The sequence below is a fragment of the Phragmites australis genome, chromosome 14 (genome assembly GCF_958298935.1).
Source record: "Phragmites australis chromosome 14, lpPhrAust1.1, whole genome shotgun sequence".
Classification (NCBI taxonomy): domain Eukaryota; kingdom Viridiplantae; phylum Streptophyta; class Magnoliopsida; order Poales; family Poaceae; genus Phragmites; species Phragmites australis.
The window spans coordinates 29572283-29642522 of record NC_084934.1 but is presented as its reverse complement, the minus strand read 5'-3'; the positions used below and the strand labels follow the sequence as shown (position 1 = coordinate 29642522).

The window sequence follows — 70240 nt, the reverse complement described above, 5'->3', positions numbered from 1 at the left end:
CGCCAATTCCCCTCCTCACGACATCGACCTTCTCCGCTTCAAGCTCCGGCTCCACCGTGAGATCCCTCACTTCCCGCGACCCCTCGATCTGACTCCTGTGCACTCCCAAGCCATCGTCGCTGGTGCTCTTCCCCAACAGCCGCGAGACGTAGTTGCCCATGTCTACCACGGCGGGCTTCCGGCGGCGGCGAGGGGCTGATGCGCCGGTCACGAGGAGGAAACGGAGGGCGAATGGGCGAAGGCCAGGGAAGTGCCTGACCCTGGGAAGAAAGATGCTGTGGATGCGGCGGGAGCGGGGAGTGCAGACGGGGCGACGGGGGCCGTCGACGCGGCGCTTGCGGCGGCGACGGGGGCCGGTGGCTAGCGCGACGCGGAGGACAAAGGACCGCACGGCGGGGAATTGGCTAGGAACGAGGCTGCGGCGACGACGGAGGCGAGCTGAGGAGGAGGTGGCGTCGTCATGGCGGCGCTTGCGGGGGCCGTGGGGGGAGTTGGCGAGCGCCACGCGGAGGCTGAAGGACCGGACGGCGGGGAAATTGCTTGGGGCCAACAGGCGGCGGCGGCGAATCGAGGAGGCGCGCTCGTGAGCATCGTCGCGTCGGCGCTTGCGACCACGGTGGGCTGGGGCGCTGCTCATGACGCCGAGGGACGGAGCATGGGATGGCTGCGGGGGCGCGGAAGCTGAGGAGGTTGGCGGCGGCAGGGAGGAGGAGGGTGGGGGATGGGGTTTAAGGGGTGCGAGCGGCGGGCGCCAGATGGACCGGATCACTAGCTGCAAGTAAGGGAATTTTTTACCGATAGTTGAGCATAATTTAACATGATGAATTGTTCAAAGTGATAATAAGTATAACAAGACTATGAACAATAATTTACATAACTACAATATAGAATTTATACTACACTGTCACACTAATCTGATTTAGTCTGCTAATTTATCATCAAGCACAATAACCTACCGACAGAGCATGCAATTCATTTCAATATCAGCACACAACATGAACATGCACACAGTATAGCAAAATTTCATACTTTATGTAAAGGTAATGAGAACAAGCTTACTTTTGGACGAAGAAACTAAAGGTAAGACACGCGAATGCGCTGTTTAGAAAATATAGACACTCCCTCTGTGTTGAGATCAAAGAGTGAATATTTCTAAAGGTACGACTCAATGCCAACTACAGAGCACACTGCAGTCAGCGCATGAGGAACAAAGAAAGCCGTAACACCGAGAGGATCAAGCTCCAAGCCATAGATAATGACATTGAACATGATGGACCACACAACAGGCATGCAGCCACCACTATAAGAACACACAAACAAACACGGTCAGCACGAGCCGAGCAAGAATGCATACAGGATCATCGTGGACACGACACTGCACATGCACATGCACATGACCAGCACCTAGAGCCCAGGCCCACGGTGCATCCCCAACCTACAAAGTACGCATAAAGGTGTGAACAGAGGCACCACCAGATTACACGACGGATGACGCACGATAACAATGCATGCAACAGCGTGCACCACGTAGCCGAACCTGCTGGCAAGAGGACCAAGCAGCACAGCGATGGCGTGTCAGAGCCAGACCATCGTAGTGCATAGCGCAACGGTACCAACCTTAAGGGTCAACCAATTAGCATCATGAGCACCACCAAGCCATGGACCCAGAGCATGGATGACGAGCTGGAGGTCCGGCGAGGAGATCACCAGTCAGTCTTAGATGAGAGTGGAGAAGGAGGGGATTTTCTTTTCGTTGCGGATAAAATCGAAAGAGGAAGAGCCTGAGCTTTTAACTAGTGAATATTAGACAACCACTTTATAGAGTTTGTATAGCAACTTAATATGAGGTAGCAACTTCATTTGATATTTATAGCATCTTATGTAGATAATATATAGTAATTTTAGATGAGGTCGTAACTTTAGTGAAATGGTAGCAACTTTAGTGAGTATTTTAAGTATACTAAATATTTTTTATAACTCTATGTAGCAAATCTTATGTGGACATTTTTCAGTAACTTCAGTCAGAATTTTTTAGCAACTTTAATGAAAATTCTAATGAAGTAGCAACTTTAGTGATTGCTTGGTAACAACTTATAAAAGAGATTGTGTAGAAACTGACAACGAGATAGCAACTTTCGTTGAATATTTTGAAGCAACTTACGTGTAGTCTGTTTAGCAACGATAAGGCAACAACTATAGTTATTTTATTTTTTTTGCAACAACTTATATGAAAATTTATTTATAAGTTTACCTAACTTACTAGAATCATTATAGGTAAGTTGTCAGCATTTGTAAAATATCTCTACAACATATATAATACTATATTCATTGTAAAGAAAACAATATTGCAAACGAAATTGAAAACAGATAAACTGTGACCATCGTCAACCATCACGACCTGGCACCACTCATCGCTGACGTGCTCCCTCGTGTCGTTCATCCATGTGACCAATCATCAATCCCTCCTTTCTCGCATGACTGAAGCAAATTATATAGAATTTTATCATACGAAAGACTTTTTTACCGTGATGGTATATATCTACTCCCGCTCGCTCTCTTCTCTTCAGCCTATTTATTAAATCATATGATGAAAGAGGATAGAGTAAACTTTATTAATATTATTTATTTTGTGATTTAAGGAATAGACTGAAAAGAATAGAAGTAGAGTTGTATACTCACATGACCCCTCCCTTCACTCCCACCCTTTCTGTGCACTCCACATCAGGGTTCGGCTTACCGACCGGAGCTCGGTTACCGAGCTCTGCCGGAAACTGAAAAGTCGTAGTAACCGGTCGAAAATTCAAAAAAATTTGGACAAAATTTATTTGGCAAAATTTGAAATCTGGGAAAAAATCGCGATTTTAGCTGCTCGGTAACCAGTCGGTTTGGATCGATTATCGAGTGGTTTTTACGATTTATTGAGCGGTTTTCTTAAATTTTTTGCATTGTCGGTAACCGCTCGGTTTTCTCAGTATCTGCTCGGTTTTCTCAATTTTTAGTGAAGTTCAACAAAAAAACTCAAAAATCATCTCAATCTTGTAAAATCAATAACTAATTCATCTGAGCTTCAAATCAAGTGAAACAAATTTTATTGGTTTCCTTGTAACATGATGTACATGATAAAAATATTTATACTCATAAAAAAGTTTAAATTTTGCTGTGAGAAAATGTATTTTTTAAACCAAGTTAAATGCATAGTTTACTCTTTGCTAATCTAAAAATCATGAAACTAATTTTTTTAGTCTTCTTATATGATCCTATATCTTTTAAAAATACATGAACTCATGAATTAGTTATTATAACATGCAGGATTGTGTAAATATATTACAACTAGATTAATTCATAACTGGTCCATCACATCTCAAAAATTAGTGAAATCACTTTTATTAGTTTATTTATACTATGATTTACGTAGAAAAAATAATAGTAGATATAAAAAAGTTAATTACAATGTTGTTTCTTAACATATTCACTTTATGCTTGTGAACTTTGTAAAAATCATAGAGAAATTAATAAAACTATAAATAAAGCAAAATTAATTTTAAAGATCCTCTTAAGATACGTTTTACACAAGAAAAATATGTGTTTGCATGTTAAACTTTTTCTTAACATGAGTTAATAACTGAGCCGCACGCTTTAATTTTTTTCAAACTTCCTCCCTATAGAATATGATGCAAACGACATTATTTTTAAAAATTATTTTCACAGAAGGTCTTAGAATTGTGTCTAGTTTTTTAAAGATTTTTTGGATTTTTTTATTTTTGTTTTTTTCGAATTTTTTAATTCAAATTCGGTTACAGTTTTGTTTATGAAACCGAACCGGACAGGTTTTCGCGATTTTTCTAGATTACCGTCGGTTTTTTTAACCCTGCTCCACATCGCCTTCGCCTCCCCCACCCACCGCCCGCCGCTCCTGAGCCCGAAATGTCGGACGACGGCGGCGCCGGCGCCGGCGAGCCGCTCAGCGACCGCCAGAAGAGGGAGATCGCCGTCTGGTTCCTCTCCAACGCCCCCGCCGGCGAGATCCACTACGTCGCCAAAGGCAACCCACCCACTTCGCCCCTCTCTCATTCTGATCTCTATGCGTGAAGTCCAGCTCATTTGACTCGTACTCGAATGCGTGGCATGGGTGCGCAGATGTGCACGCGCTGCTGGGGGACGAGGCGGTGTATGAGGCCGCGGCCGCGGTGGCCTTCCCGGAGTACAACAAGGCCCACCTCATGTCCCTCGAGCTGCCGGACCGCAGCGGCGACGTGAGCATCTCTATTCTGATTTGCGTTTCGGGATTTGCTTTGGCGTTGAGTATGCTCATGTGTAGCGGTTATGAATCTGGAAACAGAAGGTTATACCTGCAATAGGATTACAATACGTATATCAGTAATTAAGACATAGGAAATCTGCCTTAGGCAATCCGTGGTAACTGGTAATTTACTCCGGATTACTTTTTTAGATTTAGAGCACCTGCGAACTGCATAATTGTTGTTTGTGAGAACTTGCAACGATTTGGTAGATCTCTCTTTGATCAAATGAAAAGCAGGTGCATTTTGTGTTGAAATGGTCACTGTCTTTTCCTTTTCTTGTTTATAATCAAGTGAAAGTTGGGTACTATGCCTTAGGCGTGCTTTCTGGTGAAACATTGATTTGTTTTGTGTGACATATGCCTGCAGATAATCATCACAACTTTTGGGGAGCTTGACAAGAACAATTATCTGGACCCTAGGACTGCACAAGTCGCTACTGTGGATCATATTAAACAGGTAATGTTGTAGGGCAGGGACTATGTTGCTCCTGGTTATTTGGATTTTTTATGCCAACTATTTATATTAAGAGAAAACATAGAGTTAACCACCAAACAACATCTGGTCATCTTAGAAAACAGTCTACCAAGCAGCTTTAAGTCTGCAATAAGTATGGCAAGCATCTCGAGCTTTATAATCTGAATTTCTGATACATTTGATGAATGAAACAAAGCATCTGTAATATGCTATATATTACTTACCTAAAGTTCATGCAGCATATCATCATTCTGAAAAGCAGGAAAACGCATGTTTCATAAAGAATATGTCACATCTATGCCCTATGCTCCACATAGATTAGCAGCACAACTGAGTTCTGCATCTCAGAATCTGATCACATTTTCTCCTTTTCCGGTTTATAAAGTTTACTGAGGAATAGATCTGGATGTTGATACTGAAATAACTATATGTTTGGGTTTCCCTCGCTTTAATAAAGTTTTATGTCATTCAAATTTCAATTAAATACTCCGAAGCACGGAGGTTAAAAATGCTTTTACAATTTGTCTTGACCTACAGACTATGACACCACCAATAGTGTTAGGCTTCTGTACCTAATCACGGCTTGTGTCCTAACTATTTGGAGCAAAGTTTGTGTTAGGCCTGGGTAATCGCATACTGTCAAGATGTAGCTTATTTAACACCAGAATAGATTGAGGTGTTTGGTGAATGTTGTTTCTGAAATGTATGTATGCGGGGTTCTTTCTGGTTTTACTTACTTTTTTTGGTACTCATAAAGATGTTCCTGCATCAAATTAATTAATCATGTTTTGTCTTTTCATGATAAGACTTGTACGAAATTGAGGCCTGCTGCAGATGAGGAGCTTCCTTCAGCGTACATTGAAGAGTTTAGGTATATTAAATTACTTACTCTGCTTCTTTCCATTTACTTATTTTTCGTTTCCATATTATATCGCAATTCAATATATGTTCTCTAACGGTCTAACCTTATGTGTTTATACAGGAGTGCTTTAGATGTTGAATTGTCTAAATATGTCGGTGAAGCTTATCCAAAAGGGGTATGTGCCGTTTATTGTACCAGTGGAAAGGATGCAGATGGACCAGGAGCAGATTTTGGTTTGGCAGTAGTTATTTCTGCTGCTAAGCATAGTCCACTGAACTTTTGGTATATTATCTGATGACTCGTGTCTGCTGTCTTTTCTCTGTTCTTAAAGATATTTTTCTTGTTTTCTTTAATCTTGCGCACATAGATCAGTGAATTTGTTGTGGATAATAATGTTTAAAAAATTAATGGTCCCATTTTAGCATTAAAGGTGATTATCTGTTTTCAGTTCCTCCATAATTTTAGATCTTCGTTCAGGAAATTTCTGTAAATTTTAGTTTTCTATTAATGTCTCCTTGCATTCCCTTGCGAACCTATTTTTCAGTATGCAACTTTTGGGTTGTAGATCTTCACGTCTGAATTTTTATTATCCCTCTGAACTAATCATTTGTTATGTGGCTATACTGTTAAACATCTACCTAGAATTTTTTATGGCATGTTTAGTGCCTGCACTATCTTTCTTTAGAAGGTTATTACTCTGTCTGAAGAATCGCTTCACATAATCTGCCGCTAGAACTGTGTTAACTGTGCTCCTTATAGGTTTGATTTTTTATCGTTTAGCCTCTGATGAAGACCAACTGAATATTGTGTCATCCAGCTATGGTAGCTGGCATTCAGTTTGGACTGTGGAATTCAATTATGAGTTGCAATTTGTTGATATTAAAGGAAAGATACAGGTTAGCTTTTTTTTTACTTAGTTGAAGCTACGTGCACTAAATTGATGTTATTATAACTGAATTTAAGCTTGTGATGTGTAAATATCACTTGCATATGCACCAGGTAGGTGCTCACTATTTTGAAGAGGGAAATGTGCAGCTGGATACTAATATCGACTGCAAGGACTCCACTATATCGCAGGTTAGTTCATGCAATGATTTTGAGCCGTGCATATTATGATGGCATCCTTTCTTCTTCTGACTGTACACATTAGTCCATCCACTGTCAGTGGTTCTCATTTGTTGTTGTGATATGCTTCACTTGCGCAGATTAGTTCATTTACAATGCCTAAGCTTTTGGAGAAACTATGTTCTTCTGTATTCATATTGTTCTCCAACTCTGTTGCACATGCAGTCATGCACATCGGTATATGTTCTGCATTCATCTATATGGTATATGTCCCCTGTAGGTGTTCCTCAGAACCTTAAAATATATACCCTTTTTACACATGCTCAGTTGAGTTGGTGCTGGGTTTAGGTGTTGGTGTAAACAGTTCCAACAATATATTCAAGCTTTATTTATCTCTTTTGGTGAAAATGATAGGCCTTTGACAGATTTGAACTCCTTGATTTCACTTGGTTTGCAGATGGCTCTGTTATGCAAGTTCACCTCAAGCATGCCTAGATTTTTATCCTCCTATTTCCTTTCTTTTGTAGCTGTGGAGTTGTGCATTTGCTGTTCGCATTTCCTAAGCATGCATGTATCTTGGCATCATTGCTGTGGTTAAGGATCTATATTTTGTAGACCTGCCTTGATTATGATCTGGTTGTCTCTCCTTGCCCTCTTAAAAAGGATGGAAGAATGAAGAAACTTAACCATGCCTCTGACGTTATATTTCAGTCACCAGAAGATTGTGCAGCTTCCATAACTAACATCATTCGACATCGTGAGTCTGAGTATTTGTCATCTCTTGAGGTCTGACTCTATCCAAATTTATTCAACCAATCGAACTTCGATGTTAACACAGTGAACAATGCTAGTTATCCTTTTTTACGCAGGAATCATACTTGAATTTGTCCAATGCAACCTTCAAGGTAGGTCGTAGTGAACAAGTTGACATGATAGTTACATTCCTGCATTGTTGCTGTTATATGCACATCTCCTTTGATGTGTGTTAATACTGGTATATTTTGTACACAGGATCTTCGGAGAAAACTTCCAGTTACCCGTACTCTTTTCCCATGGCATAACACACTAGCCTTCAGTCTTACAAGAGACCTTGCCAAAGAACTAGCGCTTGGAAAATGAAGTCTTTGCAGGCCATGTCATTAGATAGCTTCGAGTGGAAATTTTTATCTCCATGTAATGTGATGTTCTGTAGCTTGTATTATTCATGTCCTGTAACCAGCAATTCTCATCTTTTGATCTGTGAGCTTCCACATCCCAGTGTACATCAAGAACATGGACTTCTGTGTAGAATTGCATTTCCAGAATATGTACATTCATTCACATATTGTCTGGTGACGTGAAATTTTGTCCTTGTAATTTTGTAACCATTGTGATGTATTATTGTACTCAAAATGTTATGTATGAAGTAAAAGTCTATTTTGAGAGAGGAATTATCTTCGAACTCAGACCAAAGAAAATACGAGGCCTTATAGGAGGTCGACCGATTGCTGCAAGGAATCCAGCCCACTCCGGCCCAAAACAGCCCATCATCGACTGGAGCAGCCCATTAGTGGTAAAGCTGTGGTTTTTTTCTTTTTTTCTAATACTTGTAACTAATTCACTTTTACATATAATTGTGATTTTGTGCATTTTATATTTATTAAAAAAATTAAAAGACTTGATTCAACAATTTGAGAGAACTATTTCAACAATTCGGAATGACTAGTTCAACATTTTTATTTGATTTTGTTGAAACACCTTTCATATGCACTCAACATTTAAAAAAACTTGATTCAATAATGTATAAAATCTAATTCAATACTTTGGAAAAATACTTTAATATTTTTTGTGTGAATTGTTGAAACAATATACTAGAAATTTTATTGAATTAATTCTAAATAACGCCATGGTTCAAACGATTAAAAATGGGTAAACGGTTTAAGAGAATCATGTTTGAAAATTGAAATCCAAACCATTTTCCTCCTCCAGCAACACATGTCCGGCCCACTTCTCAAAACAGTCCACCACTCTCTGCCCCCATGCATCCTGTTCGTCCATTGGCCCTCCGCAACTCCGCACGCATCTCAAAGTGGATCGGTTTGATGCAATGTTATTAACTATCTTTGACAAAAATAATACAAAGTCATAATAGCATGCACATGGAAATAATTAAGCATAACACGGTATGAAATTCCAACTCAACAAGTTTTGAATATATACGATGAAATGTGCATAACAAAATATTCCAATTAAACTTGCAACCAAAGGGAGACATCCTATGGATATGAGGCTCACATCACAAATATTTAGAAAAATAAATCAATGTATCTCATGATAGATATTTTTTAATTTCAAGCAAAAATGATATCAGATGCCATTTCATCACGAAATGTATCCATAGTCATTTAATTTGGACAAAGTTGAGCCCTCGATGCGCCTACTAAAGTCCCAATCCTTAGCTTATGGCGATCTAGAGTGGGGCAGCGTTGGTTTGGAGGTATCCAGAGGGTGGTAGATTTAGATCTAAGGATGGCAACATAGATGGCTATCATGGGCATAAGTGTTAGAGGGATTTGTAGAGCAGGGGCGGGACGACTCTGCTTAGCTATTCATAGCGCCCAAAGCTTGGTCAAGCTTCTTGCTTCCTATTGATCTTTCTCCCCTATGATGTCGTCTTTGTAGATCGACACCTACGTTCTGCCAGTGTGCCTCCCTGGTAGTATCGATATTGCCTCTAGCACCTTTGCCGCTCGCCACCACCTACTTAGGGTGGATCTCCCTTCCTTCAAACTTCTTAAATAGGGAAGAGAGCAACAATGTCAAACACCTCGCCTACCGCATTGAACCTAACATGGGTCTCTGTTACCGTTGACTCGCTGACATGGTAGCGTATTCATCTAGGGTGTGATTGGTTGCATGTTTTTTCCCAAGCCAGGCTCACGGGGTGCAAGCTTCTTCTATTTGGTTCCCTGCATGGGCTTGTCAATTTGGCTCACACGGTGCAAAAGGTTCCCTTCGGACTGGCTCTGGGGAAACGAGAAACTAGGTTGTTTCAGCAGTGCTTGGTTCGCATGATGCAGCAAGCGCGAGTGCACGACAAATATTTGGCCCAACGCGGGAAGTGTTAGGGTTACTGCACATGTTCGCTCTAACCCCAACTCTACTTTACCCTCTCCAACACCACAATACTCATTCAGTCCTCCTCTCCGAGCTCTCGTCTCCTCCGAGGTGAGGCCGTGAAGAAAAAGGGTTCCGCTTTGCTCCATGGATTCCTTCATATATCCACTAACCTCTCACCTCTTCTTGTTTCTCACTTGCGTAGAGACTCTTTTGCAGCTAGTTCTTCTCGTTTCTCCCCTAACATCGAAGAAGGCAAGTTTACCACTCCAATTTTTCTTGTTCCCCATCCCTTCCTTTCATTTATGTTGGATTTTTTTGGTGCTTTGGCTCAGGTCTACTACCATATCTTAGGCCCCCTTCTCTATTTTTGCTACAGGGTTTGATTTGTGTTCTTGCTATGCTCTAAGGTAAAAAGGTAAGTAGGTTGTTCGATTACTCAGTAGGATGTTAAATCTCGGGCCGCCTTCTCTAAATCTTGAGGATTTTTGTGTGCAAATCTATCTCCTGCACTCTCCTCTCCCTCTGTTGTGTGGCCGACTTCGGTCTCCTCATCCTAGAGCTTGACGTTATGTTACGTGGTTACCCGTACCCTCTCCCTCTCCCCTGCCCCTCTCTCTGATAACTTAGTTTTACATTTGTGGCTTGTTTTCACACTACCTGCTTTAGATGCCATTCTTTTGATATGCATGCCATGATTTTGATGATTTTGGTGTGCTAAACTTTATTTTGAGCAAATTTCTATGCCAATGATGCTTTGGTTTATCTGAGCAAATGTCCATGCATGTGATGCTTTTGTTGATATGAGCAAATGTCTATGGACCTATGATGTTTCTGTAAATCTAAGCATATGTCCATGCTTGCGATGTTTCTGTCAACTTGAGCAAATATCCATGCATGTGATGTATCTGTAATCTAAGCCTATGTCCATGCATATGATGCTTTATGTTAATCTGAGCAAATATCCATGCATGTGATGTTTCTGTTAATCTGAGCATATGTCCATTCCATTGTTCATGCTGTTAATCTGAGCATATGGTCTCATGATGGTTTATTCCCAGATTGAGTATATCTTGCACTTGTTGTTTGTCTAATTTGTCTAGATGGTATTGTCAAGCAGGATACACATCCTTATTGTTAAGGCGGCTGCACTTGTCGCTATTCTACATGCCTTCATGACCGTAGATCACCTATGGACCTATGAGTGAGTCAGACGGAGAGCATCTAACCTACTTGAATAGAATGTATAACTACAGTGATGTGGAATGTATAAACATGCTTCGCAAGAGGGGAATACCCTTCTTTCTTCTGTGTAATCTGTTAAGGGAAAGAAATTTGGTGAGAGATAGCATACATAGTACTGTAGAAGAACAATTGTCAACGTTTCTCCATGTGGTCAGCCATAACCAACGGTTTAGGGTTATCCATCAATCCTTTAGGAGGTCTATAGACATAGTAGGCCGATACTTCAAGGAGGTTTTATATGCAATTGGTGAGCTTAGGAATAAGATGATAAGGTCCTCATCTAATGAGACTCCACTAAAGATCAGAAATAGTCCAAGATAGTTTCCATATTTTAAGGTAATAAAATTGTGACATAGTAATAAAATTTCATGCATATCTTGCATATCATGTAATATGACAAATTGATGGTATTCATGTAGGATTGTGTGGGTGTAATAGATGGTACTCATGTGTATACTAGAGTACCAAAGGAGATTGCTGCAGCTTTTTGGGGTAGGAAGCACTATCCTACTCAAAATGTTATGGATGCAGTTGGTTTTGATTTGAAGTTCACTTATGTCTTAGCTGGTTATGAGGGTTCAGCACATGACGCTCTCATTCTTGCTAATGCATTAGATAGGCATGATGGGTTAAGGGTTGAACCAGGTAAACAAAATTCTATAGGAGGGAATGAAATTGTAGCTTTGCATAAACACTAAAACTAATGAATGTGTATATGCCAATTTTTAGGGAAATTCTACCTAGTTGATGCTGGATATGCATGTCAACTCGGATTCCTTCCTCCTTACTGAGCTACTCCTTCCGATTGTAAATGTAGGTCGTTTTAGACTTATGCATAAGGATTAAGAAAGTAGATCAAATGACCTTGTTGCTCTTTATTTATTCTGCATTGGAAAAGATAACTCATTCATTTGTGAGAGGGGTAGCATTTATTAAACAAGAACAAGAAGGGAACAAAAGAGAAAAAGTGCATAGAAGTTCGAGAATGATTTATATTTAGAGAATAGTTAGAAGGCTAAGATGACCTACATTTGCAATCAGAGGGAGTACTAGATACCATTTGAAAGAGTACGATAGAATGAATTACCCAACTAGTCCTAAAGAGTTGTTTAACTTGAGACATTGTAGTCTACGTGTGACTATTGAGAGGGCTTTGGGGGCATTGAAGAATCGCTTTCGCATAATCCACAACAAGCCATTTCATCCATTCAAGACTCAAGTGAAATTAGTACTTGCATGTTGCATTCTGCATAATTGGATACTAGAGCATGGTCCAGATTATGTAATTCCTCTTGAAGTAGATTGGGTGCCCAATAGCTCTAGTTCACATGGTCATGGTGTTCCCTTGGATGATAATACATCATGCTCTCAGATAAGGGATGAATGGGTTCAACAAATGTAGAATAATAAGGGAAACTCTAATCTCTAGAATGAGGATGTATTCCTATTGTAATTTCTTTATTTGCTCATTACATAATTGAGGTATTGAGCATTTGCAATGATGTTGTATGCCTAGTATCATTGTAAGTTCAAATGAGAACTGAGGCTTTAGGCATTTGCAATGATGTTGTATGTCTGTTCTACTACTAATGTAAGTTCAAATAAGAATTGAGCCTTTGTGCATTTGCAATGATGTTGTATGCCTATTCTATTGCTATTGTAAGTTCAAATGAGAACTGAGTTTTTGGGCATTTGCAATGATGTTGTATTCATGTTCTATTACTACTGTTAGTACAACTCATAACTAAGGCTTTGGGTATTTGCAATGATGATTTATTCCTGTTCTATTATTATTGTTAGTGCATTTAATAGCTGAGGCTTTGGGCATTTGAAATGATGATTAATTCGTGTTCTATTACTATTGTTAGTTCATTACATAACTGAGGCTTTAGACATTTGCAATGATGATTTATTCATGTTCTATTACTATTTAATTTATGTCCTATTACTATATAATTCATGTTATATTACTATTTAATTTGTGTTCTATTACTACTTAATTCATGTTCTATTACTGTTAGGTCATTTCATTACTATTGTTCTTATTCCTGTTCTCCAATAGTTCTCAATTTGAGTTTGTGGGTGATAGTCAATGACTGATAACATTGTTGAGGTGACCAATGAGGTTGAGGTTGCTACTGGCCAGCGTGGATGGGGTCCTTTGAGGTAGACTAATGTCATGTTAGGCTAGCTTTGTACTTCGATGCATGTACCGATTGATTGCAACTGGAGTTAGAACCGATAAAGGCTTCAAAGAAGTGCAATGTTGCCAAGGCATTGAATGAGTTTTCTGGTAGTGAGGTGACTAGAACGCAGGTGTACAACCACCTGTGCAAGTGGAGACAAAGGTGGATGAGGGTCTCAAGGCTTAGAGAAATGAATGGAGCATTGTGGGATGAGGACAATCACATGATTGTACTGGAAGATGAGCACTACAAAGAGCATATCAAGGTTTGTGATGTAAACTATCTTGCTCACTTCTAATTTGTTGTATATTACCTTGTTGACTTCTAATTTCATACGTCTTAGGCGCACCCTAAGGATGTTGATTACCTCAACAGGCCCATTGAGAACTACCAGCTGTTGATGACAATCTTTAGGAGTGGTATGGCAACTGACAAGTTTGCTATGGGATCTAATGAAGCTTTAGACACCCCTTCAGAGTTTGCTGAAAGTTCGCTGAAGAATGAGATATTTGATGAGGAAAGAACTCCTAAGGTGCTAGAGGATATAGGCAAGACCTTTGCTGATGCATCAAAGCCTTGTAATGCTGGTAGTGGTAGTGCCTCAAGGGTAGGAAGAAAGAGGAAGAGGGGTCAGCTCACTGATGAAGACACCATTGTCTGGACAAATACGACAAATGCTGTCAATAATGTTGTTGTTGCCATTTGTGATATTGTGCCTGAAGAGATCCATCCCGAGCTCTATGATGCTGTGATGTACATGCCCAAGTTCCCTGAAGAGGTATTGATTGTTGCATTCTCTCATCTGGTGGACAACAAGGCTCAAGGTGTTGCATTTGTGGCCATGAATGATTCTCACTGCGTGTTGTGGCTTAGGATCTTCTTGTCCAAGAACTACTCTATGCAGTGGGGCTCTTCTAACTGGTGGAAGGACATTTTGTGCAGTGATGATGTTCTTTTGTTGCTTGATCCTTATTTTGTGCAGTGTAGTGGGGTGGGAACTAACTTTATTTCTTATTTTGTTGTTCTTAGACTAGGTCAATCCACTGTGAGGTGGCTTGTATGCCTCTTCTACCTTCAACTATTATTGTTCAGCTATGTTTGTTTTTCTAAAATTACATGTCAATGTTTGTTTCAGAGATGGTGAAGGTATCCTCACCACATCTAACAGAATATTACTACACCTTCTTCTCATGCAACCAACCAATCAAACTATCTTGCATCCATTTTTTAAATCTGTTGCATGATGCGAGCATCCAAATAACTTCTTATCTGAGCCTGTCTCACTATATACAGCTAACCAAACAAACCAGTCTTTCATGCATCTAGCCGGGCTGCACAAAGCCTAGATCACTGGTATGGGACAGGATATATTCATACGACCAACCAATTAGGCCCCAGATGCGCAACTACCTGTGATTAATTCACACCTATTGCTTTATTAGGAATTCGAAACGATACACAGCGCACCTGACTCGTATAACATTTATAAATCTGGTAAAAAAAATGTTTGTGTGCTACTGCAGTTAAAGTTTTATCTTTTGTATTCAGCGCATTTAATATACGATTCCAAACTCGTCCTATAGTATTGTCATGTCCTTATAGATAACTTGTTTGAATATGTTCAAATTGTTATGTCACGTTGAAGAGCAACACCGTTTGAAGTCTTGCACCAAACAACAGTTTCTACAGAGTAAACGCGGCACTCCACGCTACTCCTGTGGGCACCTTCCTCCGCATTTGACCATTTCGTCACCCACTGACCATGAGCCAAACAAAAAATTGCGGTCGTCGTGCTAAGTAAAAGCTTCCTTGCATGCGTTTGGCACATCCCGGCTGATTTCTCCACCTGGCAACCAGCAAGGAGTCCATGCAGTGGGAAATTTGGTAGAATTACATGTACATCATGAGCTATCCAAAATTCAGTTGCAATGTTTAGCACTGCCAAAAATTATAGTAGACAACTGCAGTCAATGAGTAGAGTAGTAGCAATGTATCGTGTAGTGATAAGGATCCAAGCTGGATCCATGAACCTGATTGCCTCATGCTCCACGCAGACACCAGCCCCAAGTGCTAGATCATGCTTCATGAACAGGGAGCGTATGACCACCAAAAAAGGAACAGGAAGCGTATTAGCATGAGTTCAACGTTGGATTGGTAGGCAAATTTACTCACTGTCACGATTCTTCACTGGATGGCAACAAATAATTGAGCAACATCTTAATTTCGTAGAGACGACACAATGCGCAAGGTCGAGCGAGAGGGTGGAGGATGCATGGGACATGAGTGTCTAAAGGGAACCATAAAAGTTATTGGATGAACCATATTTTTAGCATAATACTTTACTAGAAAAGGCATGCCTAATATGGACGTGTGTTTTAAATTTACATACATACAATAACTGCCTGTAGATGTTGCCTTTGTGGGATCCAGCTGCCATACAAGGTAAATGGACATGTAGGCACGTGATAAAAGCTATGTTGTTTTCTTTTTACACTATAGTCAGTATAGTTTCCTCCTCCTGGTTTGCCTATTTATGAGCCCTAGCCCTATGCGCTGTTTGCTAGAGCTGACAGAAAGATCGAGCTTATAAGCTCTCGAACGTCTCTCCACCAGCAAGAAAATTATTTTGTCTGGCAGCTGTTCAGTGATCCGTTTCGTGCACAGAATTATCGTCATTGATGATTACAGCAGGCAACTATATATACTCGTACTTATAACATGATCAAAATATATATATAAAAATCAATGCTCTGCAGACATTTTAGGTATAAACGAAAGAGAACGATGATGACGTCCCCTTTCTTTTCCAGGAGAAGCGTGATGATATTGCAGGGAATATCTTCTAACATTCTATCAAACTCCTACTGCAGTGGGTTGAGAAGAGGACAGAATGTACTATAGATATGATATTTGGTTATGCTATATTATACTTTTACCTCTTCTCGGACTAGCAGATTGCGATGAACTTGGAAAGCATCGAGTGATTGAGTAGTGCTCATTGCCTACTCCAACTCGACAACCATAAAATACTCGACCACCCGGAGTCTTAATAGAACCGTACCAATTAAGTTATCGCTCGATAAATATGACATAATCTTTTTGAGTAGCCCAAAAAAAATCGACAAACATGACATAAATGTGTTTGCATAGTTTACTAGCTGCATATTACTGCCCCAAAAGAGTACTATTGCGATTTGTCCTCCATATAGTTCAAACTAACCAACCATCCACGTCACACTTGCACTTTCTTCTCTAAGTCCTCTGTATATTTAGCACACAGAACGTCCTGGAGCCCTACGTACATACTGGACGTAGTGTGCAGACCGCAATTCCGAGCAGTAATGGCGCTGAGGGTGCACTCCTCTCCTCCATCATCGTCGTCGCCGAAGCCACCGCCGGCAACGTGCGCAGGCGAGCGGAGGAAGGTATTCACCGTATGGATGAAGTCGCTGGTGTTCAACGGCCACGGCTACACCATTTTCGATTCTAATTGGAACAGTATAGGCGGCTATAATCTAGAATCATAGGAGAAAATAACCTCGAGTGGTTTCAACAAAATAGGACGCTATAACTAAGAATCGTTTATATTATAGACAGTAATAGTACAAACGATTCTAATTTATAACTATCTATATTAATAGTGTCTTATTTATTTCGAGTATATCTCTTATATAGATTATTTTTATATAATAATCAGCAAGTGATGATATGTGAGATGGTAAAGAACCTTCACACAAGGTTAGATGCTGTGGGTTTGACTCAGAAAATGCACGTGTAGTATTTCGCGTAAAAAATCATATGACTTGCAATCGCACCTACATAATAATCACTATTGGGGTTGGTGTGGATAGAAAAAATATTTTTTGAAATTTTTTAGCTTTGAAAAACTTAGTATAAATTATTCTAATTTAAAATTATCTATAAAAATCTGATTTTTACAAGATTTTTAAACCATCTGTACAAATTATTTCTATATTAGCATGTGAGCTTTTTCAAGAGGCTCAGTGGTAGAACCCTGACTGCCGAGGATTTGCTGATCCGCTTCTTCCGTGAACTGGAGATCCTGAGGAGGGCATGGCGGGGGAGCTTCGCCGGACTTGAAGAAGAACAGGGCTCGGCAGCGAGGAAGAAGAGTGGAGGAGCGCCGGAGTTGAAGACAGGGAGTGAGGAGGCGGGCCTCGCCGGCGCCGGTGCACTAAGTTTGAATTGATTTAGTTCATCGCGTAAGCAGTGAATGAATTTATTACACTAGCCGGTGCACATGCCTTATCAGACCGTGAACAGGTTAACTCAAGCCGCCTTATGATCTGCACGGCTAAGGATTGACAAATGAACTGAATAGCAACCTCACTTTTGACAAGGCAACGATACTAGATACCCTGTCAAACCCTGTCTACCGGTAACTAACAATGTGCTCAACTGCTTCTTGACAGGAGAGTCGTATCTGCAACCTTATCGTCTCAAAACTGACTCGGCCAATAGGTCATGTCTTGTCTCTTACGGATTCAGGTAGAACGATACATGGAACTGGGCTATGAAGTATATATGAAACACTAGTTAGTAGTTAACAACAAAAAAGATATCGTTTTATCTGAGCCTTTGACGAAACGCTCGCATCAAGCGACATTTACCGAACTCGTAAATTTAATATGCGGTAGGATTTAGGTTTAAGAGATGTAGATTTAACGTGAAAATACTCTCCAATGCGAAGGTAAAATACCGACGAACCCAAGCAACGAACATTAGATTGGAACCAAAAACAGATCTATATTTTTTTTCTCATCTCTCATGCCGTCGAATCCAACTTTAATACCACTTGTTAGGATTTTGGATCTAATAGACACGGATTTAATGTGAAAAACCCTCTAATACAGAGGTAAAAAATTATGAGAGATAAAAATGTATTATAATAACTTAGGTTATAAATACAGAGGTTGTTTTATATTTATATACGCTCTTTTAAGCATCGCATTAGACTAGAACTAAATTTCATATTAAACTAGACTAAATTTTATCCAACACTATGCATGCACCACACGACACTACTAAGACATGCATGATGCCTGTATCTGTACAGCCTTGTGCATCAACTTCACGAAAAACAATTCAGTTCTTATTTGGAAGCTTGTTTGCATGCCCGTACTTTTGCATGGTCACGATTGACGGCATGAATGCCCTCATCCTGCCTTCTAAAACTGAAGATGTTTGGAAGCAAGTAGTTGTTTATTCCTTAAAATGTTTTGCTTATGATATATGTCATGGTCTGCAGTGAGTCCTAAACCAAAGCTGAACTTATCTATGCACTTTTCTTGTTGTTTTTTAGTCTTCAGAAGTTTCAAGGGTCAGTAGAACGAATGTGCATACAAGTATTTGTTTAAGTTTCAGACTTGAGCTACCTGTCACAGTCCGTTCTTTCAGTTGAAGGTAAGTAAAAAAAAATGAAGGAGTTGGGAGATAAGCACAGCCATGATATTTCCACTTCTCAGGCTAGCACATCGCAAGGAAGCTGAAAAACATTGACCAATGCTAATTTCCTACTCCGACTGAATAAGGAAGACATAAATGAGCTTCCAAAATTTACAAGCTAATTAGTAGAGAAATATTGCGATTTGCCCTCCATGCAAGTTAAACTAACCAACCGACCTCGTCACACTCGTATAGTACGATCTCTGTATATTATTAGCACACAGCAATAAGTCCTAGGCTCGTGGCTACACATCAGGCAATCGACCATATATTGGTGCCGATCGAGCAGGGTGCACTCCTCTTCTCCGTCAACGTCGCGGCCACCTCCGGCAACGTGCGCGCGCGGGCGAGCAGAGGAAGGTGTTCACCGTATGGAGGAAGTCATCCCTGGTGCTCAGCGGCCACGGCTGCACCGTGTACGACTCCAACGGCCGCGTCGACAACTACGGGTCAGGTGCGGCAGCGCCGATGTCTACCTTATGGACGTCGACGGCAGCATCATCCTAAATATACTAAAAAAGTACTAATACATTTGCTAAGCGAAAGTATTAAATGAAGCGATTTTGCATGGCCTCCGATCATGTTCTTGACTTGTGCATGCAGAAGCTAGCTCGCATTTGGCAAGTGGGAGGGGTACGAGTGGAGCGGCCAGAAGCGAGAACCGAGGCCATGCAGCCCCTTCCATTGGAACCGCAGCCGCCCGTCGTCGCCGTCGTGCGAGCTCCGGAGCAATTGCGGCCGAGTCACGCGGAAGACGATCGCCGACGAGTGCCGTGCCGGGAAGGGAGAAGCAGGATCGTCGACGACGCCACGGGGCTCGTCGTCGCGGAGGTGAAGAGGAAGATGACGGCGAGTGGGGTGGCGCTGGGGGACGATATGCTACAAATAATTTTTCATATATATTATATTGCTGACCATGTTGATGTCCAAAACAATACTATGGAAATACTGTATATAGCAGATTGCTGGAGGCTCGAGTCGAGGATTTGCTGATCCGCATCTTCAGATAACTGGGGAGCCTAGACATGGTAAGCTCGTGCTCGCGTCATCTGACAGACTTGAATGAAGCTCGGAGTACCGGCCGGCAGCCTTGTCGGCCCGCCAGCCCAGCATATGCTCCGCCGCGGAGAACGAAAAACCGACCTACGCTCCGCCGAAGAGATCGCCTGCGGGCATTTCAACTTCGATTTGTTCATTTGACGTGACCATGGTCAGCCGTACCAAGCACCAAAATGCTAACCGGTCGCTGAAGATGATCATGATAAAGTGAATTGCATTCGCCATCAAATTAAATTAACCGATCGGATGCTCAGGCTACATGCAGAGAGGGCGGTGGGCCAACCAAACTGGTCCGACACTATTTGCCGTCCTAAATTAGAACCGACATGAATAGAGATTGCCACAGCAAATTAACTGGAAACCGCCTATACATGAACAACAAACAGCTACTATTGCTTGCCTATCTTCTTCTCGGCTGCTTTAAGCTAGCACTTGTGCTGTATGTACACATAATCTTAAAAGCATAAGCTGAGCTACATGAAGTAGCTTAGAGATGTCTTCTGCCTGGACCCGCCTTCTCCGTAGAGGTCGTTCCATTGGACAAGCTCGTTCATATTCGTCGAATCGGATGATATACTTGCACAGACCTAAACAGGAGGCAACTCATGTTAGCAACACATTTTAATTGACAACAGCAAAACTCTTATGGCAATGTAGCTATCTAAGTTCTTATTCATTAACACCTCAACACACAAATTCCAGCTTTTTGGGTTTTGAAGAAAACACATTCCAGCATTACAGTTTCGGACCAAAAGCCCTCATGAGCTGTAGCCAGCAATAGTTATATTCGAAGATGGGCAAAAGCATTCAACAGTTTCGGACTATGGGAGACCAGATCTTGTTCAGTTGTCTAATTTGCTTACTTTTTTCTCATCTATTTTCTATTGGCTAATAAAAAGGAATGTGAGTGACGATAACATTTACCTGCTCATGTGAATGTTTGAAATCACTAAATTTTAGGGGACGAACATCACTGCTTGAACATTGAGGTGGCAGTGGCCTATTTTCTGCTTCTGCTAAGGCTCTCTCCTGCAGTTACACAAAAAAATCAGTTGAGTTTGTGCTGCGACCGTAGCAGTAACATCCAAAGATTGATTAAGCACCATATCAATGGATGTTCTGAAAATCCGTACAATAATTTAAATCATGTTAATGTCCACTCTTCAGTGTATAAAAAATTAAGCATTCTTTATATCTAGACCAGTAAATGAAATCACAAATATCAGAAACAATTATGCAGTAGGTAGTAAGAAAACATATAGGGACGAATCACAAAAATAAATAAAAACTAACTGACTGACCTTCTTCTCTCTTTCAAGGATTTCCCTTATGGGGCAATGTGCTGCAGTAATACACAGACTCTGCAAAATAGTTGTTGCCATCAGCACATATGAGTGAAATTAAAAAAAGGAAATAGAATAGGAAAGAAATAATCTTCGTAAAAATACCTTCAGATCACTGCCTGAATACCCATCGGTCAAATTAGCTAGTGCATCCAGATCTACATCATCTGCCAAATCTTCTTTGGCTAGTATTACACCAAGAATCTTTTTTCTATTGGGTGCATCTGGCAAGTTCACCATCAACCTAAAGAAAAGTTGTCCACGAGTTATTGATTGGCATGCCACCATTTGCATTTTAAGTATAGACCATAAAGATGTGTTGAAATTACCTCCGGGGGAGCCTCCTAACAACAGCCTCATCGAGATCAAAAGGCCTATTAGTAGCAGCAAGTACTAAAACACGTTCTTTATCTTTCGTCCTCAGACCATCCCAGTTCACCATAAATTCATTCTTCATCTTACGCATGGCTTCATGTTCCCCTGGGTTCTCACGTCTACCCAACATGCCGTCGACCTAAAATACGAAAGAGACAACAAGAACACAAGTTATTTAGCAAGCCAAAAACAGTGCTACACTAAGCTTCTTAAGAAATTCGCTGACTAACCTCGTCCACAAAAATGACACTAGGAGCAATTTTGCTTGCAAGTGAAAACACAGCTTTCACATATTTTTCTCCCTCGCCAAACCACTGTTATAATTAAAGGGTTAAAAGCAGCAACATAATAAGTACTAAAAATGAGAACAATCAGGATGAGAATAATATTGTAGAACTACCTTTGAAGCGATGCTTGACATTGATATGTTGATAAAATTAGCACCAGCCTCTGTTGCAACAGCTTTAGCAAGCATGGTCTTCCCTGTACCGGGCGGACCAAAAAGCAATATTCCTTTACAAGGCTGGTGCAAAATAGGTGGTCAGAACAATGCTTGCACATGAAGTTGGGAAAAGAAACACGACCATCAAATCAAACAGAATAATTACAGTAAGTAACATTCAGCATCCTAACTTCAGTTTGCAGGCTTTCCTTCTTTTCAATTTAATTCAGGAATACATAACATGAAACACGCAAAAGAATTACTTTTGCAAGGAAAAGAAAAGCATCTACAATACCCCCCCCCCAAAAAAGAACAGAATGTCATTCACAAAGTCAAATGAAAAAAGAGTTGCTCCAGAAAAAAGCAGAAAATAAAGGAATTAATGGACAAACCATAGCAAGAAACCAGTCTAACGCTATATTTGTGTGCCCACACTCAACATGGACGAATAAATATAAAAAGAGCATACAGAGGGAGATATGTTATTTAAAAAAGGGGAAAAGGGCAATATTTGAAGTCTAGAACAACACATGTTGTGAAACTGAAAGTGAGAGCAGAGGACTGAAGCTTGGAGAACTGTCTGTACCTTCATAAGTTGTCCTTTGGTGAACAATTCAGGCCTTTGTAAAGGAAGCATCACTAACTCCTTCAACGTTTCCTTGACATTTTCTAGTGCTCCAATGTCCTCAAAGGTAACACCAATCTCATCAGGAGGGATCACATCAGTAAGAAGACGTTTTTCAAATTCATTCTCCGTGACAACATCCTAACAATGGCATTGTGAATGTGAGACATAGGCATTACTAAAAAATTTATATCATGTTACAGCAGATCATAACAAAATTTCTTTGTTGCCAACTCCATGTAGCGCTATAAATTGCATATAGACGAAGATTTATCCGGTCCCCTGTCTAGCTAACACAAATAAAGTTGTGCCCAAAAGATTGGATGGATCAGACCTGAGCCAAGCCTTTTTTTAGCTAGCCATAGCTCACATGATTAGGTCCAAAGCCCAAAAATATAGAAATTTTCCTTATATCTGCTATCAAATAATGCTTGACTCCTTAACTGCCCATTGCAAAACCTTACCCTTGTCAGTTAGCAGGTAAGGCATGAAAAAAGTATTTTGCCTCACTTTTCTTTCTTTCCCTCATTTCACTATCATTTTATAACAGAATGCTGTCGGTCCATGACAACACTTTGGGCTTTATTTATTGAAATCCGACAACCTATTTCAATTTAAAAGTAAGATGGACTGAAGATGTTACCGGCCTTGGCACAAAGTGGTTCAGGAAACTGATGACATAGAAGGAACTAAATTATTTGATGGCAGCCTAGCAAACTGGGACATATTTTTCTCAAAAAGTTGCGATATAATCTTTACCACCGCCTTATTTGCAAGTTTCAGACAACAAAATGGGCCAGGGTGCCTATATCCAGGTCCAGTCGAGCTACAGATGAGGCAATCTTAACAATTCAAGAATCTTAAGTCACCTTGAGTGATTTCTTTGTGCTCTTCTTCTTAGGGTCACTTTGGATACTCTCCAACAAATCAACTCCATGCTTAAGGCTGCAATTTAGTAAGTATCAGCAAAGCAGTCACCAGATAAAACCGGGAAACAGGCTTACTGGCACAACATTGTGAACTCCACAAGAATAAAGACAATACCTTTCACCAGAAAGGATAACTCTCACATCCTTTCCAGGAGTTTGAGTCGTACAATGCTTGAGTTGATGACTCAAAGCATAACCAACTATTTTATCAACACCTGAAAACAGAAGTAGCAGACTAATGATGTTACAGGGACTAATCATACAGAATCGAAGCAGAAAGCAGTACTGTACTCACATTCACTTGTAAGAATACGATCTTTGATACAAATTGCTGAATCTACATCAGTACACTCCATACCATGGCGGGTTAGGAACTGCATCCAGTAGCAGAAATATATTATAAGTCAGGAATAGAAATGGCAGTTGAGTGAAGTAACAAATCCAAGCACTATGTGATTATCCCACAATGTGGCATTATATACCCAAAGTTCCAGACAAAGCTATGAAAATCATTAAAAGATACTCAAAACAGTTCTTGGAACTGTATGGAGCCCATACAGAAACCACGAACAATATGATTAATAGCATGCCTTTATCCAGTCACAATCCTGGAGGGGTAGGACGTTTGGTTGACAGAGTGAGAGACCTGTCATACGCCTATAGATATGCAACACGCATGATACTCAAAGCAAAGGGATGCGCAACCAAAAAGTTACTTGACGTCAAAACAAACGTAGTAGCACTAGTGAAGTTGTTCAAAACCAAATAGCTCAAAGAAGAAAAAAACAACTCAGCATTTACAGTGTTACACCAATTGTTGAAGTCAGAAGATTACTGAGTTTTTTTTCGAAGTAGAAAGATATCAGAGATAAGTAACCAGACAAGTGTATAAAGAAAATACAAAGAACTATCTTAACCACAGATACTTACAGACTGGATTTTCGAAATGTTAGCCTTTGCCTTAAGAATTTCAATGTCACGGTCCAATAGCTGTTTCCACTGGGAGAGTTCTGATTCATCCTGTATCATATTTTAGAGTTAAAAACTTGCAGAAGAAACTTCCTCGGCATAGAAATCTCTCGAGAACAACATAAATGACACACCTGCGGTGTTTCTATTGTCACTTTATTTGGGAAAAGTTTAGTTAGATGCTTCGACATCTTCAGTGCTTCTTTGTTTTTTTCACTCACCCGACCCAAGCTATCCTGCATTGGCATACCAGATTGTAGAATACAACATAACAAGTGTAATCATAGCAGTGCAAATGGCACAACCTATTTATCAACAAGAAAGGTCAATCAAGCCATCTATAATAGCAATAACCATTAAGTAAACAACAAATTGAAGATATATCACACTTTTCAGCATGGTAGGTTGATAATGTTGTATAGTATGTGATTTGTACAGTGGAGTGCAATGAGTAGGAAACATTAACCCTCTACTGAAACATCATCCTATCTTCTAGTGTAGCTACGCGGCATGTCGCAACCAGGTGACATCCGATTAGAGTCAACAGGCCAACGAGGGAGCCAGCTCATAAATGTCTCAAGAATTTGAATATAAGATATCACAGAAGCAGAACATGATAGGACTTAATGTAAGCAAACTTCAATTTGCAAGGTAAGTAGAATTAATTATTAAGAAAACACAGGCCAACGAGGGAGCCAGCTCATAAATGTCTCGAGAATTTGAATATAAGGCATCACAGAAGCAGAACATGATGGGACTTAATGTAAGCGAACTTCAAATTGCAAGGTAAGTAGAATTAACTATTAAGAAAGTGCACCTGGAATGCAAGGTCAAGTATTGCTGCTTGGCTGTACGGAAACTTAAGCCACGGAGACGTACTGTTTGACTGCAGATAAAACAATGAGATTTACATAGGAACAGGTGAAACATTATAACAGAATTTGAATGTCAATTAACTTTAGAAGCAGTACCTTATCTTTCCGAGTATCCGTCTGGATCTGGGACCCAATAATAAAAACACCAGCTGGGAACTTTTCAAGCTTATTCTTTAGACCACGATAAGAGTAACTATTTCCACACATTTTTTCAACATCCTTCAGAAATAGGATTAGAGGCTCATGTTGACTTTCTTCAGAAGCAAACTGCGAAGTGAACTCAATATGAGTAAAGACTAATAAGAACAGAAATACTGATCCAATCAAATTCAGAAAGATTGCATCACCTCAAATACTACATCAAATGGATGTTTGGCTCTATCTTCCCATCCTGGACCATCGAGGCATAGAGAATCAACTGGCAGATACAAATGAACATACAAAGTGAGTTGCGAATTTACAACATAGCAATAAATGACAAATTTCAGCATCTATATATATGATCTCATTATAAAGATTTGAGGAGATAGGAACACAAGAAAGTGAGAAACACACCCGAACAGAAGAAACCATGGTCAAGCTCACAATTGCCTCCAAGATCAATGCCCCCAGGGATCTGTTTATCAAATCTGACTCCTACTTTTGAGGATCCATTTTCCTCAAAAGGAAGCCGCACCTCACCCTGTGAACCATAATCTGGAGCTCTGCAGATCGAATTATTTGGCATAAACCACTAGTAGACGCAAGTAAAAGAGAGAAATGACAACAATGAGAGATTATCTACAAACAAAGGGTGGTCGTAAATAATTTGGAAATCGCATCTAATTTACCAACCCTCAGTCACAGATCATCACTTGTCGGACTAAAAGCAGGACCTCAAATTAGACAAGACCTTTAAATCAGGCAACCCATACAACAAGATATGGAGTATGCAACTGAAGTGCAAAAAATTAATTCAGCACCATACTATATGTACTGTTCATAGGAAAATGGAGATGAAGAGACGATTACCATGAAAATTATCTGTTTTTCGGTACAAATGGTGGGATCTACTTGATCTTGAATCTTATAAAAGGGCTTTCTTATACCTATGCAAGATACAAGTTATCTAACGTAACTAATTCTTTTTGTATATCAATTCACAAGAAAAGGAACATAAAAATATGTATCTAGGTATGATAGCTTTCCGCAACACATCTGCATCCCCCTACCGTAAGATCTGTAAACAGAACATTCTACTCTTAATACTGATGTACCACAGAAAGTGAAAACTACTTTAAACAAATTTTTGGAGCACTCATACAAGCAAGGCAGAAAAACGAAGTAAGTACACTATAGAATCAATCTTAACAAATGAACATACCTCTGTCCCTCAAGGATAATCCCTGTCGATTGTAGAGATCCAATGTATCTCACCCTATCACCTGAACAAACCATGAGAAGCATTACTACAGCCTGGAATAAATAGCGATTTATATCAGGTAACAGGTGGTTTTATTATCGACATACAGCACTGTGGAAATGGTACTGCAATGTTCTGAAAATTTTCAAACATAATATAGATGAAGGCCAGCTTACCTTTTTTGTATGACTCCGATTCCTTTGATTTTGAAGACTGTCCCTAAAACAAAGATATAATCAAGCTCTAAATTATTTAAACTGAAGAAATACCGAAGAAAGAGAGAAGAAGATTATTCTTTTCCTTTTTGTTTCTGGATAATTTTTATGTTCTTTATTTCTTGGTTTACAATGTTATTAAATTTTGTCAAAGTAATATCTAGATTATTGGATTTTGTCCAAAGGCAGTCAATAATGTTCCTACTTCTTCCACTTTCACATAATTTTGCACTAGGAGAACCCTTTGTACAAGATATCAACTAAAGCCAATTTACATGGCAACATATATTAGGCAGGCACCAGGCTACGAAATTACTTTTGACATTAGCTAATGCTACAGATTATCGATGTACTTGCAAATAGTAGAACTACCGCAGAACTTTACTGCACTTTTGTGAGACAGCTTGTTCGAAAAATCAATTAGCAGCATTACAAAAAAATTCAGTTTTGCAGAAAAGTTAAAGTAGAATGTCAAAGTTAACAGTGTCAGGACATAGTGCACGTTTGGTTCTTTTCCCTCACCTTGCCCAGCAGGATTAGTGGGCAAGAAATATGTTAGGTAACCCTGCCTCACATTGCCCAGTCAAGAGTTGTCATGCTTTTGTGAGAGCGCCAAATTGGCTCTCCTTCGCTAGCACTAGCACGAATCTCCTTGTCCACTAGCAAGGCGAGGCAAGGCAAAGAAACCAAGCATGCCCGTAGTCTTGATGTAATATGTGGCTTTATTAATTATTAAATATAATGTCAGTACACTGCAAAAAGAATATGGTTAAGAGGCTTACACCAGACAGTAACGCATAATCTATGATAAGCAGCTTAGCACCAAAGAATTTGGTAAGTGCCTTCACCAATAATTCTTGGTAGATCTCAGACCCTATAAAAAGGTAAGTTATTTTACATGCATGTAGCAACAAAATCGCTAATTGAAAAGGTGGTGATCATATAGAGCACGAGTGATACCTGCTGGACCAGATAATAGTACCCGTTTGCAAAGAGAAGATATATCTTTTGTCCATTTGGTGGATTCCTTGCAGCATAGGTTTACATACGCTGACGACAGGAGGACATTTTTGGTACTCTCACTGCAAGGATGTGAAGCTATTATAAAAATAGTTCATAACTACCAGAGACTAAACTGTCAACAGGCTCATTAACTACGGGAAAAAATATATAAACTTAGCAAGATCGTGTTTAGAGATAAGAGTTACAGTTGCACTTAAACGGAGAATTATAAACAAGAAAAAATTTAAGAAGTAAATAGACAAAAGAAATACAGATCAATAACAATATCCATTTTCAGTAATTGGTATTACTGTGTTATTGTAGTTAGGACATGTGAATTTTCTGCTATTGCAAACCCAAACATTATGATGCTACATAATGAAGAAATTGGGGGCACATCATCATTGTAGACAGCATTCAGGCCTTTTTACTGACTAAATGAACTACAACATAAGAATTATATGCTCACAAATACCATGTGCTTAGTCAATACCTCAACAGCATATCAGGGGATAACCCTTTTTCTCACAGGCCAATCAAAACTAAATTTTGATGCAAACAAGTGAAACAGGACTTATTGGCTCAATGCCCCTTTGTGAATTGAGACGCTTTCACATCACTTAAAATGAAGTTACTAAGTAGTGTACATTCCCAAAATAAATTATTCCAAAAAACACAAACAGAAGCTAGTGTATACCTGAGATAATATGGAAAAGTATCAAATGACTCTAATATATCACTTGCACTAATAGTTGCCTTCTTCAGATCATCCTTTAAAAGCTGATGCCGAGCAAACGGCACATTTTCTTCAGAAGTGTAGTAGCTCTGTTCCTCCATTGTCTTACATAAACTGCTAACTATCTCCTTATCTGTTCAAGAAAAAACAGTAGAATTTATCTTAGAATTATGCTTCTCTTTTAGTGCAGTACAATAAAAAAATATCACAGGTTTTGAGAAGCGTGAGACTAGAAAAAGATACAAGTCTCTTAAGTTCAAAGCATCTCCTCTAAAATTATCTTGAATGACACGTGTTAATTCTACCTCAGAAGTTAAACGGGGGTCAGTGGAAAATAAAGCTGCTATAGGATAGGCTCACCATGAGGAACCAATGGAGGTCGGCCATTTCCAAAGTTAAATGGTGATGATAATTTGGAGCCTTTAGATGACAGATTATCCGGTGTACCTTTGATAACTGCATATTGTTCTTGTTGAATAACACATGTGGAACACAATGATGATGTGCTTGATTTTTCCTCTGGAAGTTGCTCAAATATCTGCCAACACATTAAGGAATTTCACATCCAAAATGGATGGTTATCTAAACCATCAAGTATTACAGCGGACAAACTTCCAATAGGAGCAATAGAGAAGCACTACAGAAAGTAGTGGTCATAGAAAAGGATACATAAGCATGCCTCCCAAGTGAACTAAAAATGACTTCATCACCTCCAATCAAGGTGACTTTAGCAGCCTTGTCCAAGGCCTTCCCGTTGACATGGACAACTTTGGATATGTAGATCTCAAGGGCAGCACCCCTCTGGTACAAGAGGTAAACATAGAGTCAAAAACGCAGAATGTAGACAAGAGAAGTAGAGTATAGGTATAGCAAGAAAACAACTGTACCTTAACATGCTTCAGTTTGCAAACAAGTGACCCAGGAGATGACTCAGTGAGCTTCAGGTCATACTTTCCACCGTGGCCAACAGTGAAATGAGTAGGATAAATTGGAATCGAGGGATACTGGACGGGACAAAAGAAAAGTACAATCATAAACAAAGATAATGAGTTAATGAAAGATAATTAACATAATACTAGTATGATAATTCCATTTCACACAATAGCACTGGAGACTAAATAAGGCTAAGGCTCTTAAGAAGCAATGTTGGATGGCCTCTGTCCTCCATCACCATCCACCACCTAGCCCTGAAGGATAGATCATCTTCTCTCCCCTCCTATCCCACTTGACAACTTTTGTCTATTGACTTCAAAAATGCAGGACTACCCCATTGAGAATAAAGGTCTGTTCTTTAGTCCTTTTATTAAACAGCGAGGTTAGGTGTCAACATAAACGGTGGTCTAGCAGGCTAAAATGAGAAGGCAGGCAATAAGGAGCTTATGAATGCTAATGTTGGATGTAGAACTCAAAACCAATACCAGAATAATGATTGAGAAATTAGGAGCCAATTACATGACTGCAGAACACAAGTTCAGGTTTTTAATAAAGACATAGGAAAACATGATACATATATCAGCTGAATATAGCCGGGAGATAGATAATGAACTTGTAAAGAGCGTAGGAGCATTACTAATGAGAAGAACTACATCATGTTCTCATGTTTGATAAGATACAATGATAATGTAGCACATAAGATTTTTTGTTGTCACCTGAGCTCATACATGATGTAGTACAGCGTGTAAGCTCTAGCAGCCTGTTCTTAAGATGATCCATTGCATGCAAACTCAAATATTTTGCTCATTCAATAACCAAGTTAGAAATGGAAGCAACATAACTTAAAAGGTATCGTGTACAAATGTTTATAATTCATTCAGATGTTAGCTTTTATGATGAAATGGTTTTCAGCTAATAAATATGCACTGCTCACTGCTCACTAAAGTTTGACGATCTGTGGTCACTTGGATGCAACGATTCAGTTCTCCACCCAGTAAATTGGACAATCAGGACTGAATTGTAAAATAGAATTGAATCATTTGCATTGTCTATTAGTTGAATCTAATCTCAAAAAATTGTGGAGCATCTGATTTCTATCGATTCAAAGTTCAATAACCAACCTCAGAAGATTGGGAAATCAGTCTGCCCCAGGCCTCAGCCCGCCCACTCGCGGACACGGGCCTCGTCTTCCAGAGCGTCCCCCCCTCTGTTGGAAAAGACCTTGTTGGCTTATTCTTCTTCCTCCTCCCTGAAACCAGGAGCGCAGCCAAATCAAAAATCTCTCCCAACTAAACCAAAACCTAGCCCCCATCCCCATACTGCAATCCACCACGCAACCAATCAACAAAAACCCCACCTCCCGAATTGGACACCGCGGACGACGCCGCCACGTCCCCGGTTGACCTCGCCACGCCCTGCATGTTATCCACGGAGCTGTCCAGCACATCGACCGCAGCCACCGCCGCCTTCGCGCCCGCCGCCTCAACCTAACACAACCACCACACAACAACAGCTTCAGATCAATCCCCCCAAAATCCACATCGCACACACACACGCAGGGCCATACCGCGACCTTCGCCCGCTTGCCCGATCGGCTCCGAGGCGGCGGGGAGGAAGCTGGCTCCACCGGCGCCGCGCCCACGGCCGCCGGCGCCGGCGAGGCCTCCTCCGACGGGACCGGCCGCTTCGCGGCGGAGCTCCGCCTGGTCTCGACCATCGCGGCGGCCGGGAAAGTGGGGGGAGGAGGTTCCGGATCGGCGACGCAAAGCGGCCGCGCCGCGGGGGCCGAACCGTAATTTCGCGACGGGCGAGGGAAGGGGAGCGGGATGCTGGGTGCCTCTTCCTCTTCCGGGTTGGGTTGGGGTAGGTGGCAAGCCAGGCGCGCTTATACATATATAGCCGTGCGGGAGCGGCCGGCTCGTCGTGGAATCGTTGGCGGTTCACGGCAAGTCATCTTCGGGAGGCGGCAAGAGTACGTGAAGAGTCTCGACTCTCGAGCCATTTGCTTGCGCGGCGCAGCCTTTTCGGCCCGCTGCCGACTGCCTTTGTGATCGTGAGCTGCAAAAGCGAGCCGTGAGACGGGCGACGTTGACCCGCTGGGGTCGATCCGGCCACCGGCTTCGGAGCTTGGCTGGGGGAGTGAACGGACGCCGTACGAGTGGGATTGGCTGGCGTTTAGGTGCGGTGCGGTGCGGTGCGGCGCTAATTGGGTGTGGTGGTTTAGGTGCATTGGATCGAGAGAGACGACAACGGGTTCGGTGCCGATTTCGCATCGGCGTCTCTCGTCGACCTGTGTGACTTTTGCAGGAGAATGGATGGTTTTTGGCTGTATCCTACAGGAATTCGATTACGTGTCTTATTTGGACAATCTTTTAATGGCCAAGGAACAGTTTGGCAAAAAATTATTAGGGAGTTGCTAATTTTTTTAGTGTAGTGAAAACAAGAGTACGTTTTACTTGACCACAGTAATCATTTGATGAAGATCTAACAGTTGATAAAAATTAATTCACAAGTGAATAATATTTTTTTAATAAAACATATATAATTTCCTGGTACATGCTAAATAAAAGTTACTAACTAAGTACATATTAAAGAACAAACACACAATCAGACGATCAAATGAACAACGTATCGAGTGAAACAAACCTGTGGTTTCAGTCAATTGAAGCCTAGTAAATCCGAAATTATCATTATGTGTTATAGGATGCAATATCAAAATTTACCAAAGAAAATTGTAGGACATCATCCAATGTGATTCAGTTAGATATGACAAATTTGGTAGGGAAAAGAGTATAACAAGTTTCTTTGTCATGCACACCACGCTTGCACACGCGCCTTCTATCCCACGTTTTGAGACACGGTGGTACACACCGACATGCCTGGAATATTAAATGCGCTCAAGTGTGTAAATAGCTAAGCATCTGGATTTGAACTCTAATGAACTCCTATGACTCCATCACCAACATAGGATTGTCATGTGTATGATCGGAGCCTCAACTGCATTACAACCATATACCATATAGTCTTTCACCTAAGCACAATTCGCGAATTTAACATCTTACCTTGAAGACATCTCAAACAGACTCACCTTCCCTCTTCCACGCATGTCCACAAATGTACAGAGATATTATGAATTCACATTTCAAATGGGATGACCTGCTTGACTTTTTGTTGAGCAGACATTTAGATCCAAATGCCTCCCCTTACTCATATGGCATTTTTCATTTTTACACCTTGCGACAATATTTCTCACATTTGGTTCACCTTCTCCTTCAAATATGGCTATAGTATTTAAAAGTTTTATACGCGGGTGTGAGTGATCAAACCCCCTCAGTTTTGACAATCAACATACACAAAAACATTATATTTGTTCCGGTATGAGAATCGAAACACCTTTTCCAAATGTAATAATTTATACTTTTTACACACATACTAACATGAAAAATAGATGGTAAGTAAGACCGTCACGTAGAGAGTAATCTTAAGGACATGAGTTTAGCTCAGTTAGCGGAAGAGTGGCCATACACCCGCCAATATTTACCATATTGCATACATTTAAATGCTTATTTTCTTTTTAGTACATCATGTATCATTGATTTCATATATATATATATTTACCTTAAAAAAATAAATAGTAATTCCACGGAGGAAGTTCATTTATCGTTAGGATTGGTTCTTAAATGTTTTTGTTTTTGTTTTTGCGAAGTCATTTCCTAAGAGCTAAATCATGGAACACATAAAACTTTTTTTTTTGACGAGCTAAATCATTTCCTCTTATGTTCGGAAATGGAGCCCTCACTCATGACGAGGTGTTCTTTTGGCAGACCCAAACACCGGCCGACTTACCAGTGTGGGATGCGAGGGAGGGAGGGAGCAGCACGTGTTCGGCATGTTCGTTGTACTTGCACACCCGGTAAAGGTAGCCCGTTGACACGGAGACAGGACAGAGCAGATGGGTAGCGATGCTGGCCTGTGACTTCGCCGTCAAAGGGACACCCAACATATGTCGGCCGCTCACTGCACCTGCGCGCATCACCCACTTTTCCAGTCGCCCCCGTCGAGGAATCACTTCACGCATCTAATCTAGCCGTGTCGAGAATGCGATACTGCCTTGGATTCGAGGCTGCACTGTAATTTCCTAGTGACGGGTCCAGGTCGAGCAAACTTTCGAGGACGGGACGCCGACACGGAGCTTCAGGGCGGAGGCGTGCCGCGCTCGTGTTCCCTATCAGCCCCCGTAATAGTTGCTTTTGTGGTACTCCGGCGTGGCTGCCGTGCCGTCAGCTCGCCTAGGTTAGAATCTGTTCGGTTTGGTTTTTTTATTTCTACTTTTTTTTAAGTGAGAAATCGAGTATAGTTATAAGTTGGTTTTTGAAAAGTTAAAAAAATAATGGATGAGTAAATAAACTAAAAATTAAAAAACTGGTTGAGATAGTTTTTCTGGTTTTTATGTGTTGAGAAGTTAAAAATTATTATAAAAATTAATAGAAAAAACTATCCGCCAAAAAAAGCTTCAACCCGCTTAATGGAGTCGGAACGGACAAATCAGTTTCGCTTTAAGCCAAGTCAGGCAGGCCGCGGGCTGGTGGCAAATGTGCGGGGCGAGAGACCTGAGCAAGTTGGAACGTGGGCTTGTACAGAGTTACGCACGGGGCAAATGGTGGTGCTGCGTCGTACGAGCCGTGGCTCGTAGGCCTTCTGTTCGGAGGAGCAAAGATGAGGTTGGCTCTCGGGAGTTTTTTTTTTACATTTTCTAACTTAAAAAATTAAATAAATATATTTTAGATAAAAAAATTTAAAAAATGGACGTCTACCGCTATTTAAAAGGGCTGCAACTCTTTTAAAAGATGGTAAGTATACCATGGTAATAAGGACAGACCTTACCGTACTCTCAAAAGACGGTAAGCCCTCGCTCACTGAACAATACTTAGCTGTTAAATTTTCTCTTTCTATCTCCTCTGTTTAAAACAGTAATCTACTGTTACTTTAAAAATTCTAAAATTTTTTGTATATATTTCATAATTCATGTGTAACCTATTTTAATTGGACTCACCTAAAAATCATGTGTAGAATTTAAACTAAAATCTCTAAAATGGGGTACTTTTATAACTTCTAGAAATTGTTAGGGCATCAAATAAATTCCAAAAAATTTGAAAAAATTCACATATATTATTCTTATATGATGTACTAATTTCTAAAATTATTTTCAAACCTAGGTTTGTATATGTTTGAATTCAAATAGAGTTAAAAGAAGAATATCACATGAAATTATAAAAATACATATAAATGGAGTATTAAAAAAGAACTCACTTTTTCACCATATAACATAGGGTTAAAAATAATTTAAAAAAATATTCCATCATATAATAAAAATATTAGTGAATTCTTTCAGATTTTTGGGAATTTATTTGATGCCGTAACAATTTCTAGAAGTTATAAAAGTATCATTTTTTAGAGAATTTTAGTTTAAATTCTACATATGCTTTGTAGGTGAATCCAATTAAAATGAGTTGCACATAGATTATGAAATATGGAAAAAAAAAGTTTTAAGATTTTTAAAGTAACAGAAAACCATTATTTTGAATGGAGGTGGAGAAATTTTACAGCTAAGTACTGTTCATTACGGGAACTGTAGCCTAACCGCTCTCAGGTGGCTGCAAGGGCGGTAAGGCTCATCCTTGCCATCGTGGCATCCTTACTATCCTCTGAAAGAGCTGTAACCCTTTAAGAGAGTGGTAGGCGTTTATTTTTGTAAATTTTTTCATCTAAAATCTATTTATTTAATTTTTTAAGTTAAAAAATGTAAAGAAAACTCGGCTCTCGGCGGGTGGCGAGCTGGTACGGTCGTGATGCGAGCACTAGAGGCGGTTTATGGAGTCTTTTTATTTCTATATTTTTTAACATTAATATTTAAATAAATAGATCTATGATAGAAAAAAATTACAGAAATAGACATCTACCGAGATGGTAGATATATATTAGAAATCACTATTCATAGTAATATTTTTTTGTTTTCAGATTTTTTATATAAATTTGTGGTCTTTTATTGCTCTAAAAATCATAAAACTTTTTGTACGTCTTTCATAATTCATGTGCAACCCACTTTAATTGGATTCATCTAAAAATCATGTGTAGAATTTAAAATAAAATTCTCCAAAAAAGACTAGTTTTATAACTTTTAACAATTGTTAGTGACTCAAATAAATTTTCAAAAATCTGGAAAAATTCTCTAATATTCATCTTATGTGATGGAATAATTTCAAAAATTATTTATAGCCCTAGGTTATATAGTGAAAAAGTGAGTTTCTTTGTAATTATATTCACATGAAGTGATAAAAATGCATATAAATAGAGCATCAAAAAGGAACTCACTTTTTCACCATATATCTTAGGGATGAAAATAATTTTAGAAATTAGTCCATCACATAATATGAATATTAGTTGATTTTCCCAGATTTTTGAAAATTTATTTGAGACCTAACAATTGTTAAAAGTTATAAAAATAGTTTTTTTTGGAGAATTTTAGTTTAAATTCTACACATGATTTTTGATGAATCTAATAAAAATAGGTTGCACATGAATTATGAAACATGTAAAAAAATTTAGGATTTTTAGAGCAACAGAATACCACAGTTTTATATAAAGAAGATAGGAGGGGAAAAATATTAATATAAACAGTGATTTCTATGAAATACTGTTTACACGTTCTCTAACCGTCCCCGATTAGAGGACGGTAAGCGTCTATTTTTATAATTATTTCTATTAAAGATCTATTTATTTAAATATTAATATTAGAAAATATAAAAATTAAAAAAAACTCGCTGTTTATGTGGTTTGCAGCTAGGGCTGGTGCTTCCAGTGGGCTGGCGCGGCCATAACGAGTAACTTGGGCGACAGAGACTTTTCATCGGCCTGATCGCCCGAATTGGCGAGTTCCCTGAGCGAGCAGGGCACAACCGGCGCGAAGACAAACCAGACCGTGGAACCTCATCTAGAATGACGCGTAGTTGCAACCAGAGCACTCACTGCAACTTCTTTGGTAGCGCAAACGCCAATGACCACAAGACGAGCGAGATATCGCGCAGCGTAACCACGACACCTTCGCGAATAATTAACCAGAATTACATGCGAATTTAACAATACTTCTAAGACCATCCATACCCACGGCCACGATAGGTGATTTTTTGACTCCTGCGCAAAACGCCACGCCGCCAAGAACTCTGCGCGCCACCAGATTCGCAGATACAACGGACCACGCACAGATTCCCACCAGAACGAGACCTACCAGCCAGTCCTATCAGCCGGAAAAAAATTCGAAAGCAAATGTTGATCTTATCTATCTAAATTTTTATAATAAGACATGTTCACTCGTGAATAGTCTCGAGATCGGATTCTGACGTCAGCCGATACAACAGCTTACCAACATTTCCATCGATAGGATTAAAGCACAGAAGCTACAGAACCTAATAGCGTCGGATTAACCGGTGATTGCGACATTGAACAACTTTACACAACGAGCACCACACAAGGTAGAGCATCATCGTCATGGTCCGAGCAATGTCCCAACATCATCATAGCTAATACAACATTACCACCATCTTTAGCCCCTGGATTCTAATTTTCTTATTCACTCCAGTTCGAGGGCAATCTACCCTTCACCAGGGCAAGGCACTACGGCGTGATCACATTACTGGGTCTCGGCCGCGCCTTTCGAAGGCTCGTCCTCCGGCGACGACGACGCGAACAACTTGGCGATGCGCTCGGTGGGGATGGCCGGGAGGTACTTGGCTACGGTGTACCCCTGCCCGGCCGCGGCGGCGATCACCTTGTTGTACTTCTCGGCCCAGTACGCCGCGGTGGGCACGACGATCTGCGCGACGTGCGGGAAGACCGGCAGGCTGTTGAGCGAGCGCCAGGTGGAGACGGCGAGGTGCTCGGCCACCGGCTCGTAGCGCACGTACAGGTCCCTGGCCACCGGTTCCATCCGCCCGTACACGTCCTTCGCCACGGGCTCGGCCTTGGCGTACGCCGCGCGGGCGGCACCCTTCACGCCGGACTGCAGCATCTCGGCGGTCAGCTCACGCGCCACCTCCGGCACGCCGCGGGCCACCGCGTAGGCCTGCGCCGAGGCGGCCTTCAACGCCCCAGGGAGGTGCTTGTCCAGCTCGTGCACCGTGTCGTCCACCTGCGATTGTCAGTTCGCCCCGTCAGCAAGAAGCCACAAACACAGGCATCCTTACCACGCCTGAAATTTACTAAATACAGTACAAACAACCATTAATATCGCCGAATTCTACTACGAACGCTCGCTCGAGCTTAACTCTTACAGTAATACAGTAATTTCGTCAACAGTGCATCGGAGTCTCCGCCAAGTGCTACGCCGGACCCCAAGGAATCTAGCACAGAGACGGATCCAAATCCTCTGTGAGACATGGGCAGATTCCCGGCACCACCACAGGAACCTCGCACACAAGGACAAAGGCAAGGCCACCACCAGACACCCACCCACCAAGGTAGGCCCCAAGTGCTGGGGGCGCGGCTCGGGGTAGCCATACGACGCTCGCTTGATGCCAGAGCGATCATGCACCGCAGAAAAAATCTAGCGGCGCAACCTAGCAGCACAGAACTTCTCTCCTGGCTAACGTGCGCCGCACATCAAGAGCACCCTCCCTCATCTCCGCCGGCGGTCAAACCGCGCCAGTTAGGCGCCGAACGCTGCGACCACGCTATCGTGCTCCCCGCGAAACAACTGCGGCAACCGTGAACGGGAACTACTTGCTACCGTGAGCGCCACCGGAAGGGGAATAGGCGTTGTGGGTTGTGTGTGGGTGCGTTACCTTGCGGTCGACGAAGGCGAGGACGTCGAGGGGGACGCCGTGGAAGCGGTCGTAGACGGGGCCGACGACGCCCTTCACCGCCGACTCGACGGCGTCAACGCCGGGGCGGAGCGGGCCGGCGTGGTCCTTGGCCAGCCCGTAGAGCCCCGCGAGGAACACCGCGGCCTGCGCCGCCGCCACTTGGACGAAATCCAGGCACCTCAGCTTCGGGGGCCTCTTCGCCTCCTGCTCCTCCACCACCACCTCCCTCTCGGCCTGCACATCAAACCAAACCACCCAAATTTCAAACCAAATCAGCGCCAACTGGTCCAACTCCACCGTAGCATCATCGAATCGAGGCGAGAATCGGAGGGATTTCGCTTACCACTTGGGGTTGGGTGTTGGGCTCCGCCATGTCTCGAGAAAAAGCGAATCGGACGGGGGTTGGGTTTCTCTAGAACTCGGTCGGGAATCCGGGCTTGGGGAAGAAGAAACGAGACGAGACGATTCCTGCCTCCTGCTTCGCTGGAACGAGGAGGGGAAGGCTCGGGAGAGGCGGCTATATAGGCCGGGGCTGGTGTCCTCTAGCCGTCGGATGCGGAGGACGTTTGATCGGGGCCGTCGAGACGGCACGAGAAGTAGAGAACATTCTAGAGCGGGGCCGCCACGTCGGGGCTCGCATGAGAGGCACGTCGCCGATGCCGTGTCCATAATGCAGGGACATGGACCTTGGCATTAATGTATACAATTACTGTTTAAACAGTAATATAAGTCTACCGATATGTATTTCTATATTAATTAATTATTACCTACTGTAGCAACAATGTTCTACTGCAGAGCAGATTTGTATGGTAGCACCTAGTACTGTAGTAGGGTTATAGCAGTTGATACAATCCATCTGGCTCGAAATCAACGGCTATGAATAAGGGTGGCAACGGGTCTGCCCCTGTCGGGTTTTGCTGGAACGGACCTGAACCCGAAACCCGACTCGTCAAACCCGACCCGAACCCGAAATCCATATCGGGCGCAAAACCACCCCCGCCCCCGGCCCCGACGGGGACCCGAAACCCGACGGGCAACCCGAAACCCGACAGTGTAACGGGGGCGGGGCGGGTTGGGGCGGGCGAGCGGGGCGGGTGCGGCGGGGTGGGGCGGAACGGGGCGGGTCTGGCGGGCGGTTCGGGGTAGGGCGGAGCGGGGCGGGCGGGCGGGGTAGGGCGTGCGGGCGGGTGGGGCGAGGTTTCGGGTTTCGGGTGGCACCCACGGGTGAAAAAATATACCCGAACCCGAACCCAACCCGAGTTAAGGACCAGACCCGATAGCTTCGCGGGGTTTTTTTTGCACCTAAACCCGCCCCCGTCAGGTTTGAAACCCGCGGGGACCCGACCCGACAGGGGAAATTGCCACCCCTAGCTATGGATTATCCCTAATTCACTCCACTATAGTTCTCTATAATTACCAATGGTAATTGTAGAGGACCCAGATCGCATCACCAGCCTATGGCCCCCTATCTTTTACACATCGATTCGTGTGCGAGGCGGGACGCGGTGTGATTAGTGGTCAAGCTGTCAAGGTGAAGGCAATCCTGGCTGGGAAGGTCCGGTGGGGTAGCGCTCGCTAGGTGATGTGAGTTGATGATGTCGACACCAAATTCTAAAAAATTGGTGTGTCGGTTTCACTCCTGGACTGTGCGACTTGTTTCGACATTAGGCTACACAAGATTTGTCTACTACCACAGTCGACACGCTTTGGCATTGTTGTACACTTCCCATCATCTTCTTAGAGGAACCGATCAATGTGGCAGACGAATTTCTTGTTCATAGCTGATGAGAGATTGTTGGCTGATTTTGTCAAACGTTGAGGGTACGTAGCTTAGACCTGGCCAATTGGGATTGATAGGCCGGCTTAGCCTGGTTAAGGCATGATCCATTAGGCCTGCCTAACTAAACAAGGTGTGCTGGAGGCGTGGCCCATGGTACGACTCGTGAGTGATGGCACGGGCATGGTTGAGGCACACTGTGTCGTGCCAAGCAGCAGGGTGCGAACAGGGCCAGCCTTCGGGGGTCAAGCGGGGCGACCACCCAGGGCCCCTAAATCCTGGGGACCCATGTATGCGCATTCGACATATTCCTGTGTGTGCTCTCGTCCTACCCAAAAGGAAGCTGACCCTACTGCCTGCTCCCGTCCAGTCCAAAAGGCAAAAGCCTAAAGGAACGTCTTGGTGATTGGGCGACACGCGGCACTAACCCTACCGCTGCCCACTGATATCATGATCTTCTTGACGGCTCCACTCCCCGAGACCCTGACGTCCCCGTCAGGCCTGCTCAGCTCACTCCGTCGCTCACTATAAACGCTGCTCCTCGTGAGGCTGAGATCGTGTCACCGTGAGTCTGTGACCTGTCAAGCCATCACCCGTGCGGCCGTGCCAAGAGGAAGGCAAGAAGCCAGGAACTGAAGGTCTATTGTCTGGATTATGTGTATTTGTATTTCCATATAATCATCTTGAGATTAGCCGATTAGGTGTGATGCCTAATATTACCAATGTCACTTGATTATTAGGGTTGAGGCTTTCGTGACCGTGATTGATCATGAATTCATGATCGTCAATTCGGCAATCGGCGTTCGTGGTGATTGGTGAAGCGGCCCTATAGCGTGTACTTGCTGAAGCGGCCCTATAGCACAATGAGACGGTGACTCGTCTTAATTATCTAAGTGGTGATCCTTTCAGTATTTCAACCGCTAATCTATTTTTTTTTCAATTTTCAGCACGTTCTTGATATCGTGTCTTCTAGAAAGCATGCATCTGGCAGCGAAAAAAGAAAAAAAAGGAAATGAGTAGATGAGTTGATATAATCATAGAATGGATCTATTGACAAATTTTTTAAGAGTAATACTGAAAGTGCATCTAGCCCCTATGTGTGATTTTGGTAATTAATGACAATACATATGGACTAACAATATTGTTGAGATTGTTAGTAGGTTGTTCAATAGGTGAAGCCTAGGTGAAGAGACATGCATGAACTCTAGGTGAATGGGAAGATTGAAAGTACATCGAGATGAACGAGCTCTAGGTGATGCTCGGATGTGATGCATGGAGGAGAAATATGCATCTAAATAAATGAGCTCTTGGTGATGCTCATAAGAAGAAGAAGCTCAATAAGATTAGCAATAAGCTTGAAGGCTAAGTTACTTGTGGAGATCAAGTAACTAAAGGTATGACTTGTCAATAGAGTTTTATGGACTAACCCGTGTGCTATGTGTTTAAGAATGAGTGGGGTTAGGTTCTATATGAAGATTGACAATATGCATGAAAGCTAATAAGTTACTTGTGGAGATCAAGTAACTTAAGGTATAAATGTTGTCATTTAGGTTTTATGGACTAACCCATGTGCTTTGTGCTTGAGAGTGAGTTGGGGTTAGGATCTATAAGAAGGCATATGAATTGAAATCACATATGCCAAGAGTGAAGAACAAAAGTGGACTCCATATATGAAAAAGTGAATTCCTTGAAGATGTTGAATACAAAGTGGTTTTTTTATGGCAAAACGGTGAAGGGCAAGCAAGACTCGACCGCGATGGACCATCCGTGGTGAAGGGCAAGCAAATGGCTTGGCGCCGAAGGACCAATGCGGTGGTGAAGAGCGAGTGAAGGCTTTGCGCCAATGGACCGTGCGAGGCTATGGGAAGCTATGGATGATTCACATAAATCATATGAAGAATCAAGAAGAGATGGAGTGAAGATTTTATGGAAGTTAGCAACCCTCAAGGTTTGAAAGAAAAGAAGCGGTACTTGAAAGTTTTCAAATGCTCAAAGTGGTTCAAACGAGTTTTATCTTTGAATTTGAGTATAGGTATGCCGCACTATTAAGAGGGATGCAACGTGAGCTAATTGTCGTATCTCAGTGCTCAAGAGTTCCCAACCAAACCCAAAGTGAGAGTTTGTTGTTAAGAGTCCGGAGCGGAAAGTGCGGAAGTGTCCAAAATAGGTTTTGGAGTGTTCCTAATTTGATCCTATGTGTTTTAGGTTATGAATTCAGTTGGGATGTGTAGCCCTCTGAATAAGCTTTCCATAGAGTCCAAAATCGTCGAAATCGGACTCCGGAATCAAAAGTTATCGCCGTTTTTCGGAGGTCAGCTGTGCTGTGGCCGGAGACTCCGGTGTGGGTCGGATACTCCGGTACCTGGAAAGGCCGGAGACTCTGGTGAAGTCCAGATACTCCGGTGAAATCCGGATACTCCGGTACCTGGAGTGGCCGGAGACTCCGGGAAGTCTCCGGGGCTGTTTTCTGGGTTAAGTGCCGACTGGAGACTCCGGTGTAGGCCGGATACTCCGGTAAAAGTCCAGAAAAGAGCGTAACGGCTAGTTCTGACACATTCTGTGACCGTTCTGACGCCGTATTTGGATTTAGGGCCGGATACTCCGGTGTTCACCGGATACTCCGGTCAGTTCTGTCAAAAACAGTAACGACTAGTTCTTTGGAGTGGGCTATTTATACCCCACTCACCCCATCCTTTGGGGCTGCTGGAAGGGGCACGAAAGAACACATTTTTAGAGCCAAAAGAACCTCTCCCACTCCATTCTAGTGTGTGATTTGAGAAGAAAAGTGAGTTGGGTTGAGAGATTAGAAGATTGAGTGCAAGTGAGCTAAAATCCATTCTTGAGCACTTGAGTTCTCGGCAAGAAGTTCGTTGTCGTGTTTGTTACTCTTGGAGGTGAAGCCTCCTAGGCGGCTAGGCGTCGCCGACGAGCACCCAAGATTGTGGGTTGCTGCGGAAGTTTGTGAAAGGCTCGATTTCGCCTCCGCAAGGGAAGAAATCAAGAGTGGATCGAGGAAAGCGGTTGAAAGAGACCCGGCTCGTTGGAGCTTCCTCAACGGAGACGTAGGATTCACGGTGGTGAATCCGAACTTCGGGAAACAAATTTTTGCGTCTCCTCTCTTGTTTCCTTACTTTTAAGTTCTTGCTCAAATCTTTATGCATATTCCTCGATATACTTGTTTGTGTGTATTTGAGTGTAGGTTCTCCGTAGATCTACTTGGAATCATCTCCGGGAACACACGATATCACTTGGTTTGAGCTAGAACTCTCTACTCATCATTTATATTCACTTTCGGGCTCAGTTCTGTACAGAACCCGGAGAATCCGGCCTTTACCGGAGTTTCCGGACCTGTACACACCGGAGTATCCGGACTACATCGGATACTCCGGATGAACAGTAATTCCAGACACATGAACAGTATTTTCAGCCTTTTTCAATTTAAGTTTTATTGCATATCTCTTGCTAGAATTGAGTAATTTTTGTCACCTTAGGATTGTAATTTCCACACTTATGTAGGGTGATTGTGCACTAGTTGAGCCTAGCATATTTAGGTTTTTCTCTTGTGAAAAACTCGTTAGTTTATATTCCGCTGCAAGTTTAGGCTAACGGTAGAAAGGGTTGAATTTTTGTAAAAACATCTATTCACCCTCTCTCTAGGCGACATTATTGTCCTTTCAAATACAAGCAGTTTAAGGAACCCGAATGAGTTGATGATAGTTGTTGTGGAGGAATAATTTAATGGGAATTCAGAAGACCAGGATCTTGTAGAAGGCCATATTGATATCAATGAGGATGATAACAATGTGAGTGATCATGTGCATACATTTAATTCATCTGCTAGTGTTGATGAACAATCGGTTTTTACTATGGATATCTGATCCAAGAAATTAAGGTAATCTAGATAACAAAGCAAGGGACATATTAGTTGAGAAGGGACCTATAAGAGAAGAAAATGTTAATTCCCTTTAGATGGTAACTCTAGACAATTTTCGTATGCTCGTTATTCCAGAATAATGAGCAATGGAGAGGTACATTGTCACGTCCTAATTCCCTAATCATGTCATTAAACATAAACATATCATTAAGCATCATAAGTACCATGTTTATTGTTAAGCATTTTGGATTGCTTGCTATCTCAATTGGTGTTTTGATTTTTGCTAGGCGTTTTGAAAATAACCAATGTTAGACTTTTTGTTAGTTTAAGTCTTGCTTAAAAGTTAATTGTTACACAAGTTGTTATAAAAGTTTAGCAGCAGTTAAGCTTCTCTCTCTTACGAGTGGGACCCACCTTTGGCCGGCCTCACCCCTCCTCTCTTTTCCCCCTGGGCGCACATCCCTCTCCACCTCAGCTCACTCCCTCTCTCCCACCTCTCTCTCTCTCTCTCTCTCTCTCTCTCTCTCTCTCTCTCTCTCTCTCTCTCTCTCTCTCTCTCTCTCTCTCTCAGCTGCATAGAGCAAAGACAACAATCCCTCTCCTCTCCCTCAAGCACTCTCTCCATTCTTTCCCATAAATCCCACCCAAGGAGAAAGAAACGAGATTTGCATGTCACTCTATAACATTCCTCACCTCTCTAGCTCTTCACCCATCTAATTCTTACTCATATGCACGAAGGTTTGGAGGATTACGATCAAATTCGTCACACTTGTCATTCGGCAACTTTCAACAAGTTTGCTCTCCCTTCTCCAAGTGTTTTCCTTTGGTTCTTCCCCAAATCAACGTCCTCAAGCCTTGGTGAAGGACCTTGGGTAAGTACCATAGGGTTTCTATGATAACATTGCAAGTTCGAGCTCGATTTTAGTTGAATTTATGGACAGTAATGGAAGACTAGCAAAGCAATGTCATGCTCTTGAGGCATTAGAGATGGAAAGAAGGTTTTGATGAGATAGCCAGTAAATTGAGGGTGTAGAGTGAGTGTATTAGGTTTAAAACCAATGTATTAGTGCTATTGCATATTTTTGTGGTTTAGATTTCAACATACAAGTCGATTTGATCAATGAATCGTCACGAACAATTGTTTTGCAGAACTCCGGAGAGTCCATATAAAAATTCGGAGAGTCCGGGATATCCCAGAGAAAATCCAAAAACTCGGAGAGTCCGAAGAATTATGTTGAGACTCCAGAAAAATCCAGAGATTTGTCCGGAGACTCCAGACTCACGTTACTTTCTGACGATGTTTAGATCGCACTTTCATTGTTTCTTTGTATTGTTTTGTACTTTTAGTTTCATGTTAGTATGCATCCACTACTGATATGCGTGATGCAATATATTTCATTGTATCTCTTTCATGTTCATCATTGCACGCGTTCTTCTTTAGTGAACAAAGGACCAGAGGGTGACATGGGTGTGATTGAGGGTGATTCGAAGGTTATTTCTATTGCTTGTGAAGCTAATAAACAAGGCAAATATATAAGCATTTTCATCTCATTACGTTGGATCATATATTGTGTCAATTGATAGGTTATGCTTTATGTATATTTGCATGTCAATGAGTCTTATGTCGTGTTTTGGTTATATACTATTTGTTGCATTACTCTCCCTTGATATTGTTTATCGCTTGATCCTTTGTAACCTGGGTTGTTCATGTCACATAATGGCCTAACTTAAAAAGAATGTGTTATGCTTAGCATGGCTTATGTCCTCGGTAGAAGTCGAGCGGTAGTTCGACTATTGTTTGCGAGCTTAGAGCTTACCTTATATCACAAAGATAATAATGATGGGGGATGATGTAGGCTAGTGAGGATGAGCAGATATTTGGATGGGCAATAGGGATGGCTCGAGAAGAGAGTCTCATATGCTATAGGCTCTCTTGAATCGATCAAGCGTCGTTCGTTGTTGCAGTTGACTTTAGCATTTATCCGTACTTATCATGTATCCGTATATGGGACGGATGAGCCGAATACCTTATGTAGCTATGATATTTTAGCGTGCTAGTATCGGGTGTTGTCAGCATAATAGACTTAGAAGGGGTATCTAGTTTGCTCTAGTCATAGTTCTAGATGATCCCCACATGCCGATGCGCATGTTCAAATGGTTAGGATTTATTTGGGAAAGGTTGACATGAGTACCTCTTGTGTGGATTATTCAAAGCATATTGACAAAGTGTTTTGCTCCGTTGTAAGATTTTCAAATCTAACAATAGCAAAAATTCATTAAAAGATAATGAACTTAGAGATTGAAGGTATCTCAGCGAAAGGCTCAAAGAACATAAAACTAATATCGAGCATATTAATAGCACGAACTAGGTTGAGTAAAAATAAAACAATTGACAAAGATTTCCAACAGAAATCATAAAGGAGAAAGAACGGTTGAAGCAAGTTTTGTTACGAATAGTTGCCATTATGAAATATCTTGGTAAACGAAACTTGGTTTTTAGAGGATCTAGTGAGCTGTTTTACAATGACAATAATGGTAATTTCTTAGCTTATATTGAGTTGATTGTAGAATTTGATTTGGTGATGTAAGACCACCTTAGACGTATTCAAAACAATAAAATTCATTGTCATTATACCAGTCATAAAATTCAGAATGAGTTGATTTCTCTTTTGGTTTCCAATGTTACAAATACTATCTTATAGATTGTCAAAGAGGCTAAATATTTCTCTATTATCCTTGACTGTACCCTAGATGTGAGTCATGAAAAATAGATAACTTTGATAGTTCGATGTGTTAATATGTCTGAGAAAAAAACAAAAAATTGAGAGTACTTCCTGGGGTTCTTGAAGATAGATAATACATCTAGTTTGGGTCTTTTTAATGTATTACTTGAGTCCATGAAGTCATTTGATCTTAATATTGATGATATAAGGGGTTAAGGTTACGACAACAATTCAAATATGAAATGAAAACACCAGGGGTACAAAAATAGTTGCTTGATATTAATCCAAGAGCTCTGTATATGCCATGTACTTGCCACAGTCTTAATCTTACTCTTTGTGACATGGCAAAATCATGTGTTAAAGCTATTTTATTTTTTAGTATTGTGCAACAAATATATATATTATTTTCTGGTTCTACCAAAAGATGAAATTTTTTGCTTCACCATGTTCCAAGTTTAACTGTGAAATTATTGAGCAATACCCGTTGCAAAAGTCGAATTAACAGTGTTAAAACAATTAGATATCAAGCTTCTCATCTAAGGTCAGCTTTGTTTGAGTTACGTCAAGCTTGTGACACCGAACCCAAGAACAAAAGTGATGCAAAAAAATTATTCGACGTTCTTGGTAACTTTGAGTTTATACTTGGTATGGTTATTTGGCATGACATTTTATTTGCTATAAATACTATGAGCAAGAAGTTGTAATCATCATCCATGTGCATCGACTCTGCCTTGCACCAAATTGAGGGTATGATTCAATACTTTGAGAAGTATAGAAATGAAAGGTATGCATCTAGTGTGAACACTGCCAAAGACCTTGCATCTGAAATGGGTGTTGAGCCATCGTTTTCAGTAAAACCTCATGCTCTTAGGAAGAAATAATTTAATGAAATTGATTGCAATGAAGAAAAACTGCAAGTTGAGAAGGTTTTTGAAGTTAATTACTTTTTGGTCATGATTGATATGACAATAACTTTATTAAAAAATAGAGTTGAAGAACTCCAAATGTTTAAAGGTATATTGGGGTTTTTACTGAGTTCAACCACCTTAAAATCACTAAATGATACTGAACTAACAGATTGCTACACTAAATTTACAAAAACTCTCTCTCTATGGTTCATCTGATGTAGAGTTAAATATCTAATATCTGAAATAAGTATTATGCAATTGACTTTGCTGGATAGAATAATGTTTGCTACATAGATTTTTGAATTTATTAGAGAAGTGGGCCGCTATCCTAATATTTCTATTACTTATCGAATCTTATTTACTATATCTGTGATTGTAGCATCGGTTGAAAGAAGCTTTTCAAAGTTGAAGTTATTGAAGAACTATTTGAGGTCAGTAATATCTCAAGAAAAGATTAAATGGTTTGACGACTTTATGTATTGAGAAGAATTTACTGGATGAGATTGATATTGATACCATCATTAGTGACTTTATTTCTGTAAATATTAGAAGAAATTATTTTAGATGATCTCTATATGTAAAATGCTTTCTTTAGTAGTCTATATATTATAATTTTAATTTTTTAATGCAACACCATTAGATGTGACAAATTTTTTAATATCCAGAATATCATCTTCGCAATTGATATATAAATATTTTAAAGTTTATATTTAATAGCTCATATTTTTAGTTTCACCATAGCCTAACAAAATATCAGGATCGGCGCTGGACGCAACAACAACGTGGGGCAACCGAGGCGGAGGCGTAGTGGCATCGCGACGTGGTGCTTAGCCAGACCGTGCGATGCCGATACAGCATGCTGCAACATCGACCTAGGCACGACATCACGCATAACCCTCACATCGTGCCGTGCCTAGATTATACCTACAATAACCGGTATCATACCGACCCTTTAGACAGTCCAATTGATCTACTTTACGCAGCGTCTAGTCACGCGCCACGGGCGAACAGGACACAAGCACCCGCCAAGTTGTAGGAAGCGCGCAGGCCGGGATATATAGGGATATTCCATCGCCGGCAGGTTGATGCACACTGCGATCGATCATACCGTCGTGCACGGATTCACGTGTGTCGGATCTGCTGCTTTTCCGGCCCCCTCAGTTCAGAGGATTCAGATCGGATCCCGTCCTGCTGTCTCCAGGTAATCACAAGTGTAGTTCTTGAAACAAGATTGGCCTCAACAAGACCAGAATAATCAAGTGCTAGACCCAGCGCCGGAAATACCTTTATCTCGGTGGCCAATAACTTTCAAGCGGCCGTGATGGTTTCACATGCCGGGCAAGGGCATCCCGACGACGATGACAGTAGGGGCCAAAGCAAACCCCTTCCTGCTGCAGGCTATTCCGGGCAGATTTGCCCCTTGTTCATACATCCAGACCAAATAAATTACGTAATTTCTAGAGTAAAAAAAATACAAGATAACATACAACCGTCCTAGTTAGATGCCTCAGCTGTTCAGCTTAACCTGAAACCAAATACACTTTATAGTTGCTTCTTTGACTCCCTCTTAAATAACGGAGCAGACACGAGCACAATTAGCTGCAGCTGCACAACTCAGGAATGATCTCGTACACCTCGAATGGGATGTTAGCCTTTGGCAGCTAACAACATCGGCTAAGAAGCACACTGTTGTACAGACCTGAGCTCGTTGCTGGAAGCAAAGCATTCGATGCAACTCAGATTTCCAGGCTATCTAGTGAAGGCCGCAGTCTTGGTCTACTTGATCTATCGTGATGCCAGGGCTAAGACCATCTTGCATCTGCAGCTCAGATCCCTGTTTGTGGTACACATGTTACAAATAGTATATAGGAATACACAAAACTATCAGATGCAGCAAAAAGCGCAAAGAATGCTGAAATTAGCAATTGTTAACACCAAATGGAACCACAGGTAGTTCTCATGCAGAATATCTATCCACCAACATACGGAGTACACTCGATGTGTGGGACCCTAATCTATCTCATGGAAATGGCCTTGAGAAACTAATTTTGTCCATTGTGATGATCATGGACAGGAGCCAATGTCGCATTACTTCAGTATTGCAACATGTACATCCTTACACTTTGTTTCATGAACTATGATATGAATACCGCAGCACCCACCATAAATCACTAGCATTTGGTTCGATTTTTCCTAAGTAACTTTATGTAAGATCACTTATATTAGCGAGCCATGCGAAAGCAATACTGAATGTTAAGACCATGCATGGGGCATACTGTACACCAGATCACCAACCAAACTGACTACTACGATGCTTCAGAGTTCAGAGTACAGGATGCTGAACCATGACCTGGAAGGGCGGAATTAAGAAATAATGGTTGCTACAAAACAAAGGTACATCTTACCTGTGGCTGCAAAGATGGTAACTGCTGCTGCTGCTGTTGATCTTGGGGCATCATGTAGGATTGTGGTTGAGACAACCTGTAGTATGGCTCCTTGAGTTCAAATTTTCCTGTGGCTGTCTGTAGGATGCCACCTTGCTCCGCACCCACACCCCACATTTTAGCTTCAAGTAAGAATCAAAAGAGCACAAGAACTATATAAGCTTCAAATACAGAAGATCAAAGAGTGACATGAATAAAAAAAGGGTGCCCAACCTGACATCGTCAAGTATATTGTGTAGCTTTGAGCACTGTGGGCTACCAGATGAAGGTGGCCTGTTATTTCTTGGCCAGCCATGACATACAATGGCTGTGAAAGTACACATCGCAGTTGGTACCAGTGAGTGGTAGGGGATCCTGGAGCAGTGGTAAGCCACCTTTGCACAGTGCTGCAGTATAACATAGCAGGTTTGAAGTAGAGTAAACAAATCTAAAACAAATATTGCAACTCTACAATACTACTACAGTGATACAGTCTACGGAGAATCCAATATAGACTGAGATATACTGACCTCCCATTGAACAATACATCAAACCAACAAGCTAGCCCATGTACTCTAGTGCCAACAGATGCTACAAAACTCAGAGGAATGTCAATTTCGTAAAGCTCCTCTTCCTGGAAAAGAAAGATAAGCATGCCATATTTTCAGCAAACCAGCACAACTTACAGAAAATTTACATTTAATTTTGATCTCATCCTGTGGACTGCATTTTTACCTTCATGCTAGTAAAATCAAGTGTATGATATGTAGGCGGAGAGATCAATAATCTTGGGTCAAATGCATCCACAACAGGCTGCATGAGAATAGAATAAGCGTTTAGATTTGCTGAGAAAAAAAAAGAAGCCACTCAGATCAACAATGCTCACTCTTGGGTCATATACAAGGTACTAAATAAAAACACAAATTCCTAATGCCATGCTTGAATGGTAGCACAGAGCCAGGCGAGAATAATAGAAGAAAAATCGGAAGAATTATTCACTACAGCCATAAACTTCTAGGATAGGTCATAGGTCAGAAACAGAACACAATTAATTTTAGCAATTTAGCAGTCATATTTACCCCCTATCTATGCCCATTATTACAAATCACAACCCTAAATAATGGCAGACAAGAGGTATTTATGCCCCTATAAATTCCCCACTAAGAAGTCAAGAAGTCAAAGTAAAAGACCAGATGAAACTAGCTTGGCTCTGAGAGTCAACAATCAGCCAAAACTTAAGTCCATGCAATTTCAGGGTAACCTATAAAGCTGGATATTACATGTCCACAAAGGTAGATGAAAATAATATTTTTGAAAAACACAAAACCATCCATCGCAACATTTTCATTGTTAGCTGAATACGAGTTGAACTGTTAACAAATGAAAATAGCTGGTAACATCATAATAACCGTAACCTGTGAAAAATATCCCTGGAACGCTGAACCATGCAAAGGTGTAAGATCAACACCAAAAAAGTTGTGCTGCTGCCAAAAGAGAGCCTGCAAGCACACACGACCCAAATATTAGATTGCACCACGTGAGAGAGACCTGGGACTAAACTAAAGACACACGCCAAGAGATAAGTACTTCATAAAGAGAAAGTGCCCCAAGTTGCCTTATCAAACAACAACATAATCAAATAAGACAGATCTTTTTACAAAGAATAAGATGTGCTAGGAAAGCGAACAAGATGGCAACATAGATAACAAATCAATGATCAATGATCAAAGTGCTGCCAAAGCGAAGTTACCAGATAAAAATATAAATATGCTAGCAAATGTGGCAAAGATGGCGGTTGGTGTCCACTACAAAACGAATACATTGATTTATTGTATTAGCTCCGAGTCAAGTTTAAGATGGCACACTGTTGTATTTTTAAGGTGTAAGCACACTCGCTAAATACTGATGACAGTGCCCTACTATGAGAGAAAGCAGGGACAAGGTTCTTAATCTTTATCAATATCTTCCTACTCAAAACCTAGGAAGGTTTTTTCATAGACATTTTTTAATATTGGATGGATAGCTAATTGGATCCTAAAGATCGGCGGAGACTTGATTTCCGCGTTTTAATTATCAAAACCAAAGATGAACAAAAGATTACAGCAATTTGACTGAGCTTACTAGGCCACAGATACACCTTAATCTTCTCTTCAGAAAAGTTAAGGATTTCGGTGATGCAGCACTGGACTTCAAGCCCTAGTCAAGGCAATACTGCTACTTGGAAAACACTGTACCCATTAAATCAAGCCTTCAGCCTTTCACATTTCTCATGGATAAGAAAGATTGAGTATGCAACATCACGAACAAGTGCTATTCCCTCTTATATTAATGATCAACAAGAATGGAAAAGTAAATACACAACAACAGCCTCTGTCCCAAGCAAGTTAGGGTAGGTTAGAGATGAAACCCACAAGATCCAACAAAAAAAGATGATGAGAAAACAATAATGATAATAAATGTACTAGTAATTGAAAAATAAAAGTAATAGTGGTAAAAGGAAATACACAACAGCAAAAAAAAATCCATAGTTGCATTTACATATGATAGTTTGCAATAATATTAATATAGCATCACAAAAGGCATTAAACAACAAGAATGTAAGGAAAACCTAGCGATGATTTAGTACCTTGTTTGCCATTTCAACATAAAGGTATTCATCAGAAAATGGAGCCATGTGAATCCTAGAAATATTCAAGACATCAAGGAGCAATGAGTAATTTTGAAATATCAGAGGCTGAACAAAATAACCAATGAACTATGCATGTGACTGTGAGCTCATCATTTCCAATGTTATTAGACTGATTGAAAGAACATTAAACTCCTATGTTTCCAACAAGAAAAATTCCCCACTCGTTCTTCTAAAAGAACTGTATATGATCTCCTAAGTCCTATTTACATTCCAATCCCACCCTAAAGACTCTAAATCAGAACTTTCAAATGGCATCCTTTCAATGTGGGGTTCCATTGGCCCAAGATGACTTCAACTCAAGTGCATGCTGTCAAACTGAATGACTATGTGATAGTCTCATTATCAACGGGCCAAAACAACATAACCAAACCACTGGCCTTACTACAAGTTCCAAACATTATCTCACAATCAAGTCTTGCTATAGTATTTAAAATGTAACTGAACCAGACAAATGGAGACTAATTCTAAGACCACACAAATATGTACTTTAGTGACTCAATAACATGTAATATCATATGACACACACAATGCTTTGATGATTTACAAATATTTTAACATTCACATTCCATGATCAAGAGAAGCCACCACATCAATATGCTGTGAAGCTGCACAAGGATGCAAAAACTGGACCTCGTTTAAAGGTGAAAATCCAGAAAACAAGTAGTACAGGCAAGATATAAACAAAATGCAAACAGCCAGTTAGGTAATGCCTGATGAAATAGAAAGAATGACTAACCAAGCGTCTAAGCGTACAAGAAATAATCATGCAAATAGTTGGAAACCATATTGCCTTTTGATTTACCAAGTGAATTGAGAATAACTGCCGACTATCCATATTCCAGAGCAATTTAAACTTAGTATTTGTGACTGGAGGGAGTACTACTACTGCACTACCACTGAATTTAAACTTAGTATATAATGATGGCAAACATACCTTCCTGTTGTTGGAAACATTTTACCATCTGGAGCAAGGAATCTTTCTCTAGCTATAACATAGGACTCTAGCATCCTCTCATTAACCAAAAGGGTTCCTAAAAGCAATGGAGTACAAATAAATCACTAATGGATTATCTAATACAGAAAAGGTGAATCATGATATAGTTTATTCCTAAAAAATCCGAGTACACTGTCAATGTTGGAACTCGGAAAACAAAAATCCACTAATACAGTGAGCAAAATCAACGAAACAAATGGAGTTTTCTTCTGTCAAAAATAAAAAATGTAAGTGCATAATACAGACTCAATGAATGGTGCATAATGAAAGTGATGTCATTGTCACCTATCCTATTAGGCTATTACCAATTGGCCACAGCTAACAAGGGACCCATAAAAAGAACGGAAATTCTAACAACAGAGGTCTGCATACAGATACACTGACTATTCAAAACAGGTTAAACAGATGATAGCAACCTACCGATATAATTTCATTACCTAGCTGAAAAAACTGTGTATAACATAATACATAACAAGTCTTCTAATAAAAAGAATAATAGAACATCAATGTACGATACAGGCAGAAGAAAGAGGAGTGTAGGATCTAGGCATACAGATTAAAGAAAAATGATTGAAGCATTCAAAAGTGCCATACCCATAGGCTCAGAAATCAGTATGTCAGCTTTCTCTGGAAGTTCAACTTCTTCGACCTTTCCTTTGATGACCTACTTAGGAGGAAGTACAGTATCAGTTGAGGGTCAAAGGTAACCCCATAAAGGGTCCAGATCCAAGAGATACAAAACAAACCGTGATCCGTTGTCCAAGAGATGGGTTCCCAGAGATTAACCGTTGAGCATGTTCAGCCATTTCAGATGCCTCAACTGCATAGACATGTCTGGCACCAGCCTAACATTAACATACCAAACACCATTGTCATGTTATGTCAGACACAGAAATAAGAGAAACCGTGTAAGTTTAAAGTGCACCTGGGCAGCGAATAACGAAAGAATACCACTACCAGCTCCAACATCAACCACAACTCGACCCTCAAAGTCGGATTGGTTTTCCATAACAGCAGCATAGTATGTTCCTGAAGGGGAAGAATGTGCACTACCTTATTAATATTTATGCAGAAAGCTGAGTATCATGACATTCTGTGGATAGGGGAATAAAAAGAACTGACAACATTGGGTGAAAAGGTGACCTGTCCTCACAAAATCTTGTAACATATTTTGTTGATGCAATAGCTGGCCATAGTAGTGGAAATACATCTTTGCTGACGATGCCTCAATTTTTGTATCAAATTTGCTTATCGAAGAAATTATTGATCCATTCCCCAACGACTCACCTGTCATATAAGCATTAGTAAGCATTTTTGCAGGAGATAAAAGGAAATTTGTTAATTTTGCGGCATCCCTGTTGGCATAAGTTATGAAATCAACATATTTGCTGTATATTTATCTTTCATTTAAAAGCTCTGAGCCTCTGCAGGAGCAGAGTGCTCATGCAACTTATCCAAAATAAATGCATCAAATTGTACAGAGTTTAATCTGACTTATAGAATGACAGATATTCTCTGGTGGATCTGGCTGTGCAGATACAAAGCAAAAGATGTTCTCGTTCTAGGAATGTAACATAACCTTTAATCATGAAGGTACAATTAGAATATGTATGGAACTAAAATTCTGATATTTCATCAGATTGTACGGTTAGATGAGCGTGTGAAACCACAGTGTAACTTAGTATGTACTCTAAAATTCACTAGTACTCAGGGCAATTGTTTTCAGTCTTATATGATGCAAATATGGAGATATACAATTAGTGCTATGTATGAGGCTATTAAAACCAACGTTAAGGTAATGACTCAGAAATGATGCAAAAAAACATGCTGATGAAATTATCAGAAACAAGTAATGAAAGGACAAACCAGCTTTTCCACTAATCACTCGGTGTTTCCATCGTTGAAAAGTTAAATAGAAGGCTTTGCTCTCAGCTTCTGTCCTAAGAACAACATTAATCGCTCTTGAAAATGACTTCTGCCTCAAAGAATTGAGAGTTAACATGAAGCCATTTAATATGTACCCCAAGAAAGGTCTAATGTACAAGGACAGATAATGATCTTCAAGTTCACATATTAACTTTACCTCCAGTCCAAAGTAAGGAATTTATGAATAAGTTGTCAATAGTCCAGCAAGAATGGAAAAGGAGTGTTAAACAGCATGCATCTTCATGTCATGTGAAATGAAGTAACCACTTCTCGAAGTGCTATTTAGGTTCTATTTCAGGAAAGGTAGAGTATTATCAACTACTCCATGCATCGTTTGTCAAAAGCATAGCCATATCCTTTGCAGGCGGAAACAAAAGTGCCAACGTACGTTTGTCATCCAAATTTGAAGCTATATTCATCTACATTTAGAAACATTGATCATTTTAAAAGAACGGAGAATTTTGCAGCTTTGCCGATTCATCTAGTATCGATTAAGTCTGGATTGGAAGAAAATATACTGCAGAAAAACTATGTTCCGCAAACAGAATGCAATGCAATGCAACCTGCCGTATTGGTGCCATGCTACGCAACTAGTAATTCCACAAAGTCAGCACAAGCAACACTTGCATCCTTACAACGGAAGCCCCAGTGCAGAATGTACAATTCGATCAAACAGAAGCACAAAATTAACATACAACCCGTCGAAGCAACAGAATAGTACCTCCTCCACGCCAGCCTTGGCCTCCGACTCGTCGCTCACGCACAGCCACTCCCTCGGCCCCAGCTTAAATATCTGCAAAAACCGAAATAATTTACTCTTCAAACGCATGAAAGCAGCACGCGCCTCCCAAAACCACACTAAACCGAGCCAAATCACACCCAGAGACAGCACACCGCGTCCGCGCCACGCCCACTCCCCCCAAACCACATTCACGGAGATCACGGCGTCTACCTGCGCGTCGGAGAGGTTGACCTGCACCGTCGGCTCCACCTCGGGCTTCCCAGCCTTCACAAGGCTGAGGCGCGGGCCCCCGGTGGCGGCGTCGATCCCGAACGCGGCTGTGGCCCCGTCCGCCGCCGGCGCGACGGCGGCGGCCGAGACGTCGGAGAAGGAAACGTTGGGGAACACGTCCGGCGACGCCATTGCGCTTGGACCCCGGGATCGGGGAGGCCGCCTAGGGTTTGGGGCGCGGGGGCTAGGGTTCCTCGCGTGGATGGCGAGCAGCTGTTTGTACGCGTGGGTGGACTGCGGCACAGTGGAGACTTGTAGAAGTGCAGTTTTTTATGCGGGAGACGACGCGGACACGCCGCCAAAGCCAGAGAGACTCAGAAGGGCGAGTCGGAAGCAAATTTTAACTTTCATTTTTTAATGATATATATTTATTTTTTTATTTGATCGTTAGATCAAAAGATGGGTGATGTATATAGTGTTTTACAGGATCTTTTGATAGGTTTCTATAAATTTGTTTCCGAGTAGTTGGGCTGCAAGTCAGTGACAGGTGTTCCGTGCGAGTTTGTCACTTTAAAAACCGTCTAAGGCCTGTTTGGCAGTACAATTCGCTTAGTGGGAAATTCTATGAAAATTATATTTTGTTTTTTCAGATTGTGTAATTTATTCTTAAAATTCACTTATTGATAATTTGTTACAAAATCATATCGTCTAGCACGGTTTCTACAAAATCGGCAGCAGAAATTGTATCAAATAGGACCAAGTTTGTAGATCTCTGCCTAAATGGGGTAATTTGTAAATTGGGCTTCCGAAGCTATGGGTTTGTAATTTTGTTCGTTTCATTCGAAGCCGAAAACACATGTGGGCCGTGGGCTACTTATGGCGTTTATTGCATCAAACTTGTTTTAAGACATGTTGATTCACATCTTTTTATAAAGTATCGATTCAACCATTTTTACGACCTTCTCATGTTGATGCAATAATTTCTCAAAAAATGTTGATTATGTATATTTTAAAAATATTCAATCAGCATTTTTTACGACACAAAATGTTGAGTCAACATTTCAGGAAAGTGATCCAGCACCAGCATTTTATCGTGCAAAAGAAAAAGATTGCGTCAACAAAAAGAAATTAGCATCCCTGATTTGTTGGGGGCCGGAAATGGTAAAGGTCCATAAAGCCACAAAAAAAGACAAAGACATGCCGCCGGCCTGTCTACCAATGGCCTGCTAAAAACCCAACCGAAAAGGACGAAAAAGGGTTTGCTTGTTTCCACCTCTCGGCCCGCATAGAGAAAGAATTTGACTAGCCCAAAGAGGAAGGCAAAGAGGAGCAAGAAAGAAAGTATAACAGGCTTGTTCCATCAACATCATTTTGAACTATGGTGCAACTTTGTCACTTCTACTGGGAGAATGTGTTTGTAGTGGTAGACATTAAGCCATTGCTGATAGACATTAAGCCATTGCTCCAACTGATAGACATTAAGCTATTGCTTCAGTTCAATCACCTTTCTAGTGGTGTTTAAGTTAAAAAAAATAGAGCTTAATTGAGAAAAGATACATGCAAATCCTTATTTTTTAAGCAACCTGCCCCTGTTTACTGTCGGGAATAATCCTTGGATGCTTCAAGTAGGCATTTGGTGTTTGATTATGACAACATATTTTATTGGTTCAATGGAGCTGGGACACAGCTATGCAATATGAGTCTTGTGCTGTTCTCATCCTGCAGAAGCACTTGTACCACATAATGTACGGAACATCGTTTATGTTTTAGTTATGGTGTTGCTCTTCATCATTTTCATAGTGTCTTATGAATCCTTCAGGTGCTGATACAGCATTTCAAGAATTACTTTTAGAGCGGATAAATGCATTCTTATCTTTCGGTCATGCCTACTTCCTTGGTAGGTTCATATTTTAATTTCTTGTTGCCAGTAGCTCTGTGCTAGTGTCTATGGGATTGTTAGATTAAGTCATGATATGACATTCAACCAAGTTTCTTCTCTTTGTTGCCATTTGAGAATTGAATGAAAAATAATTCTTACCTCTCCTTTTCTGTAGAAGCTATCAATCTTTTCTGTGAAGTGCTTTATGGACAGACACAGAAAGGCAACTCATCATTTTGAATGCGTTCTGATCACTCACATTTATGTTAGGGACATAAGATAGTACCATAATTACTGCAAGTAGTCCCATCAACCTATTAGTTCAAACACTGTAGAGAAAAATGAATTACTAGATTTCTGTTTTAGCAAATTAAAAGGTGATACAAAACCAATACTTGCACCTAAGAAATTAACTTTTTAAATGGGGGTGTTTCGGTATTTCTAAAAACACATATTTAACCGACTGCAAATATATTCTGCTTTAGTACATGAATTTTAGACTAAACTGCCTTTTGCATTTCGAGATGTCTTGTATTAGGCCAGGTCCAGCAGCGTCTCTTTCCGTATTCTAAAAATACTGTGCCGATGAAATCAAGCGCTACAGTATGCATTTGCCGCTCGGTGCTCGCCTCCAGCAGCGTCGGCTTCTGGTCAACAGCGATGCAGCCGATCGGCAAATCCAAGCCAGCGTCGGCATTTTTGCAGCCGGAAGAAGGGCTCCCGTATCACTGTGCTCAGTGTATGTGTGTGGGTCCGAGGAAAGAAAGAGAGGAATGGAAGGTAGGAAATGGGGTAGCTGCTGGAGATGAAAAAATAAGGGATGCTGTAATAGTGATAGAGGGTGCTGTAATAGTATTTTTGAGGATGAAAATTTAAGGTAGCTGCTGGAGATGACCTTACTTTGCTTCTGCATGTACTAATCATAATTAAACAGAGCTCTTAGAGAGTGTCCTACCAATACATTTCATAGGTTTTACGAGTCTGCGGTTAGATTTTACCTTAGGGTTAACAATTTTTGACTTAGCCAAATCTACAGGTATATACGGGGCTTTGGTGAAGGGAAGGCCGTGCATCTTCTCGTTGTGAAAGCTGAAACATTGACAAATTCTGGCATCCCCATCCGATAAGTTCTCACTAGCTATTATAAGAGCCCTCACTTCTTGCACCGCAAGCGCGACCTGTACAACAGTTATACCAGTCCTGATGAGGTCGTTCTTTGCCCCGACAGCCAGCAGAGCATGTACTGCCAGCTGCTCTGTGGCCTGGTAGAACGCGAGCAAGTCCTTCGTCTCGGGGCAGTTTTTGCCTCGGCCTTCCTTCGGTCTATCAGCTTTCTTGAGCAGCATTGGTGTGACCTAGTTAATGAGAATGAGGGGATATGCAGCTCTGGGTCATGGAAGGGAATTCTAGGCAGGCTCTAGCCTAATGTTAAGTACATTGAAGCTGTTCTTACAGGCACGATGGCGCAATATATCCCCATGTTTGAATTCTACAGTGATGGCAGGATTCCCTTGGTCCGCACCACGTATGCTTTCTCAGAGAGCTATTTTGGCGTCAATCTGAGGCCACTGTGTAGCCCGAAAGACGTGTCTTACACCATTCTCCCAAACATGGCCTACTTTGAGTTCATACCATTGGAGAATGGCCTCAAGTTGGCAGATGATGAGGTGGTGGAGAATGACAAGCTTGTCAGCCTGGTGGATGTCAAGGTTGGATGCTACTATGAGCTTGTGGTTACCACATTTTCTGGTAAGAGTGGCTCTTGCAAATATCTCATGTAACCTTCAAATTTGCATCGAGTATGCAACTCAGATTAACTGAGAACGACGATACCACTACTCACAGCAACAGCGGATGTAGGCTGCTAGCTTGTAAAGCAAAAATAAAAGAAAAGAAAAACTACTTTGTTCTGCACATTTTTCAAGACCAACAGCACACATATGTATGTCCAAAACTCTGAAGTTTATTTTTGGCTCAGGTCTTTACAGGTACCAGGTAGGTGATGTGCTTCAGGTCACAGGCTTCTACAACTGTGCACCCCAATTCAAGTTCATCTGCCGGAGAAATGTGATCCTCAGCATTGATTCAGACAAGCCCAATGAGGAGGATCTCCACAATAGCGTCGCCCATGCCAAGAAAATCCTGGAGAAGCGAGATTACCACCTCTTGGAGTACACTAGGTGCACTAACACCTCCACTGCCCCTGGCCACTATGTGTTGTTCTGGGAGATCAAGTCCACCTACAAAGGCACAACCCCATGTGCGCCTCTCGATGCCCAGCTCCTTCAGAGCTACTGCATTGCTGTTGAGGAGTCGCTTGACTATGTCTACAGGCGCTGTAGAGCCCATGACAAGTTGGTAAGGCCACTGGGGATACGGTTGGTTGAAGCTGGCACCTTTGATGCTCTGATGGATCTTTTGGTCAGTCAAGACAGCTCCATTAACCAGTACAAAACTCCAAGATGCATTGAGTCCGGTCCTCCGCTAAAGTTTCTCAATTCCAAGGTCATTCATTGCTTCTTTTGTCCCCGGGATCCTGAATGGGCTATGTAAGGTTTCAGGTTTAGCGATATATTATGCTTCTGAGGTTGTTCCAAACTCTTTTTCATTGTATTGTATGCTGAAAGGGGGAGCATCTCTGGCCTTTCACTTCGTTTGTGTGGCTGCGTCGTTCTGAAGCTCCCCTGTTAAATAATTTGAGAGATGTCATTGATGTTTCTGGCATTCGCTTTATCTTGTTTTCTTTGGCATATGGGTGGTGTAACTGGCTCTTCGTTCAAATTGCAGTTCTTTGTAACATTTGGTATTGAAGTAGCATGAAGCTGATTAGTGACATGGTCATTCTGAGGCATGGCGTGCACAAGTTGCTTCCCTCTTTTTCCTACACAGCTGCACTGTTCTAGCATGGAGGAGCATTTTTTGAATCCCCTCAGACATTAAGAATGATTATGGACATTGACGTATCAGCATTTAACTGGAAGTAAGTGGATGGTGATTTGTTTGATGTTTCAATGGTGATTTTGTGATTGTTCTACTGCTTAGCAGCTACTGGTCTCTGCTGTTGTATACAAGTGACACATTCTGAAATGCTCTCAGTACACGAAAGGACAGCTGATTGCTACACCAGGCACAATTGGTTCTCTTGGCCCACGATCCTTACTGGGCCTAGCGGATAGTTTCAGTCCACATCTTCACAATCCTCTGGGCCCAGTTGGTTCTCTCTGATCAGATCAGATTTTAGATCACTGCACTGCACCTTTCCAGCAAGGAAGCGAAAGAGTGACACATGATGCTCAAGCTTGCAGAATTATTTATGAACGTGCATGGTTTCGATCGTTTTGCCACGGTTTGAAAAAAAAAGGTTGGGGCTAAACTTCATATGCCTGAAATCGAATCTACGCACGTCTAATTCTAATCTAATAACGTCTGATCATCTTCTTCCTTCGTTCACTTCTTCCTCCCCGCTATGTCGTGACACGCTCCTCCACCCCACTCGTCTTCGCTAGTCTCTAGCAGCTCTTTCACCGCCACGCTAACCACTATTTTCCTCACCCTTGATGCCAACCCTTCCAATCACCCGTTTGCTACCCACAGCTTCAACGGCTCTATCACACAACCACCACCTACCTGTTTCGGTCACCTCTCCAAACATCCTCTGATCTCAGAGTTACTAGTAAACCTAAAAGCCTGAACCTACCTCCTCTAAACTCACCGGTGACCGTCACAGTCACACAGTCGCGTGGGGCTGAACTCTAGAAAGCATGAAGAAAAAAAACATGCATGCTTGTGATTCGTACGTACATACAGAGTAGAACACGATGGCCGGTTGGGAAGCTTCGTCGACTCGTCACCGATCCGATGTTAACGTCTGGATTAACTGAGCCTTGCAAGCAAACTTTACGTGTCATTTCACGGATGATTTGGGAACCACCATACAGTGTCGAGGAATCTGGTGGTATGGTGAAATTAATTTGTTGATGAGCTTATCAACAAATGATGCTTCTTTTCTTTTTCTGAAAGCCATGAGCTTTCAACCTTGGCAATCATGGTTGTCACGTTGCTTCTGAGCTAAGACTCGATGAACCAAAGTTAAGAGCAGATCAAAGCGATGATACGTGCGTACCGTACGTGTCTATGGAGGGAATGGACCCAACAGGATCTCTTTTTTCTGACTGTGCGTTGTCGTCCGTTCCCTGACGACCTAAAAAGCTCCATGTCAGCCTTTGCCATCTTTTTTCCTCACTGTAAAGTCATCGGCCGTGCCTGCCCTTCTCGAAATTGCTTTGCTCTCCAGTTGACAACGAAGGGTACCAAGCGATACCGATACGCTGCTGCATACTCACTTGCACTGCACATGTACGGCTACGTACCTCATCACCCCCTTTCTCAGGTCAAAACTCAAAATGTAGCAAGAAAATGCGCTGCTGAACGTACGATGGACACAGTGAACGGAATAGAGCAAAAGCAACGTAACAAGGTACTGTAGTAGTATTAGAAACTGACGAAACAAAAACGTACACACGTATGACATTATATATATATCGACATTCTACAGGCCAAGAATTAGTTGGGCTACTGCATTATAGGAGTATTATGTTTCAACGAATGCACTCCAGATTAGCAATGTTAAAACACAGATCTGCCGGGATCGTCGTACCGAGATGAGACTAGTAAAACAGAGCAAAGCTGGGTTAGTCAAACCCTACTGATGGCTATGTGTTGGGTCTCTTTGTGGTGCACCTGCATTACACATGACGTGAATCATTCCAGAGATTAGGTTTCAGGAATCTAGCCAGCATATGGCGGTGAGCATTATGGTTCAAAGGGAAAGCTGATCCTATACTATATTGCTTCCAAAAGTAAAATTTAACCTACCTGGTCGACCTTTTCTCCACTTGCAAGTTAAGTCAGAAGTCTATTCAATTGATTTTCTCTTAGGAGAGGATCTAACTAAATCTTGCTAGGCCAGACCTAAGCACTTGGTGTGAAGCTAATTGGTTAACATTATGGTGCGAAGCTAAGTGGGACGATACTTAATACTCGGCTTCTTTTTCACTTGTATTCGGAGTTTCGGACACGGTCTCTAATACATTTCTTTCGCGATTACTTTTAAAGCACTCGATATTGAAAGTTAATGGAATAAAAGTATTTGTCATGTCAACCTACTAATACGATTTTTTATGTGATAAATCTTGATATTTTGGTGTATATTAATGATCAAAATTTTCAAACTACATGCATCTCTAAATCATATCTATTTGAGATCCGAGGGAGTAGTGTTGAGCTGGTTAACATCATGGCGTGAAGCTAAGTGCAACTGAACTTGAATAATCATTTCACCAAAATGGCATGTTGAATGAATCTGGGAACTTTGTCAGCACATTTTACGCATCTTCCACATTGCTCATTTACGCATGAGCAGGGCATTGGATTGGGCAAATTCAATGAGCACAGTGCTTAGTGGAGCGATGTACTGCACTTGATATTAGCTGCAAAATGTTAGACATGCCATGAATGCATCGATCCTCTCTCCTACTCTGCTGAGTCTGCTCTAGCTGGGCTCTGTGGCTCTGCCATTGACATTGAAGAAGGGCCATGAACCCCCCTGGCAGGTTTGTCCCTCCCTCCATCGATGCCTGAGACGGCCTTCATTCATCCACGGAGGCCGATCCATCCATACATTTGCTGTTGCACGCAGACGCAGGGAATCAGCCAGGCCTCTCGCCTGCGTTGTTTTCCTTCCCGCAAAAACCACACGCTCGAGAACAAAGCTTGCAACCGCGATGCAGCGCCGCATCCGCCGACCCCCCTGCAAAGCTCAGCGATGAAGCCCGTCATGCTCAGGTACGGGGATTAAAATTTCGTTGAATTTTTGCAAATTTCAGGAATTCTAGAGAGAAACGGAATATCTAATTCTGAAAAAAAAAATTCGCAAACACATGTATGCACAGAGAAAGAACGAAAAAAATTCTGAAATTTACACGAAATTTTGTGAATTTTTTGTCTCTTCACCGGTAAAAAAAAGTTTTAAAATAAAATTGAAATATACATGGATTGGTTAATCAGTCGATGTTGCTTGGCCACAGGCTCACTCCTTCTGCAGCTACCTTGCCCCTCCCGGTTCCATTCACATGGACGTGGCGCATGCGAGGGGGTCAGCACAACAGGGTGACGGGGCAGGGAGAGAGGAGAGTGACACGAATACGAAGTTACGAACACGTAACAAAAGTGGTGGTAAAGCAGCAGGATGCTACCGAGCTCATTAGGGTTAGATCTACAGTATCACAGGTGGTATGCCTTTCAATAAATACCCTAGGTAAAAGGGGCCGGTGTTAAAAAAAAAATCATTTGGTACATTCGCACGTCGTCGGTCGGATGCGGCCGCGCGGCCAAACCAAACGAAACCAAGCCGTTGGCGCGGCGCCCAGCGCATCGGCCGCTTGAGCTGGAGCTCCAGGCGCAGAAGCGTCAACCAACCCAAGCGTCGAAGGGGCTCAGCCTTTTCGGGTTAGATTCCGATCAGGCTCGCTCGAGGTTGTGCCCTCGTGCGCCACTGCTTGCATCCGACGGAGGTGCGGTAGAAAAAAACGCAAGGAGCAGCTGCCCATTACTACTGCTATCATACCAGGACCCGTTCCGTAGAGCTCTTACTTTTATAGGCGAAGATTAATTGTTTGTCCCTATTTTTAAATTAAAATAAAAATAAAATAACTTATCGAAACATTTTTAAAGTATTCACAAATTCTTAAAGCTAAACTCTAACAAACAGACTCTCAGTGAGAAAGGAATTCTAACCAAGAATAAGACATGCTTAATATGAGTAGCTAATTTTCAATCGAGTAAATATAAGGGTATGTTTCACTTGACATAACAACAGTTGGATAAAGATCTCATGGTTAAAAAAACTGATTAAAAAGTGAACAATATTTTTTTATAATAGAGATATATACAATTTTCTGATACATGTCAAATAAATATTCCTAACTGAGTATAGATCAAAGGAACAAATATATGATCGGACGATCGAATGGACAACACGCCAAGTGAAATAAAACCTCTATTTCAGTTAGTTGAAGCCTAGTAAATCCGATGCTTAATTTACATCCACGAACGTCACAAGGAAAATGAGGTTTAAGCTTGGAGGATTTTCTTTTCTTTTCTCTGCTCTGTTTGGAGCATGACATGCCATGTGCATGAATGAAGATTGTACAGGATGACACATCCGTGTTCGTGTGTCTATTCACTTCTGCCGCTGTATATATTGGTTCGCAGCACATTCCATGTATGTACGCTGTGTCATTGCAAACAAAGCAGCCTGTCCCATATATGTTCCTGTGCCCGTACAGCATTCAATAAACCTGCCCGGACACTTCAGTTTAAAAATATGTCATTTCTGCATTTCAGTTTGTTTTTCGAACTCTGACCACAGCAAGGTTGCAAATATTAAGATTGGCCACTCGAAAATGGCCTAGAAAAAATATTTTCGCAGTGTGTAAATTTACACAAATAATAATAAACATTAACGGCCGAAATTGTTCGTTGAGAACTTCACTATGCTTTCTCAAACGCGACACACAGAGCCGAGCATACTAGTGCCAACAACGAACAAGTTCCTGATTTGCTGATTATACGAATTACTAGCAGGTTCGACGGCACTAATTTAAGGATAAAATTAGGATTAATTTAAGAACAGGATTAGGAGTACTATGTACTAGTCAACATGCCCTACCAATTTGTTCACCAATAATAATAGTAGTAGTAACAACAACAAATCAAAAGAGAAGAGGCCTGTCAACCAACAGGCCATCAGCCATCTTTAAATTGGGGACACATCACTGACTTACCGTCCTACCAACATCTCCAGACCTCTTTAAAAATTCACCACCTACCCACTGCATTGCTGCTGGAATTTCATGAATTTCCTACATTTTAGCTTGAAGTGCCGATATTTCATAGGAACCAATAAAATCCTCACAAATTTTTCCAATTGCATTCCATTTTTTGTTTTGCAGTGATCGGTGTAGTTCCTGCAAACATCCGTCGAAATCCATGTGTTCCGCATTTTGTTCAGGTGTTCATGACATAGAGTAGATAGAAGAGAAAAAAAACACATTGCAAGTAGTACTAGAATATGATCATCTGATTACATGATGCGCCAGGAGCAATTTTCAAGGGAAAAATCTGGTCAAGAAGGGCTTTGACCACCTAATTAGCAGTACCTAGTAACCACGAGAAGAGGCTTCTATTACGAAAGCCTCTCTCTAACTACAGCTCGACGGCCGCCGGCGTCCCGGGGCGGCAACGTCACATGAGGCTGCAGGAATTGGCGTTCTCCTCGTTGAACATGCTGTACGACTCCTGCGGCGAGAACGAACGCGTGCCCGGCGGGCCGTACAGGAACTCCGGTGGCGGCAGCATCATTGGTGGGTACGGCATCTGCGGCGTCGGCGGCGGCATCGGCATCGGCTGCATGGGTACCACAGGCATGGGCGCGTAGTATGAGACGCTCGAGCTCGGGTGTGCGACGTTGTAGCTCATCACCGGATGCGGGGCGTAGTACGGGAACGCGCCGTGAGGCCGCTCCGGGCCCAGCGCTGGCGCCGGTGTCGGCTTCTCCGACGCGGCCTCACCCTCGCCGCCGTCCTTCTGCTTGTGCTTCTTCTTCTTGCCCTTCTTGCCGCTGCCGGCCTCCTCTCCGCCCGCCTCCTTGGCGGTGGCTTCTTTGACTGGCTCAGGGGCGCCCTTCTCCTTCGGCTCAGCCGCCTCGCTGTCCTTCTTGGCCTCGCCCTTCTCTTTCGCTGCCTCGGCTTTCTCCGGCTTCTTTTCTGAGCCCTTGTCCTTCTCCGGCTTCTTCTCCGAGTTCTCGGCTTCAGGCTGCTTGTCCTTCGGCGCCTCCTTCGGTTTCGCGTCCGCCTTGTCCGCTACTTCCTTGTTGCAGCCCTCCCCGGCCGCTGGCGGCGCCGCGGCGACCTCCTTGGGTTTCTTTGCCTCGGTGGCTTCGGCCGCGGGCGCTGGCGCCGGCCACAGTGCGGCCAGCTTACCGGCCTTGTGCAGCCGCCTGATGAGCGCGTCTGCGCCCACGCTGCCAGTGACGGTCACCTTGTGCTGCGCCGCGTCCACCGTCACCTTGTACACTCCTGATCATTCACAGCCGCAATCCATTCGATCAGAACTAACTACTTCACACCAATCATCGTCGCAGGAGCGAAGAACTAGGAATAGCCAGATAAACTACGTACCTTCGATGTTGTGCAGCACCTTCTTGACCTTCTTCTTGCAGCCCTCGCAGTGGATGGACACCCGCAGCACGGTGGTCTGCAAATACGCCACGCCAGTTCCAGCAGAAGACATAAACAAAAACGTCAGGAGAGAGCCTTCAGAAAAGCCCTTCCAATGCAGCACCTAGAGCTAGCATCCAACTCGTTTCGCTCACCGTGTACTGCAGCGGCTCTGCTTCCCCTGACGCCATGGCGAGCTACAGGCAGAGTAACTTCAGTGGAGCTCGTCGCGTGGAGCACTGAGCTGAGCTGAACACTCTGGGGCTCTGGTGTGGAGGTGGCAAGGGAGAGGGGCTGCCGAGGCAGCCAACCTTTATAATGAAGAACCAAGCGTAGCAATGTAGGAATATGAATTCCTCAACTGACAGGTGGGCTCTGATCCACAGGTGCGATGCGTGGCAGGGACCCAAAATTCCAATGATCTGGTCCGTTTGTTTACGTTCAAAAAATTCATGCCTAGTGAATAAATAAAAAAATTATAAGATAAATAAGAGAATCAATAAATAAATAAGTATTAAATAATAAAGATGTAAGGGCAAGATGAATATTAAAGGTCATAGCTGTATTTCATCTTGGAACCCGGCCGCCCTCCGAGCTCGAAACTCGTCTAGCCGGGGATGGTGACATCAGACCCACATTTTATCATTTTATCACATCATTGGAGGAGGACGATCATGGTTCATGATGGCAATTTGGAGTGCACCCTGATTAGTACCGGTTCCCTGATATACACTCAATTTGTTTTCTGCAGATCATGTGATCTTTGATAAGGATATTTTTTGTGCGAAGATGAAACATCGATCTCCTCGGCTTTTTTTCTGGCGTTCTGCATGCAGTAGCGTCAAGTCGTCAACGTGTGATCGATCAAGCTGCGAGCATGATCGATCGATCCGTTCCGGGTGGTCCAGGTGCAGGTTTGGCGAGGAGCTCGACAGGTCATTACAGGCAGCACCAACTTCGCGGTTGCAGCATTCAAAAGGCGCCTCTTTTTTTTGTTTTGTCTCTCTCGATCGATCGTAACGGAGCAGCACATAAGAATACTGGTAACTGGGCTTCTTTTCACTGCGCAGTCTTACAGTTGCTTGCGCTCGAAACCTGATCCGATGAAGCGACAATTTACGGTGTCCTGTTAGTTAAAAAAAAAAAACCGGTGTCTTCTCCAAGTAGAAGAACAAGGGGGCGTTCTGCGTACACCTTGAGAACCTGAAGAACTGTCCAATGAGCCATCTGCTACTCTCTCTCTCAAAAAAAAAAGAGCCATCTGCTACACTGAGCCGTGTGTCACTTAAAACTAGGTTGTCATCGACCGACTTGAATACTACCACGATGTCAGCAGCGGTAGCATTGCACAGTGCCGTCACACTGTGTTCCTAGTATTTTCCGAATTTTAACATTGCGACCCTTTTTAAAAGCATATAAATAGATTCCTAAAAAATATTTTTTAAAAATAAACTCTTTTACACAGCATCATAACATTTAACACAATTAAATAGCATGACATCATATCAATTAGCATCATAATAATTATGACGTATGATCTTCTATGTTAGATTGTAATATTATATGTGGTAATAACTACAACGCAAAATATCATAATGCTATTCTATTTAATAGCCACGTCATAAAAATAATTTATTTTTAGACATTATTTTCAGATAGTTTCATGTCTAGAAAAAGTATTCGAAAAGACTAAAATCTAAAAATTCCGCCCGTAGCCTCAGCCAAAAGTTAGTGCGTACTCTGAGAGGCCTGAGTATGTACCGGGGTAACAGTAGCAGGCCTAAACCCTATGGATCGATGGAGCTATGTGTGCAGACGTAGCTACCGCGAATGGCGAGGCGCCGAGGCAGACAGAGGAAACGTACCTACGCCTCGCGCATCTTGAAGACACGCATTTTTCGCGGACCAGGTAGCACCCGTAGATTGTTGGTGGCACGAACGCTGGCAATGCATGCTGTAGACTGTAGTGACCGCGCTGCCGTATACGGAGTCACTGCCACATAATTATTGAAAGCCCATGATATATTACAGCCGACGTTTTAAGAACTCGTGGCTTATAAAATATTTTTAAAGTTGTTAAAACAGACTTGTCTAGTCAGTCGTCTATACGTGAATGAATTTATAAACTATTTTTATAAATCTGTTTGTTTGTATTATATAGACACATGATTTTTAATATATATATATATATATATATATATATATGCATATTGTTATAGATGGTTTCTTATAAGATCTGTATGTATCTATATAATCGATATAGCTAGAATTTAAAAAACACATATGTATTTAAAGATATGTGAACGTTTTCAAATTTGATAGCTTGTCTTTCATGGCTCTTTTAGCTTCCCACGCATTG

General features: G+C 41.6%; 6 protein-coding genes and 1 pseudogene across 11 annotated transcripts in view; 2 read left to right on the top strand and 5 right to left on the bottom strand.

Annotated features, from left to right (window-relative positions):
- Positions 1-740, bottom strand: part of LOC133890951 (putative ubiquitin-like-specific protease 1B) — a 4421-nt gene extending 3681 nt beyond the window's left edge. For both annotated transcript variants that reach the window (XM_062331608.1, XM_062331609.1), the window contains exon 1: positions 1-740. This exon is cut by the window's left edge and continues 119 nt beyond it. In XM_062331608.1, the coding sequence (XP_062187592.1) occupies positions 1-637 (637 nt within the window). In that variant the 5' untranslated portion in view covers positions 638-740.
- A 3122-nt stretch (positions 741-3862) lies between these two features.
- On the top strand, positions 3863-8024 carry LOC133891755 (F-actin-capping protein subunit alpha-like). Of its 2 annotated transcripts, none has more exons than XR_009904256.1 (10): positions 3863-4042; positions 4138-4253; positions 4668-4757; positions 5582-5646; positions 5758-5919; positions 6455-6533; positions 6637-6714; positions 6843-7488; positions 7572-7607; positions 7714-7752. XR_009904256.1 is itself a non-coding variant. In XM_062332498.1 (10 exons), the coding sequence occupies exons 1-10, from the start codon at positions 3925-3927 to the stop codon at positions 7819-7821; spliced, it is 927 nt and encodes a 308-aa protein (XP_062188482.1). In that variant the 5' UTR covers positions 3863-3924; the 3' UTR covers positions 7822-8024. The 2 variants fall into 2 exon arrangements, 1 of the variants encoding a protein (XP_062188482.1); XM_062332498.1 differs by having other exon boundaries at positions 7414-7488; positions 7714-8024.
- An 11930-nt stretch (positions 8025-19954) lies between these two features.
- LOC133890805 (uncharacterized) lies at positions 19955-31485 on the bottom strand. Of its 2 annotated transcripts, none has more exons than XM_062331366.1 (28): positions 31168-31485; positions 30958-31087; positions 30722-30849; positions 29555-29671; positions 29337-29468; positions 29028-29205; positions 28629-28800; positions 27890-28011; positions 27712-27803; positions 26891-26933; positions 26676-26736; positions 25868-26016; positions 25660-25730; positions 25409-25579; positions 25255-25323; positions 24572-24673; positions 24399-24488; positions 23764-23842; positions 23584-23683; positions 23409-23484; positions 22501-22680; positions 21873-21995; positions 21703-21786; positions 21427-21611; positions 21203-21341; positions 21056-21115; positions 20679-20783; positions 19955-20341 (listed from the first exon to the last, which is right to left on the bottom strand). In XM_062331366.1, the coding sequence occupies exons 1-28, from the start codon at positions 31315-31317 to the stop codon at positions 20228-20230; spliced, it is 3222 nt and encodes a 1073-aa protein (XP_062187350.1). In that variant the 5' UTR covers positions 31318-31485; the 3' UTR covers positions 19955-20227. The 2 variants fall into 2 exon arrangements, with proteins under 2 accessions (XP_062187350.1, XP_062187351.1); XM_062331367.1 differs by having other exon boundaries at positions 26891-26927.
- Positions 31486-37016: 5531 nt separating this feature from the next.
- On the bottom strand, positions 37017-38967 carry LOC133891219 (stress-related protein-like). Of its 2 annotated transcripts, none has more exons than XM_062331933.1 (3): positions 38802-38967; positions 38438-38692; positions 37017-37785 (listed from the first exon to the last, which is right to left on the bottom strand). In XM_062331933.1, exons 1-3 carry the CDS (start codon positions 38829-38831, stop codon positions 37288-37290), a joined length of 783 nt encoding a protein of 260 aa, XP_062187917.1. In that variant the 5' UTR covers positions 38832-38967; the 3' UTR covers positions 37017-37287. The 2 variants fall into 2 exon arrangements, with proteins under 2 accessions (XP_062187917.1, XP_062187918.1); XM_062331934.1 differs by having other exon boundaries at positions 38805-38967.
- Positions 38968-49266: 10299 nt separating this feature from the next.
- Positions 49267-57046, bottom strand: LOC133890753 (probable histone-arginine methyltransferase CARM1). 2 transcript variants are annotated; one of them, XM_062331278.1, is made up of 15 exons: positions 56725-57046; positions 56494-56565; positions 55713-55821; positions 54990-55133; positions 54772-54875; positions 54593-54691; positions 54441-54510; positions 53787-53883; positions 52790-52844; positions 51579-51662; positions 50899-50976; positions 50694-50797; positions 50398-50570; positions 50146-50306; positions 49267-49574 (listed from the first exon to the last, which is right to left on the bottom strand). In XM_062331278.1, the coding sequence occupies exons 1-15, from the start codon at positions 56914-56916 to the stop codon at positions 49494-49496; spliced, it is 1623 nt and encodes a 540-aa protein (XP_062187262.1). In that variant the 5' UTR covers positions 56917-57046; the 3' UTR covers positions 49267-49493. The 2 variants fall into 2 exon arrangements, with proteins under 2 accessions (XP_062187262.1, XP_062187263.1); XM_062331279.1 differs by having other exon boundaries at positions 55713-55818.
- Positions 57047-59188: 2142 nt separating this feature from the next.
- LOC133890416 (probable indole-3-acetic acid-amido synthetase GH3.11) lies at positions 59189-61156 on the top strand (annotated as a pseudogene).
- Positions 61157-66571: 5415 nt separating this feature from the next.
- On the bottom strand, positions 66572-68200 carry LOC133890062 (heavy metal-associated isoprenylated plant protein 35-like). The gene is made up of 3 exons (XM_062330501.1): positions 68037-68200; positions 67843-67918; positions 66572-67740 (listed from the first exon to the last, which is right to left on the bottom strand). Exons 1-3 carry the CDS (start codon positions 68070-68072, stop codon positions 66908-66910), a joined length of 945 nt encoding a protein of 314 aa, XP_062186485.1. The 5' UTR covers positions 68073-68200; the 3' UTR covers positions 66572-66907.
- Between the last annotated feature and the right edge of the window lie 2040 nt (positions 68201-70240).

Coding starts and splice junctions, on each gene's coding strand:
- LOC133891219 (XM_062331933.1), bottom strand. CDS start 38,831: ATGGCGGAGCCCAACACCCAACCCCAAGTG. Junction 38,693..38,801: donor CCAACACCCAACCCCAAGTG/GTAAGCGAAATC, acceptor TTTGATGTGCAG/GCCGAGAGGGAGGTGGTGGT. Junction 37,786..38,437: donor TCGCCTTCGTCGACCGCAAG/GTAACGCACCCA, acceptor TGACAATCGCAG/GTGGACGACACGGTGCACGA.
- LOC133890753 (XM_062331278.1), bottom strand. CDS start 56,916: ATGGCGTCGCCGGACGTGTTCCCCAACGTTTCCTTCTCCGACGTCTCG. Junction 50,977..51,578: donor TCCAGGGATATTTTTCACAG/GTTACGGTTATT, acceptor ATTCTCATGCAG/CCTGTTGTGGATGCATTTGA. Junction 50,571..50,693: donor GATGTATTGTTCAATGGGAG/GTCAGTATATCT, acceptor GTTATACTGCAG/CACTGTGCAAAGGTGGCTTA.
- LOC133891755 (XM_062332498.1), top strand. CDS start 3,925: ATGTCGGACGACGGCGGCGCCGGCGCCGGCGAGCCGCTCAGCGACCGC. Junction 4,043..4,137: donor GATCCACTACGTCGCCAAAG/GCAACCCACCCA, acceptor ATGGGTGCGCAG/ATGTGCACGCGCTGCTGGGG. Junction 5,647..5,757: donor GCGTACATTGAAGAGTTTAG/GTATATTAAATT, acceptor GTGTTTATACAG/GAGTGCTTTAGATGTTGAAT.
- LOC133890062 (XM_062330501.1), bottom strand. CDS start 68,072: ATGGCGTCAGGGGAAGCAGAGCCGCTGCAGTACACG. Junction 67,919..68,036: donor CAGAGCCGCTGCAGTACACG/GTGAGCGAAACG, acceptor GCGTATTTGCAG/ACCACCGTGCTGCGGGTGTC. Junction 67,741..67,842: donor GGTGCTGCACAACATCGAAG/GTACGTAGTTTA, acceptor GTGAATGATCAG/GAGTGTACAAGGTGACGGTG.
- LOC133890805 (XM_062331366.1), bottom strand. CDS start 31,317: ATGGTCGAGACCAGGCGGAGCTCCGCCGCGAAGCGGCCGGTCCCGTCG. Junction 28,012..28,628: donor ACTTTTCCATATTATCTCAG/GTATACACTAGC, acceptor ACATCCTTGCAG/TGAGAGTACCAAAAATGTCC. Junction 25,580..25,659: donor CATTTGATGTAGTATTTGAG/GTGATGCAATCT, acceptor TTCACTTCGCAG/TTTGCTTCTGAAGAAAGTCA.